This window comes from Lolium rigidum, chromosome 1, assembly GCF_022539505.1.
Source record: "Lolium rigidum isolate FL_2022 chromosome 1, APGP_CSIRO_Lrig_0.1, whole genome shotgun sequence".
Classification (NCBI taxonomy): domain Eukaryota; kingdom Viridiplantae; phylum Streptophyta; class Magnoliopsida; order Poales; family Poaceae; genus Lolium; species Lolium rigidum.
Window position 1 is genome coordinate 23,851,217 of NC_061508.1, and position 71,006 is coordinate 23,922,222.

The following is a 71,006-nucleotide window of genomic DNA, read 5'->3' on the forward strand; positions in this document are numbered from 1 at the left end:
AAAAAAATCCTAGTTGCAAGTGAGGTAGTAAATGAGTTCTCATTTGCAAGTGTGGTTGCAACTAAATTTTTTCTACTTGCAAATGAGGTTGCAACTGAGTTTTTATAATTGCAAGTTGACTTACTATTAAAATTTATTTTCACTTGCAAGTGGGATTGCAACGGTTGCAAGTGTGGTTGCAACTGAGTTTTTTTATCTGTAAGTTGGTTTGCATCTGAATTTTTTAGTTGCGAGTGGGTCTAAAACTTGGATTTTTTTTTTCTATTGCAAGTTAGGGTACAATTTTATTTTTTCTAGTTGTGAGTGGATCTGAAACTAGGGTTTTTTCTGTTGCGAATTCATTTGCAACTGTGAAAAATATGAATTGAATGTGGATTTTGTGTCGTGATTCGTTGTAGATGGAAGTTGCAAGTATGTTGCAGCTATTTTCGATGATTGCAGAATTTTAGCTTCTAGCTATAGAGATATTTCTTTTGAATATTGTAGTAGGGATATAAATGAAGTTTATCATGAGTTTGCTAGGAATAATTTTCTTGATCATGTTGATTAGTTTTGGGATGTTGATCTCCCTAATTTCTTAATACCAATGCTTATAAACAATATAACCGTTTTTGAGAATACATAGAGCTTTCCAAAAAGCTTTCCCTCAAAAAAGGATCGACCAAGCCTAGCCCTCAAACATAAGACACAACAGGTGCACTACCTTGCAAGATCTATGTTTGACACAAAAAACCATAGCACAAAACGGACAAAACAACTAGCCAGCAACGCATCTGTTAGTAAGAAACGCCCTCTACTCGCTAATTCCGAGTGATTCGCGTCCGTCTTAATCTGATTGATGTCACGTTGGATGGTCTTTAGTTTGTTTCTGAAGATCTTGCCATTTCTTTCTCTCCAAATAGACCAGGCCGTGAGCATGACCAAAGTTTTCAGCTGCCTTTTTCCTAAACATTAATGACGAACAAATTATCTTACAAAAAAGTAAGAGCTAACCCAAAGTCATCTGTTTTTTGCTATATCCTCCAGCGGTATCTAGTTACCAAGGTTGATTGTGGGACACAACGTCTGGTGAACTCCGGTGGAAACATAAGATCTCTGGTGTCATGCTATGACGGCGCACGACAACACCGTACCATCGTTGGAAGTGGTGGCTCGAAGCTCGACTTTGAAGATGAAAATCCCAATATCGGCCTGTGATTCGACACATCATTCTGTGGGGATCCCTTTTTGAAGGCTTAGCTAAGAGTCATGTAATTCTTGTTTTTCTTTATTTTATCATAAGGCCAGTGTTTGTTTGGTGTAGTTATTGTCGTGAGTCATGCAGCCTTGTATGTTTATCCTTTTTTTGCTATTGATTCTGCTTTTCAATAATAAATAAATAAATAACATATGGTTGTGCGCATCAATCCAAACACGGGGGTTACCCTTCTTTAAAGGAAAAGTCACACAACATGAGACCTAGACATAATCCAATAGTCAAGACTCTTCAATGGCGATGTGGCGGAGCTCATTCGAGGTCCAACCTAGTAGGTTCGCCGGACTCGTTAGAATAAGGATAAGACGTCTCTATGTCCGTGGTTCCTAAAATAGAGGCTTGGGGACAAGCCACATCCGAAGGAGGAGGGGATGCCGACCACACCAACACCACTACATAATCCATCACTCGACATCTAAGCGTGCGCTACTTGAGACCCGAGTATCCGACTAGGTCAATGGTGTCCGACCCGACTCGAGCCAATAGGGTGACACACCAACAAAGGGTGATCGAGGCGGATCGAGCGATCACACCGGTTGGTGCACCTAACTCAGTGAACCATGAGCATCGAGAGTATCACGACATATGACAATGGCTTTGGTTAGCTCTTGAATCTTGTACTCCCTTCGTTCAGTTTTAACCGACGCGAGGAAGAAAAGAAAATAAACTACTCATACTTCCAACTAAAGTCAATTAAATATGAATGGAGGAAATAATTGAGACTTTGAGAGTAGAATCCTAACACTGCCTCGTTTCAAATGTACTTCCGCACATCGATCCCCTTTGGCTGAACCATGTTCACAGAACCACGGCATACACCCGCACGTACTCGACACGCCTGTCCGTGCACCGGGTCCATGCAGAACTCCCGTAGCCTCCTCCTCCCCAACTTCTTTCCCGCCACGAGTCCCTTATCCACCAACGGCGAGACCTCCTGGCGCCACGCCCGCCCCGATCGCGCGCGCGCGCTCTCTGCCTGCTACGATGGCCGCCGCCGATGATCTCGCCCGCAGAATCGCAGCCTTCTTCCCTCTCCCCCGGCCTCCTCAGAAGCAGCAGCTCTCCGAAGTAGCCGCCGCCGTCCTAAGCGCGGGTGGCCGCCTCGGCCGCGCCGTGGGCGACGTCTTCCGCCGCCTGCGCATCGACGACAGCCTCGACATCGCCTTCGGGCAGCGGACCCGGAGAATCTCCGGCGCCGGATCTGCCGATGACGCGCGGAGCAAGGGAGGGCTCACGGCCGGGGCGTCGCCCGATCATCCTGCGACCTCCGGGCGTTTCGCGCGGTCGCAGGGGAGCATGATCCTGTCGGCGGCGTTCGACAGCAGGACGAACGACGTGGAGAGCTCGGTGGCGGCACGCGGCGACCTCTGGCGCGCGGAGGCGTCGCACACCAGCAGCAGCAGACGCGGCGACGGCGGCGCAGCGCCGCTGTTCCTGGTGCAGCTCGGGCCGTTGCTCTTCCTCCGCGACACGACGCTCCTGTTCCCGGTACACCTTTCGAAGCGGCACCTCGTCTGGTACGGCTTCGAGCGCAAGGTAAACTGCTGACAAACAATACTTCCTGCGTCAAGAATTCCATTGAATTTGCAAAAAAAAAAATGTCGAGAAAAGAATTTCAGTTTGCAAATGTATATATCCAGTACCAGAAGGCCTCAATTCGAACCCAGTGAATATTATTCGCGGTTGCAAACTGTTTCACGTGAAATTTCTGCTGAAATCCGTGGAAGTCTATATATATTCACTACTCCCTAGCTTACATCACTCGTGCTTGTGCAGAACGGAGTGCATTCCGTGTGCCCGGCTTACTGGTCAGCTCAACGGAAATGGTTCTTCATGTCCATGATCTGTCTCAACCCAGTTGCTTGCGTAAGTTCGAACAGTGTTCTGAATTTTCTGTCCAGAATTCTAGATGAACGTTTAATCTACACTGTCTGTGCTTTAAATTCTCTCTTCAAAAACAATTGAGCAGTCGTTCATGGACATGCAATTACCAAACGGGCAACTGAGATATGTAGCCGGCGACGGGTTCACGGCGCGCGGCTTCATCCCAATCAGCGACGGCGGCATTCTCCAGGCCCACGGAAAATTCCCAGGAGAGAAGAGAGTTAGTTTCTCCTACAAGGTTAGCAACCTATCTGATTTGTCAAATGCATCTGCATTTTCAGCACACATCACAGCAGAAACTCCATCACTGATTCGCTGTGAATTTAATTATGGGATCTTGTACTTTCTTGGACTCAAGAGATGATCTCAGCCTATGCTCTGCAGAACCGGAGCGGAGGCAGCATCACTCCAACGGTCCAGTGGCCCGACAAGTCCCTCTCGTTGGGGCTAGTCCAGGTGCTCTCCTGGAAGAGGTGTGGCCTCATGCTGCAGCCAGCACTGCAGTTGAGGCAAGTTCACTTGCAAAAACTCTGTTTCTTGCCATATCCCTCGTCCACAATGGTTGCCAAATTTGTTAATCCATCGGGCTCAAATAATTGATGCAACTTGGAAATACAATTATATTAGATATAGTATATGGATGTGTCAGTTAATTTGTACTCACTAGACATAGTATCCGGAGGGAGTAGTTCTTTTTTCAACTCTGATGAATTGCTCCATTTGTACTCGCAATTAATGGGGCTTGTCCATGATGACTGTAATGTTGGTGAACTTGACTAGGGATCTAAACTAATTCTCATGGTTTTCTGATGAGCAGCATGTGCCCTACATTCGGTGGGAGCCGCCCCGGATTGTCCATGGAGTTGGACCACTCAGTGAGCGAAAATGCTAGCGTTGCTTGTGGCTACTCTCGAACTACTTCCCCTTCCGCCTATGCTTCCGTATCGGTTAGTCTCCGCTTGATCTGTGGTCCGTGCATTTCCAAGTTGTGGAAGTATTTTTCTCGATTGCCCAATGGGTAAACTGGTCGATAAGTGCACCGAATTTTGTGTCAATGGTTTAATTCTTATTTTGATATCAACATATCGTGACTAATGCATTTTTTATATCTCGATCATGTGTACAGATCGGAAGATCAAAGCTGAATAGCGGTGCGGTAAGCTCAGGGTTAGTGTTCAGAGTAGACGCCCCTCTCCATGGTTTTGGTCGGCCATGGTTCTCGATTCAGATGAACAGTGGGCTCGAGTTCTGAAACTCAGATTGATTGGTGGGTGGCTCAAATTTATCGCAAAAGAGAAATACATACGGCTTTGCGAGTTGAAACACATCTACATGCAATGTTAATTTTGTACATATGGATGACAAGGACTGTGTCATTGAGAATATACATGTTACAGATCATATGATCTGCCCGAATTGAGGGAAACAACATTTCAAACATGGTCAAATTTCTTCTTCTAATAGATACTCGTACCAAGAATATGGTTCACCAAAAAGAAATTTATTTAGGGCACTAAACATTTGTGCAACTAATAAAAAATGTAGGATGCGTCTAGCTAGCCGAACTTTGTCTCCCACGTCCAATTGAGCCATTGGCCAAAACGGAAAGTCCATTCCTACAAGAAGCCCCGGGACAAAAAGACCAAGGCTTAATCCGTCGGATGGTCACCTATCCGGTCTATGAAACCATGAACGGCTAATTAGCAGACTAATTATGATTAGTTAGGTTTGTTATCTTTTGAGTTTTGATAAATGACCCTTCCCCCTCTAGCGATCTCTCTGTTTAAGACTCATGTTTCTAAATACTACTCCGTTTGTTTTTAATTATAACAAGTTTTGGTAGCTTAGAGCCTAAGATGAACTGTCATAACTTTTTATATTTAGGAACAAATGTAGTAGTTGGGACTTGGGAACTTGTTCACAAAATTACAAGTTGAATCAGTTGGGCTAAGTTTTGTGAGGCTATATGCATCTTTTCGCTGTGGAGGCTAGAGGTTCAGTTTATAAGGAGCCATCTTCCTTATAAACATCTTCCTTATGTAACTCAGTATGCATCAATTGATGCAGGCTGGGGTCCTCCCCTTATCGAAAAAAGTTTATAAGGAGCCATCTTCCTTGACTGCATCAACATGCTACTTTGCATTTTGATTGTTATATTGTTGGGATTTCTATTTTCGTCCCCCCCGGTTCGTTAGTTGTACTCAGTTTTCCCCAGTCCCTTAGTTTTTCCTCAGTTTTCCCCTCCTCTAGTTTGAAACACGCACAAGTGTTGGAACGGCCGGTAGCCGTCAGGTCAGAGGCCTTGACCGTTAGTCTGACCGGGTGGGGCCGCACAGGGGCAGCTCCTCCCTGACCGTCTCGTGCTGACGGGTAGGGTCAGGAGACACGTCGGAGCAGCCATCCATCTATCGTTGACGTGTGGGCCGTTTTATTTCATGATTTTATACGCGGTGCTGCCAATGACAAATGGGGCCGCTCTATAGGGCTGCCGCAGCCAATGACCAGTGGGGTCGTCTATTTATTTAGAGAAACTCATATATTGCCGCTCTGTGGGGCCTCCGCAGCCAATGACCAGTGGGGTCGTCTATTTTTCAGGAAAAGACATATATTGCCGCTCTGTGGGGCTGCCGCAGCCAATGACCGGTGGGGTCGTCTATTTATTTTAGAGAAAATCATATATTGCCGCTCTGTGGGGCCTCCGCAGCCAATGACCGGTGGGGTCGTCTATTTTTCAGAAAAGACACATATTGCCGCTCCGTGGGGCTACCGCGGCCAATGACCGATGGGGTCGTCTATTTATTTAGAGAGAAAAAATCATATATTGCCGCTCCGTGGGGCCTGCGCAGCCAATGACCGGTGGGGTCGTCTATTTTTCAGGAAAACTCACATATTGCCGCTCCGATATATGTCTTTAGAGAATATCATAGAGAGAAGCAACAAGTTCGCTAATTAATTATTCTTAAGCTAGACCGGAGAACCGGCCGGCAGCTCGTTCCCCACCGTCGAACGGAGCAGCCATCGCCGGCGCCTCGTCGCGCCGCCGGCTCCGTCCCCGGCGGCGTCGGACGAACTGCGGCGCTGCACGTCAACCACGGCTCCAGCACTTGTTTCGTCCGCACGCATTGTACCCACCGCAGGAAAGTCCGCCGCAAGCGCATCCGCCGCCCACGACGACCGGGATTTGTTCCGCGCACCAATTGGTATAGCTTGGTAAGACCTCCGCTCTGCCTCCCCCGCCCCCTAATCGATTCGGTTCCCGTAATTTATTGGAGTTTGCAGGTACGAAATAGTCCTCAATGTCCGGTCGTAGCGGGTACACCGGCGAGGGTGGGGATTCGATCATGTCGTGGCCACGTTCTACTTCTCCTACCTCGTCGGAAGTGCGGGTATCTAGCTTCAGCTCTACGTACTACCGTTGAATTTGAAGTTCCGCCATGGCCTCGTTGGAGTGATTTCGGTTGTTCTTTTTTCCATTATTGTTACGATTAGCCAGGCAAGCCGATGATCCATGGTACATTGCATACCAAGATGAATCAACCCAGTGGTGTAGCCAGAGGATGAATTTGGAGGAGAAGGTGGCCAATTTAGGTGATGAATTGGCCCGTAAAAAACCTGATGATATTCGAGCTGAAGCGTATTGTGGAGGAAGAAAAGAAGAATTTAGAGCTTATTCGCAAGGAGAAGTTGAGAGTTGAGACAGATCTTGCCGTATTTGATCAAGTGGTAGAAAATCTAGAACATGAACTTAAAGTGATGGGAGAGGAGAAAAGTAGATTCATCCGTGCAGTTTTATTAGGTGTCATCCCTGTCCTAGCGGTTATGTGGTTCTGGTAGACGATTTAGTATAGAATTGTTATTCGAGTAGATGGCTCTAACCACTCGTATTTTGTTGTGGCTCTAAGCACTGTATTTTGGTGTACAATTTCCTACTTGTGCTAAGTAATGCGCACGATATTTTTAGCATGCATGAACATTTTATAAAAGTGAAGGGATCCCAAAAGTGAAAGCATGTACCAGCCTCCGGATCAAATACATATCAATATCTTTCCAATCAAGTTGGGATAGAATTCAAATCATACATACGGATGTACATGGACACATCAAGAATGTGGAGAAGCTTTTTTTGAGACGGAGGTAGTAGTTCGAACAATTTTATCCCAATTGGAAATTGAAAGATACAAATTTATCATAATTTATCCCAATTTGCGGCGTCGAACACGGCCGCGCAGCGATGGGCAAGAAAGGCCGGGACGACGGGAGGCTGAGGGGTGGTCATCTGCGCCATCCGCCGTTGAAGCGATGTTATCGGCGATGGCTTCAATGTTCGTGGCATCGATGACCAGTGTCGGAACCGCCGCTGTCTTGGTGTACTTCATCAGCGACGGATCTGCGGAGGGCTGGATCGGCGGCTTTGTACCGCGGTTGTAGACGATGGCTTCAATCGTCTTGGCATCGATTCGCACTCTCGGCACCGGAAGTGAGACATCAACAAGCTCCGACATTGAAGGCTAGGTCTGCGTCGTCGAAGCGATGTTGTAGGCGATGGCTTCAATGTTCGTGGCATCGATGACCACTGTCGGCACGGCCACCGTCTTGGTGTTCTTCATCATTCAACGGATCTGAGAATAGAATCGAAAGTGAGACGAGAGAGACATTTCAACTATTTCTGACGGTTAGATCCTCACCGGCACTCTTAGATCCACGGCGCACGCACGGTTAGATCCGCGCCGCCGCACGCACGGTTAGATCCGCGCCGCCGCACGCCACCGCACGCACGGTTAGATCCGCGCCGCCGCACGCACGGTTAGATCCACGCCGCCGCACGCCACCGCACGCACGGTTAGATCCGCGCCGCCGCGCGCCGCCGCACGCCGCCGCACGCACGCACGGTTAGATCCGCGCCGCCGTGACCGCCGGAGTAAGAGAGGAAATACGAGAGAGGAAGATGCGACTGGAATATGCGACTGCCAGGGTTGGTAGGTATGTGCTCTGCTCTTGTCTCCGTATGCGTCCATCGTGGTAGAGAGAGATATACAGGCCGTCCGATCATAAATGATCGAACGGTGCAAGCGTTCGTTGAGCTTTCAACCAACCAAGATCCGTGTGACATACATCTCGACCAATCAGAGATCAGCCAGTGAGTACAAATTAGGAAAACTGAGTAGAACTAAGAGGGGAAAAGTGAGGAAATGTTTATCGGAAGGGCAAAACTGAGTAGGACTGAGTAAAACAAGTGGGCCCAGAGGGAAAACCGAGTAACACTAAGTAAAATAGGGGCACCCAAATAATAAAGGGACTAAGGGAAATTGAAGCTTTTGGCATAAAAATTGTAAAATTGTGTTATTTGAACAATATATTACATTTTGGCCGACTAGATATTGTTTGCAATTCAAAGATACACAAGTGTGACGAATTTGGACTCATTTGGACAAAGTTTGTAAGCATAGTGGGTATTTGGGAGGTGTATTGAGCAGAAAGCCCTACATCTTCATATCTAGTAGCTCATGGACTAGGAAGTGGTTTTGAAGCTTTTGGCATAAAAACTTCATATCTCTATATTTCCTTTTCCATTATTATTTCTCTAGGTTGTAGGTAACATAAGAAGGCTCCATGGGAAGGTTCCACCATGTTTTGAATTATTTTGAATTGAACCCTTAAACCCTAAAACCCTAAAACCCTAAAACCCTAAAACCCTAAACCCTAGAGAAAATGATAAAGTGGCTTAAATGTGGCATACAAATTGTTCATACAAATTTAAATTGTTGAACACAAAGGGATCCCCGATACAAAGGGAACCCCAATACAAATTGTTCATACAAATTCAAATTGTTCAACACAAAGGCATCCCCAATACAAAGGGAACCCCAATACAAATTGTTCAACACAAAGGGATCCCCAATACAAAGGGAACCCCAATACAAATTGTTTATACAAATTCAAATTAGTTGTTCAGAATAAAATCTTTCTCTTGCTCCTGGTGTGACTCGACGGGGCCACCACCTTACTCCGGGTAACCCTACCAGGGATATTACCGGTGTCTACCTTCCTTTTGCCCTCTTTCTTGTTCTTCTTCTTCTGCGAAGCTTGTGCTTTTTCTTCTGCCATGTGCTCTTCGAAGTTAGCATCTATCATGGCCTTAACTATCGAGGCAATCTCGATTATACTGTTCCCTCTCCTCTGGACTCATCGGTTGAAGCCATTCTACATCCATCTGTTCCCTCTGCTCTCCATCCATCGGTTCAATCTCCTCATGTTCAATTGCTGCTTCAATCTCCTCTGCATTTGCTGCTTCAATCTCCTCATGTTGAACTCGTTGCTTCAATCTCCTCTCGCATTTGCTCGCTTCAATCTCCTCATGTTGAACTACTGCTTCAATCTCAAGTTGAATTGCTTGCTTCATTCTCCTCTGCATTTGCTGCTCCCGCCCGATCTCCCATTCCAAAAGCTGGGTCAACTCCATTTTTACAAAGCCTAGCAATGTGTCCAGGGATTCCACAACGTTTGCACTTACGTTTTCGAATCGGTGCACCACCCTCTGCACTAGCTCTGATCCTATTCTTCCTCGGCCTACCTGCCGGTCTAGTCAATACTGGAGAGTACAGTTTGAAGCCTGGATCGACTTTCATCCATTGGTCTTTTCCCAACAAGGTAGGAACATTCATAGCATATGCAGCCCTAAATTTGGCAACAGAGAAATACTCTGACACATACTGATCAACTTCACCATCTTCACCCCCTATAACACTCATGAAAAACAATGCGTGTATGCAGGGTATCCCACGGATCTGCCATCCCCTACAATGGCATGTCCTATCAACCAAACTCACTGGATACCTCCACTGCCTGTTTTGTTTGTCAGTGTAGGTCACCTCAGCCTCCATTCCTTTTCTGACGCATTGCATCCTCAATTGTTTTGCCCTCTCATGCAAAGACTTAATCAAATATGGGAGCATGAGATGGCCAACATAATTTATGGATGCAATTCTTTGACGCAGATCGATCTTTATCATGATCATCTGCCTAATCTTATCAAATATTTGCCACAGCATAAGCCCTTTCAATGACTTAACCTTTGAATTGAAACTCTCCGCAAGGTTACTTGTTACATAGTCTACCTTACAAATTTCATTGAATTGGCTTCTTGACCACACCCTACCATGATGTTCATCCAAGTACTCCTTCACCCCAGGTTTTTGTTTATATATACAACACATCCAAATGAAACAGATGCTTCCTAGAGCTGCATGTGTATGAAGCTGGCCATAGGTTGTCAGTAAAAACTTTACCCTTGAATTTCTTTGTAAAATTCTGTACCAAGTGTCGCATACATTCTCTATGCTCCACTCCAGGGGAATACCGCTTCTACCGCGAGTCTTCAAACCTTTGCAAGCGTCCGTGTGGATAACAAGTCCTGGTGGATGACCTATAAGGTCGCGCAAATTCTGCAGAAACCAAGTCCAACTTTCCTGTGACTCAACCTCCAAAACCCCATAAGCAACAGGGAACATCCAATTATGTCCATCAACTGCAGTAGCAGTAACTAGCTGTCCTTTAAACCCGCCATGAAGAGCTAATGCATCCACGGCCAAATAAGGTCTGCAACCGTCCAAAAAGCCTTTCCAGCAAGCTTTGAAGCAAACAAAAGCCCTTCTGAAACATTCCTTGTGCATTACCTTCCCGCTTTTCAATTTGTAGGGAACTGTATGCTTGTCTATCGCTACAACACTCGCTCGGACTAGCCATCTCCACTTCAGCTTTGAAAGTGTAAAGCAACTGAAAGCTTTCATTCCATGGACCATTGATCTTGTCAAGAGCCATTTCCTTTGCATAGAACATCCTCATGTAAGGTACTTTCATTTTATACTTCTCAACCACCTTTTTTACGAGTGCTGTTGGACCAAGTGAAGGATCTTCTCTCAGCCAATCTAGGATTATATCAGCCAACCACCTAGTCTTCGCTAGCTTTGTTTTCAGCTACGGCTCTCCCCTAGAGGTGGACACCTATGGATCTCCTTATTCTTCTTTATCTGAAACATAATGATAAGGGATGTCGAGTAATAGATAACAAATTTTACACCGTGATCTAAATACACAAGCCGGTTGGCGTAGTACCTGAACCAAGCTGCTTCTGCGCATTGTGGATGCATGCAGCCTAAACCTACACCTTAGGTATGGACATTTAATTGTGAACCTACCTGGCTCACTTTTAATAACCTCATAATTATTCTTAGGGAGAATGTGATATGTAGTAATTACATTACGGCAGTCCATCATCGTTTGAAACACGGTGTCTTCTACAAGCTGGGGATCCTCCTTGTTCCACTCAATTGTTGGCAAGTCTTCACCTTCGTAATCGGCTAAAACGAGGCTGTCATCATTCTCATTCTTCTCTTCATCATCAGTGTCATCAAATCTGGCACCAAAAGCAATATCTTCCATGTATTGATCCTCCATTGCACTGCTTACGCATCGATCTACCAATTCGAGGAAACATCAACTCATCCTCATCATCTTGAGGAGGCCGATCCTCAATGTCTGCATCGTCCTCCACATCGACCGTACGAACGATCTGGCTACCACTAGCACTGGGGACGGATGGTGCTGCTGTGGACCTACAAGGAGCGTCGCGGCGCACACCGTTAGAAGAGGCAGCAGCAGTAGAGAGACATGATGCCCGACCACCTGATGATGCCCCAGCACCAGAGAGAGATGATGCCCGGCCCCTGTCCACATGGATACGAATTTTACCGAACCGGCAGGAAGCATTCAAAGCAAAAAAGAATTCCCAGATCGTCGTCGGAAATTAGTGGAACAAATATTCCCTCCTTGTTGTGCAAATATTCGAAATGAACTGCGTCGTCAGAGCTCCAGCTGTACTGAGCGCAGATGTTAGCTTTCAAATTCCTCAACGAGATGGTGGTTGCAACCACCGCAGGGAAGTAAAACCCATTCTTATAGCGTTTAGAATCACGCGTAAAGCTAGAATCCAGCCTAACCACCAGCCGAAAAGCCAGCGCTGGATCAATCCTATTCAAAAAGCAACGCAGTTAGTTGAGCAACAACGATTGGCGCTCAAAAACTGCCTACTGTTAATTCACATAGGCAGACGATGCTTACCCAGATGAAATCCATGCGTTAGATCCCTCCGATTCCCAATCTTCTCCGCGGCTGACGCGAACAGTTGGCACACCAGATGGACGTACAAACTCCGCGAAAGGGGTAGATCTAGATCTGGTGGAGGCGGAGCCCTCTCCGCCTCCGGGGGGTGGTGGGGGGGGCGGGGGTGGCTCGGCGGCGGACGACGCCATAAGGTAGGAGGGCAGGACGGCGTGGCGGTGGAGGGGCGGTGTGTGAGCTCCTCCAGTCTCGGGCGGAGTGGAAAGCTTTGGGTGAGCTCAGTCAACAGTCAACACAGTTCGAAAGAGAAACGGTCAATACAACACCAACGCGGCTCCCTAGCCGTCACCGGTAACGGTGAAGGCCTCTGACCAGACGGCAACCCTCCCGTCTGAGCGTCTGCGATGGGTTTCAAACTAGAGGGAGGGGAAAACTGAGGAAAAACTAAGGGGCTGGGGAAAACTGAGTACAACTAAGGAACCAGGGGCACGAAAATAGAAATCCCTATATTGTTTTATGCCACGGTTATTCTTGTGAAGCATATGCAACCTCCCTCTTGGAATCGAGATCCAAGAAACCTTGAAGTTCCTCCACTATGGAGAGAAGTGTTCTTAATCCTTTGTCAGGTTAAAGTCGCAAAAAAAGAGAGATTAGATTCTTTAGTAGTCTAGTGCGGTGATAGTGTGATCTAGTGACCTTCCACAGAGGCGATCTCCCTCCCCACGTACTAGCACCCAAAGCGCCGCTCCGCGCTGCGCCAGAAAAAGCAGCACACGATCTCTCCCATTCATCGCCTTTCTCACTTGTTCCTGCCCCCCACTTGCTTACCTCCTCCACCTCAATCAAGAAGGGCACCACACCGGCACCCAGCTCAGCTCACTCCACGACCATGACGACCTCATCGGTTTCGGAGCTGCTTCAGCGTCTGGCGCAGGAGGTGGACCCGTGGGCGCCGGGGTTCTGGCGCGACTTCGGCATCGGCATGCTCAAGCCTCTCGCGGCCACGGTGGCGGTCGCCTTGGCCGTGGCGCTGAGCTCCACACAGCGCCTGGGCATCGAGGCCGAGATGCTCTACGCCGTTGCCCGCTCCTTCCTCCAGCTCTCCGTCATCGGCTTTGTGCTCCAATTCATCTTCACCCAGAAGAGCCCGCTCTGGATCCTCCTTGCATACCTCTTCATGGTCACCGTCGCCGGCTACACCGCTGGCCAGCGCGCTAGGCACGTCCCGCGCGGAGGGTACATCGCCGGCGTGTCCATACTGGTGGGCACCGGCGTCACCATGTTTCTGCTCGTCGTGCTCAGCGTGTTCGAGTTCACGCCCCGGTACATCATCCCCGTCGCCGGCATGTTGGTTGGCAACACAATGACCGTCACGGGGGTCACCATGAAGAAGCTCCACGAGGACGTCAAGTCCCAGAGGAACCTCGTAAGCAAAGCAACACAAGCAATCTCAATTTCAGCTCCGTCGAGTTCTGCTTGATTGTGGTTTTGGGTCCTCGTTCTTGTGTGATTTCATGCAGGTGGAGACGGCGCTTGCGCTGGGTGCGACGCCGAGGCAGGCGACGGCAGGGCAGGTCAGAAGGTCGCTGGTGATCGCGCTGTCTCCGGTAATCGACAGCGCCAAGACGGTGGGGCTGATCGCGCTGCCGGGGGCCATGACGGGGCTCATCATGGGGGGAGCGTCACCGCTGGAGGCAATTCAGCTGCAGATCGTTGTGATGAACATGCTCATGGGGGCCTCCACCGTCAGCAGCCTCCTCTCCACCTACCTCTGCTGGCCGGCATTCTTCACCAAGGCGTTCCAGCTCGAAGACACGGTATTTTCTGAGTAGAGTATGGAACGGAATTCCTGAGTCTGTCCTTGGACAAATCGCTAGCCTACTTTACAAGATGTTAACAAAAATCTCATAGGTCATACGAGATCACAAGCTTGTGTCATAGGCCATAGCTGTTAAATGGCGAACCATCCAGCAAAGAGAATGCCCCATTCAAAAATTCAGAGAGCATATGTTTCAATAAGAAAGAACACATGGACAACCAGTGTTTAGTTACTTACTAGCAAAGTGCCCGGCCGTGTGTTGAAACAGATCTAAAATAAATTAAAGCATCTTAGGTATGAAGTATACAGTGGTATTGGTTATATGATTGTATACCATCAGAAGTATGTTGGGTTTCACCCAAATTTTAGTCCTCTTACATGTCCCATTATACAACAATACTCACAAAAGTATAAGATAAACTCACCACTTGCTTTACAATTTTGTTTGTTTGTATCATGGATATCCACAAGTATGAAATCATCATGCAGAAAATCATTTCTTGTCAATATTTACATGGAAAAACACTAAATAAAATAGATCTTGGTAAGTCGCTAAAAATTTGATCACAGTGGACCTATTTTCTAATTCCATTTCAATAAAGAAAAGCCGGCAAAGAATGTATACATTGCTCAATTAATACATGTTGTAGCCTCCCACGTTAAAACAATTTCGCCCGATCTTGTTTAGGTCGGTTATGTTGTGCACGGTTTGAGACTGCCCTCTTCCCAAATGTGCGGGATGAACGGCTCGAATGTTTGTCATGGCCCAGGGAGACACCGCACCTGGGACGGTATGTACCTGAATGATGCTGCCACCAAACGGGTCACTGGCGGCTGTCTCAGTGGCCCGTGCGCACATGAAGAAACTTCTGGGGAATCGCATGCATGTGTTATGTGCACTTCCTTTGGCAGGAATGTCCTACGTGTACCAAAATATTTGGAAAAGTATTGAACTATGCTGTTTTCTCGTGCTGTTTAATATGGTTCAGTGCTTGATGCAAGCTACAAACACATGTGCAAGCAGACGCGGGGCGGCACATAACTAGGAGCATGAGTGCGTCCAACTCAACATATTTTGTCCATGGTATTCATTCGGCGGACTAACTGGGTCAGATTAAATATACTAGTGCAAATGACAACACATAGTCAAATGGCATGGTGCTATGTGCAAATACGGAATACCTCAGCGTAAATCAACCAGTTAACCAAGGTACATGCCTCTGTATTTAAAAGTAGAGTTGTATTTATTTATAGTATTTCAATTATTGTAATAACTGACAAAAAGTAGTTGGATAATATATGTATCCAATTATTCATCGTGTACCTGTAATACCTGAATAGGATTATCTTCACCACTATGATGTGGGGCCACCAAATAAGCATTGACGTGCGGGCCCAACCAGTCACATTTCCCGTCAGAGCCTTGTACCAGACATTTGGGTAATTAGTTATACTGTGCCCTAAACATGGTGGGTTTTGCACAAAAATAGTGGTGGGCTGGTGGTTATGTGTAACAAGGTCACCAGAAGTGATGGGTTTGTGTAATTTACCCATACAATAATTAAAATAAGACACCTGGATGCTCCTTGTAATATAGTATAAATAAATACAACTCTACTTTTAAATACCTGAAGGTTCTAACTGCTTGAACCTGAATACCTGAATATATACCTGAAGGTATTCAGGTGGTGGGCTGGTGTTGAAGCACATACATACCTGAATACCTGAAGGTTCTATCTGCAACCATACTTCATTTCCAGTTACTATTCCATTTTCTTATCTTTCTCATACCCATGAACAGCAGCACACCATGAACAAAGCTTTTCATTGGTGGAGATTACACAAACTGGTAACAGAACCCTTCAAGACCCTAATTTGACAGTGTTGTATGACTAATGATTGCCAGTTTTCATTATCCCTACAGTGTTGGATGACACATGATTGGCACAGTTCGTTTCTCTCTCAAGTGATTTAGTTGGTGCTGGTGGGATATGACTCCCTTGGGCACTTTATGTCCTACATTCTGCAGAAAAGCAAAGAACTTGGAAGTCACTGAGTGAAACTACAGTAATATGTATTAATATTAACTGAACAACGGAAACACACATCAATAACAAACAAATGATGACAGATTAGCTTTACTTAGTAAAAGACACAATAGTCGAAGCCTAGCGCTCCGTTGGTCGCCCATAATAAACTAAATGGTACTGGAGAATAACAGCATATACAAATCTAAAGTATTTTGGTTACACTAAAAAGACAATGTATTCAGAAGAGAAGGGCAGGTATAATCAAGATGCAGGAATGATATGATCCAGAACTCTCGGTTTTAGCAATTTTTCCTTGTTATAAACTCGGAATAATGTTAATATATTGCTGAAAGATACTAATGACTGGTAGGTCATCAGGATAACACTTGCTGTCAAGAGAAAGGCGGCCAAAAAATGGAATCATTCACTGCTACCAACATGATTTTAGTTTCATGCTCTATTTTCAAAATTATATCAAGAATATAAAGATATCCAGTGCGTTTTGATGAAACTAGGCCAAAATAAAATAGGAACTTTAAATATAAACAGGACAGCTTACAAATGATCCTCACCAGCGCTATGATTTGCTCAACACTAATGAGGACCAACACCATAAACTGAGTGAAGCCCTACTGTGTGTAACATTGAACTCCTGGAAGGACCACAACCACATAATATTCACACACAAAAGGCTCACTTTCCAGGAGGTGAGATGGTCTACCTTGCACTCATGATGTCATCACCCAATGAACCCTCGCGACAATATTGATGGCCATAGTCCTCAAATTTTTGGGAGTGATTTGAGCTATTTTATTGTTTTGGTTCCTGGTCATTTCCCATTAAAACAAGGGCCACCAACCAGTGTTACCACACGCTTTCCGGAAAAAAACAATGTTACAACACACTATTTGTTTCCTTAATTCTCAAAAAAAAATCTAATAGAGGTGCTAACTGGTATCAATGTGTGTTAAGTGTTGACTGAGACCACGGTACAAGAAAACTTTAATCAGTCCACAAACCATGTCATCGTGATATTCTAGTGTCCTAAACACGGATATAATCACAAACTCTTAACAAGAAAACAACAATAACCATTCATCTAACCTAGACAATAACAAATGCAACAAGGTGATACTACCTAGTCAAAGATTTATGAACAGCCGTCATTGACATGGTAGGAGCTGAAAAATTAGTAAGAGATCAATTAGTTGCTCAATTCACATTACCCTGCAGCATGAAGAAGGCTGCCTAGAAATTCACATTAAACAGGACAGCTTCCAAAATCAGCCTCTTTGCATAAAAAGCAAGGGAAAGGCTGCCTCGAAATTCCCTTCCCCAGACCCCACAATGTGTGGGATCTTTCAGCACTGGGTACGCCCATGAAGAAGAACTGAGCACCATTGTGATTCATTGCAAGGTAGGCATGATCCAAGAAGTGCTCTAAATAGATCTGTGGCCATTGTGTAAATTTAGTACCCCGCAAATAGAGCAAAGGTATCTACGTAACACAATTCACCCTCTGCTTGGAAGTAGCCCACCCCTTGCCATGCCACGGAGAACATCAACCACAGCGTCCATGTTACCTTCCTTCCGATTGAGATCAATAAGAGCCTTCGATGTTTCTGCATCTGCCAGCGAGCAGCAATTCAGCAACTCCTGGATCACAGTATCTGCTTCCCCAGTCAACCCTTCTTCAAATAAACCCCTAACCAGTGAAATAGTGCTAGTTGAATCAGGAGGAAAACCACACCGCAGCATTTCCTTATGGAAGCCGAGAGCCTTCATAACATTTTTTCCCCGGCAATGCCCATGAATAAGTACACTATACACCGACCCATCAAGCTTCCATTCTCTGTCCAGCATTGACTGGTAAACTTTGTCAGCTTCATTCATCAAACCTTTCATGGAAAATCCCTTAAGAAGAGCCACCACACTCTTAAACTCAGCTTTCCTGCAACAATGCATTAGGGTGTCATACTTAATATTGTCTGGAACAGGATCTTCGTAGTATAGTTTGAAGAGTAACCGCTGTGCTTCCTTTGTACGTGATGACTTGCTAAGCCCATCTATAAGTACACTGTATGTCACAACATCAGGGAGAACTCCTTTCTTTATCATCTCATCATGAAGAGACAGGGCCTTCTCAATATCCCCTTCCTTGCAATGACCACCAATCAGAGTTGTATAAGTAAATTCATCAGGACGAAGGCCCAGTTGAAGCATCTCCTCAAAGAGTTCACACGCATCACTGAGTCTTCTCTCCTCATAAAGACCCCTTATGAGGGATGAGTAGGTGATTGCATCAGGAATCACACCTTTCTTCAGCATCTTCCTATTCAGTTCGAATGCAGAATCTGTATCACCAATCTTACAGTATCCACTGAGAATCGTGCTATATGTCACAACATCAGGCTTCACTCCTTTAGCCTCCATTTCATTGGCTAACTCTCTCGCTTCATCCATTCTTCCTAACTTGCAGTAACCATTAATTAGGGCATTGTAACACACCACCGAAGTCTTGATCCCGCATTCCTTCATCTCCTTCAGTGCAAGCAATGCATCATCCAGGAACCCGTTCTTGCAGAACCCATCTATCAGTGCCGTGAAAGTGATCTCATTCATGCGGAGGCCCCTCTCCCTCATCTGCCCCACCAGGGCCACCGCCCGCTCCAAGTTCCCAGCCCTGCACATCGCATGGATCAGCGATGTAAACGTCACAACATCAGGCACAACCCCTTTCTGCGACATCTCCGCAAACACGGCCAGCGCCTCATGCAAGCAGCCGGCCTTGCAGTACCCACTCAGCAAGGTGTTATAGCTGACCCCATCGGGGGCCAGGCCCTCACTCACCATTCCATCGAACACCTTGCGCGCGTTCTCCATCCTCCCGGCCTTGCACAGCCCGTTCACCACCGTGTTGAAGGTCACCAGGCTGGGCCTCACGCCGCCCTCCCGCATCACGCCAACCAGCCTCTCCGCGCCGCCCACCTCCCCGGCCCTGCAGAAGGCCGCGACGAGCGTGTTGTAGGTGACGACGTTGGGCGCGCACCCGGCGGCGCGCATGTCGCCCTCCACGACGCCGAGCGCCTCCTCCCGGAGGCCGCGGGCGCAGAGCGCGCGGACGAGGATGTTGTAGGTGTACACGTTGGGCGCCACGCCGTCGCGGAGCATGGTGCCCGCGAGGAAGCGGCGCGCGGAGGGGAGCGAGGCGTCGGAGAGCGCGAGGAGGACCGCGTTGTAGGCGGGCAGCGAGGGCGCGTACCCGGCCGACCTGGCGAACGCGAGCGCCGCGGCGGCGAGGGTGGGGGAGGAGAGGGAGGCGTAGGACTTGATGAGCGCGTCGAAGGGCCGCGGCGGCGGCGGGGACGGGAGGAGGCGGAGCGCGGAGAGCAGGGCGAGGAGGAGCGGCAGCGGCGGGAAGGTGGCGGCGAGGCGCGTGGCCGCGGGAAGGGAGAGCGGGAGGTGGCGCCGGCGGAGCGGGGGCGGCAGGGGAGGCGAGCGCGGGGAGGGGTTGAGGAGGGCCGCGAGGTGCGCGTGGTGCACCGGGTGGCCGTGGCTGCCGGAGGCGACGGCCGCGGCCGCTTGCCGCGCGGTCGCCATGTTCAGGTGCGCGACGGCGGCGGCGGCGGCGGACGGACCGGCATAGTATTTCTCTGGCCCAGTCAGTCAGAATCAGCCCAGCAGGGGGTGTGGACTCGGTGGGACCCGGTGGTCAGCGAGCCACCAACCCGACCCCGCGTGACACGCTATAAATGAGGCGCTTTCCATTCGAGAGCTCTCTCCCCGCACCCCATTCCTTCCCAGCGCGTTCCCCAACCCTCGTCCGACGCGCGCCCAGAGGTGAGCAAGAATCCCCCGATTTCTCTTCGAATTCGCGTTCATTTTTCGATTCCTGCCCCCTGCGCCATGGATTATCTCGCGGTCTGTGCGCCCTCCCTGTCGATCCCCTCTCGGTTCTCCCCGTGCTCGTCTCGGGGGTGTGATTTTTCGTCCTTGGCGTGTTCCTTTTGGAAGGGGTAACGCGCCCGATCCGTCGCTGCGGGGCGTCGTGAAGGCGCTTTTGATCGAGAACAGGAGTCATATGTTCTTGGATTGCTGTTTCGTTCGGTATTTTGGGGCTGGATCGTTGTTGATAGAATACGCGCGGTACGGCTGTGGCTGGCTAGGGTTACTGCTAGCTTTGTCATTTTCCGCCAAATTATTTTGCCAGAGGGAACGATGGATTGGATTGGATTTAGTTCGTGCATCAAATTATTTTTAGCGTTATCTTGGTCGATTTGTTGTTAATTGAGTAGTGTCCATGGAAGGATCAGACATGATCTTAGTTTGTGGATTCTGTTTTGTGTTTCGCAAAAAAAAAAAGGATTCCGTTTTGTGGATGATATGTGCATGTTGGTTTGCTATCTTGTCTGATTACACATGTTGGTTGTTTATAAGAAATGTTGTGTGATAGCTTGGGGTATTGGCTAAAATCCCTCGAATTCTTTTATTGTAATTAGTACTGTGTGCATCCTGCAAATCGAACTGGATTACCATCTGTATAATTGCCGTCTCGATCAAAATATGTTATCCAATGCTTTCTTCTGGCATGTTCTTCGCGACTACCAACTCCATTAATGTGTTATACGCCATATCATCATTTGGTAGATTGTAACCACTGCACTTGACAGATTCTGAAGGAAGAAGAGAAGTTGAACCATGGGGAAGAGAAAGGCAGCTGCCAAGCCACCTCCCAAGAAGCGGATGGACAAGCTTGATACCGTCTTTTCCTGCCCATTCTGCAACCATGGGAGTAGTGTTGAGTGCCGAATGTTAGTACTATCTTCACATGCCTTCTTATTAATCGGTTCATACTACTGGTCTTGGCTGTCCATTCAACATTGTGACTGGGTTTTCTCCCATTTTCCTCTCCAGTGATATGAAGAATCTGATTGGTGAGGCCAATTGTAGAATCTGCCAGGAAAGCTTCAGCACCACTGCTAACGGTATGTCCAAATTATACATGGAACTGCAAATTGTATCTTCTAATGTAGATGCCGTGCTGATTGGAGCTCAGCTACAAAATTCCGCTCCAATCATCTCATTAGTTTTGTTACAACTCTGGGAACAGGGTATAGCTTATCTATAAATTTCCTACTGACATGCACATTTCATGTAATCTGGGAGTTTTGTCATTCTAGGCCATAATGGAACAGAGCCGAGGGAGTAGTTATATATGTAATTGCTTTTGACATTAAAACAACACCGTCATGTCTGTAAGACAGCCATGTGGCTCCCTGTATTATCATGTCCAAGTCTGAGTGAACTAAAATGCTTGTAACAAATCTGCATTCACCAGAACTCAACCTGTATAATAATTTCGTGTGAAGAAAATACAGAGTTAAGTAGAGGTTAAACTTGGTTGAGCCACATATTTTCAAGTTTGTACTATAAAATATCGTGTAAAGGAAATGCAGTGTTAAGTAGAGGTTAACCTTGGTTGGGCCACATTTCAAGATTGTACTAATTCTCTGTTCTCTTTGGTGCAGCGCTGACTGAAGCTATTGATATGTAAGTAAAGTCCAACTAATAACTCTTTACTGTATTGAGTGGGTGCAAATAAGTCAGGCTTAACTGAAGATGGAATTGTTTTTTTCTACAGATACAGTGAATGGATCGATGAGTGTGAGCGCGTCAACACTGTCGAAGATGATGATGGTGCATGAGCATGCCCGGATGTGAATGGACTGTTTACTATCGTGGTCGTAACGCGTTGGTGTTATTGACTGCCACTGTCAGCCATGTCTGTAGTAGCATTGTAAGATGTACTGGCTGATCAAACTTTAGTAGGCAGCTTATCCCTCGCTTAATAAACAACCGATGATATTGTGTACTTATATTTCAACCTTTAATAGTAGTCTGCGTATCTGATGTGTATGGATCCATAATATATGAGATTATGTAAGGTTGGTTCTCTATCAGTATGTTATCATGGTTGGCATTACGCCTTACTATTTCAGTACCATTACTAATGCTATGTTGTAAGTTCGCAAGCCTGAGGTTCTTTTGGCGGCAGAAGGTGTGCTGTAAAGTTTGAAGTGAAGTAGTTTCTGTATGTGCTGTAGGATTGTGTACATTGTAGCATAAGTAGAAGTGTTCGCCATTTCTGGGATGTGCAAGCCTGCTTCTGAGAATGAGAAATCTTCTGGTAATTTATTTAGGAGAAATGCTTCTGGCAGCGTATGTTAATGCATTGTAGCTACCCAGGGGACTGCTATTTGTGGTGTCATGTTGGCATTTCGTTTGGCTGATCTTGATTGTTTTGACCTGCCTTGCAGATTGAGTAATATCATTTGACTAATGTATTCTTCCCGATCACATAAAAGTGGCATCGGAAGCAATAAATACACTACCAAATTATCAGCTTAGCCAAGTGTAAAAAATATACAAATATAATTGTGTATACTACCTGTTGACATAAAGACGGCCGAAAACAATATTCCTTGCTTAACTTCCTGCTCTCCTTGATGTAGATTAGATGACATGAGCACTTATTTCTGCTCATGTCATCTAATCTACATCAAGGTATTACCCTGAACTCGATAAACTTGCCTGAAACATAATTTTATTACAATCTGTGGAAACTTAACCAGCCCTTCATGGTAGCTGTTCTCTCCCATCAACTTCTCAAAGAAAACAAGACTACTCCGTGTTTCCTGGGGATAACGCAAAAGGACAATCTCTTCTTGGTGCTACTTGATTGTGAGATCCCTGATAAAATATGGAGTTGCATAAGTTTTGCTTCCAAGAAATGTTCCAAAGGTGCACAGACGATCCTTTCTCCACCCATTATCTTGCTACTGTGAAATCGTTGACGGTGTTTCACTTTTTTTTGATGCCATAAGCAATGTAATTTATACTAATATCATCAGACAGAGACCACCCTTGAGTAAACGGATTATAGACAAACCCTGACATTTCTTCTACCTGGAGAGAAGATGTCAAGCTATAAGTTAAATAAACTGGCAGCAAAATCATCATGTGGCAGTGATTAGTAGTTTACAGAGATCGAGGCTCTTTGCAGCGCTAGGACTAGCTCCTCGGGGGTGACTAGTTTGGACCACTCATGCGTGCCTATAGGAAGCTGTAAAAGTACAAAGAAAATAATTTAGAGTACAGTGTCATATTTGATGCTCATTCAGCGGAGCATCACGTTAAGTTCGAATTAGCATATGTTGAAACAGCATGTTGGTAATAGTGCAGATGAGCATATAGCATCTGAGTGTTTCGTCAGAGGATCTGAGTTGTTACTGAATTCTAGTGTTATAAGCCAGTAAACACAGCTGACTACATGATCAATATATCCCTATGCATTTATTTATCTGTCACCTGTCTGGCATAGTGATGAACTCAACATAAGACCGCACTTCCGACCAGTATGTACCGAAAGACATGTTAGAGAGGATAGACATTTCAATTTTTACCATGAATTCAACGACCGATTTCCTTTCACAAAACTTATGTACCTGATAAATTCAATGACCTATTTTGTTTGGATCGAGATTACTCATGACATTAGCAATAGTGCTAAGAGCTTACAATCAACAGACGAGTCAAGATTTCACTAAGCTAACCACCATGGAATGCCATATTTCTCCAACATAATACACTGCCGAGAAAGTGAATCAATCTTCGATAGGAAATGAAATAAACAAAATATAAGATGGACAATTGGACTAACCAATCTGAGAATATATTCAGCACCAATGATGGCAGTCGCATATGCTCTCATTGACCGATTAATGGTAGAAAGAACAGTGGCGCCATTGGGAACTGTCAAGGCCGATAGAGATTTGCAGAACTCCAGAGGATTATCAACGTGCTCAATCACCTGCACGCATATTAAGATAATTCATATTTATGATCCACTACATTAGTTTTCATCAAGAAAGCTACACATGCAACAGGCTAAAATCTGCAGTGACTGGTGGGAACATGGCTATCACAACGAGCTTATATGGTGTGTTACGATATTCTGTTATAAATTATGTGAGTTCTCCAGATATTTCTCACTTGATGACTTGTTTTCGTTGGACACAGATGCACACAGAGGCAGAATAGATTAATGAACTTCTTCTGGCTTGATTGTTTGGATGGTGTGGGTAGCTCTCCTCTTTATTTAGATGCCACTAATCAACACAGTCCTAACTAGCCTAATGATGTCTTTATTTGAGTGGCTAGAGCCATCTTCCCCACCCAACGCGACTCTAACAGAAGCTATGTGCAAAACAAATACATATTAATCAAATCATTTTCCAATACCATTTGAGGGTAAAAAAAAGGATCCCACATCAATAATAACCCAAACACCTCACGATACACTATTCTATGAAAAATAAGCTATGGATGCACTCTATTCTTGATCAAACACCTTCTCTGGAGAACAACGGATGTAAGACGGGATGAAAAAAGTCCATACCTCAAGGGAAATTACAGCATCAAATTGCCTGTTCTCTTTTACCAAATCCTCTGCATATGAACAATAATACACATATGTTATGCTGTCTTCAGCCATAAGAAATAGCAGGGATAATCACTTGTATATGTAAATTTAACCTCGACTCTTTGCTCAAAAAAAAAATTAACCTCAACTAGTTTAAATTTGGAAGATGCTGATGTTCCTTTACAGTCCAGTTAATTGTTGAGAGTAAAATATATTTAATCAAGACAGCAAATGTTTTAACTACATAGTGAAGCAACATAACTGAAGTGTCACTCAAACATGCCCTGAAAGTGATTAGTGATTACCAGCTGTTGTGCAGCAATACTCAATGGAAGCAGTTGTTGGATCAGATGCCTGCGAAGGCAAGAACCAAAAACTGTTGGTTAAAAATACAATAAATTCATCATTTCTCTGGCAATTCCTGCATTACAAAATCATGACCAATCGATGCACTTGTAGGGGAATTTAATGTCTACATGAGTAAATGACTAAAGGTTGATGAAAAGAACAAGGAATCATCAGTCCCCAGATGTTAGAGTACGTCATGGGCCTGGGCCCGTTAGTCTTATGGTTTGCTTAGGGGTCAAGTAAGCCTTGCTTGGGAGTCAAGTAAACCTCTCTATATATGGAGAGGAGATGTATCAATCTAATCAAGCAAGAATTAAGAAGGAAATCCCTTCCCTCTTGCCACCGGCCGTGGGCAAGGCCCCCGGCCGGCCTTCTCGCGCCCTCGCAGCCCTCTCTCTCCCTCCCAAACCCTAGCAGCCACATAACACTTGGTATCAGAGCCCGTGTTCTTTGGATCTAGGGTTTACGAGATGTCGTCACTGAAGTTCGATCTACCGCAGCTGGACTACACCACGAGATTTGCTTTGTGGCAAGTGAAGATGAGGGCGATTCTCGCCCAATCTTCGGATCCGGATGAAGCGATCGATGCTTTCGGCGAGAAAGCGAAGGATACCCGGACCGATGCGGAGAAGCGGAAAGACCGTAAGGCTTTATCGTTGATTCAACTCCATCTCGTCCAATAATATTCTGCAGGAAGTGCTTGCAGGAGAAAACCACCGCCGAGTTATGGGTCAAACTAGAGGAGATCTGTTTGTCCAAGGATCTCACGGGCAGTTGCACGTGAAGATGAAGCTGTTCTCGCATAAGTTGCAAGAGGGAGGTTCGGTAATGAATCACCTATCTTCCCGGAAAGAGATTGTTTCGATTTGCGGTCTATAGAAGTTAAGTATGAGGATGAGGATTTAGGTCTTCTTCTTTTATGCTCGTCGCCTAATTCTTTCGGTAATTTTCGTGACACCATATTATTGAGCCGCGACAAACTAACTCTCGCGGAAGTTTATGATGCTCTCCAACAAAAGGAGAAAATGAAATTTATGGTGCAAAGCTGAAAGTTCGTCCTCCAAGGCGGAGGCGTTAGAGGTCCGTGGCGGAGCGAGCAGCGAGATAACTACTACCACAACAACAGAGATAAGAGCAAGGGCGATAGAGGTCGCTCAAAGTCCAAAGGACGTGACAAGTTCTGCAGGTATTGTAAGAAATCTAGCCACAATATTGATGATTGTTGGAAGGCTGCAGTAACAAGGAGAAAAGGAACGGAACTTACCAACCGAAAAATAATGATGGTAATGGTAAGGCCGCCGTTGTCACCGGTAAGGGTGAGGCTGCTCGTTGTTGCTCGGTAGTGATAGTTCGATGGAGATTGCTTAGCTGTTTTGGCTGCATGTGTTTCACGTGATGATGAATGGATTCTTGATACCGCATGTTCGTTTCATATTCTGCTGTAACAAAGATTGGTTCGGTTCTTATGAGTACTGTGCGAGTGGAGATTTTGTGCGTGTGGGGAATGACAACCGGTGCGGCATTGTTGGCATTGGTTCTGTTCGAGATCAAGACCCATGATGGGATGACACGCACGTTGACGGAGTGAAACACATACCCTCCATGGCGAGGAATTTGATCTCTTTGAGTACCCTTGATTGTGACGGGTACAAGTACAAAGTGGGAACAAACTTTTGAAGGTATCATCGAGTTCTCTCATTATTATGATTGGTGATATGAATTCTGCGAAATTATATGTCCTTAGAGGTAGCACTTTGCACTGGTATTGCTGTCTGCTCGTTAGTTACGATGAAACTAGTAAGACTAACCTTTGGCACAAGCGTCTTGGACATATGAGTGAGCTTGGCATGGCGAGAATTGGCAAAGAGAGAGCTAATTGATGGCTGCGATTTAGGTAATCTTGAGTTCTGTGAGCACTCGCATCTTTGGTAAGCATAAAAGAGTAAAATTTAATGCTTACGTTCATACCACCAAAGGCATTTTAGATTATGTACACGCTGATGTTTGGGGTCCGTCCAGTAGAACTTCTAATGGTGGTGCTAATTACATGCTTACAATTATTGATGATTACTCAAGAAAAGTGTGGCCATATTTCCTGAAACATAAATCCGATGTTTTTAATGCTTTTAAGAAGTGGAAAGTTATGGTAGAAACCCAAGCTGAAAAGAAGGTTAGGATACTCCGTATCGACAATGGTATGGAATTTTGTTCAAATGAATTTGATGAGTTTTGCAAAGCAATGATGGGATGGTAAGACATCATACCATTCCGTACACCCCTCAACGAGAATGGCGTGGCTGAACGCATGAACAGGACCATTATTTCGAGGGCTCGCTGCATGTTGTCTAATGCAAAGATGCATAGAGGTTTTTGGGCTGAAGCGACCTCCACCGCATGTTATCTCATCAACGAGTCACCTTCTGTTCCACTTGATAAGAAAACTCCAATTGAGGTATGGTCCGGTTCGCCTCGCTGATTATTCGGATTTGAGAGTTTTCGGTTGACCTGCTTACGCTCATGTTGATAATGGAAAGTTGGAGCCAAGGGCTGTTAAGTGCATCTTCCTTGGTTATGGTTCGAGGAGTTAAGGCATATAGATTATGGAATCCCGAAACTAAGAAAATTGTGTTGAGCGAGGAATGTCGTTTTTAATGAGGCGGTTATGTTTAATGATAGTCCGTCTACGATATTTCGATGCTATTGATTCTCCCGATGTTTCGATGATGAGCGGCACGAGAATTGGCGTGCGAGTGGAGCACGCAAAGGAGAATGAAAATGTGTTTCCTGAAACCAACAATGATGATAATGATGTTCCACCTTCACCACCTTTTGTTCGACGACAAGGACGGTCTATTGCTCGCGACCGCCCTAAGAGAAATATTACACCTCCTACCCGATTAATTCAAGAATGTGATATTGTTGTTTATGCTTTGAGTTGTCGTCGAACAAGGTGGAGCATGATATTGAACCAGCTACATATACGAAGCCATTGCTTCGGTTGATAAAGGGAAGTGGGTAGGTGCGATGCAAGAAGAGATGCAATCGCTTGAGAAAAATGGCACATGGGATGTTGTGCACTTGCCTAAAAAAAAGAAGGCTGTCCGTTGCAAGTGGATATTCAAAAGAAAGGAAGGTTTGTCTCCTAATGAGCCTCCACGGTTTAAGGCAAGGTTAGTAGCAAAAGGTTTCGATCAAATTCCAGGTGTTGATTATAATGATGTATTCTCCCAGGTTGTGAAGCATAGTTCTATTCGTGCTTTCTTTGGTATTGTTGCTATGCATGATCTTGAGCTTGAGCAGCTAGATGTAAAGACTGCTTCTGCATGGTGAGTTGGAGGAGGATATATATATGGACCAACTTTGAAGGTTATGTTGTGCCGGTAAGGAGGATCTTGTTTGCAAATTAAAGAGGTCCCTTTATGGTCTGAAACAGTCGCCACGACGAGTGGTATAAAAGGTTTGATTCATTTATGCTTACACATGGTTTTGAGAGATCTCGGTATGATAGTTGTGTGTATATCAAGTTTGTTAATGGATCACCTATTTATTTGTCGCTATATGTTGATGATATGTTGATTGCTTGCCAAGAGCATGAAAGAGATCACTACTTTAAAGAATCAATTAAGTAGTGAGTTTGAGATGAAGGATCTTGGTCCTGCTAAGAAAATACTAGGCATGGAAATCAAAAGGGACGGAAAGTCTAGTTTGTTGTTTCTTAGTCGGGAAAAGTACATTGAGAAAGTTCTTCATCGTTTTAATATGCATGATGCAAAGTCGATTACTACTCCTATTGCTTCTCATTTCAAGTTGTCGACTTTGCAATGTCCTAGCTCTAAAGATGATATTGAGTACATGTCTCGAGTTCCCTATTCTAGTGCTTGTTGGTTCCTTGATGTATGCCATGGTTTGTTCACGTCACGATCTATCATATGCTATGAGTTTGGTCGGTCGATACATGGCTAATCACGGTAAAGAACATTGGAAAGTCAGTTCGGTGGATTTTCGGTACCTTCGCGGCACATCAAAAGCTTGCTTGAGGTTTGGCGAGGATTGGTGAGGGGCTCGCCGGATATGTGGATTCAGATTATGTCGGCGATTTGGATCGGAGAAGGTCCCTCACGAGGTTATGTGTTTCTTGTTGGTGGATGTCTCGTTAGGTGGAAGGCTACTTTGCGGGATGCTTTGTTGCACAATCTACTGCGAGGTTGAGTACATGGCTATTGTTGAAGGCGAGGTAAAGAGGCTGTTTGGCTGAAAGGGTTATATGCTTGAGCTTTGTGGAGATAATTCTTGCATTAAGTTGTTCGATGACGGTCAAAGTGCTATTTATCTTACTAAAGATCGGATGTTCCATGATAGGACAAAGCACATTGATATTAAGTACCACGCAATCGAGAGATGTGGTTGCAAAAGGTAAAGTGAAGGTATGCAAGATTAGTACTCATGATAATCCTGCCGATATGATGACTAAGCTCTGTCCTCGTGTCCAAGTTTGAGCTTTGCTCAAGCTTGGTTGGTATAACTTGTTTAGCCCAAGTGGCTATTGGCGCCAGCAAGTGTTTTCTTTGTTGATTCGGGTGATTGTTGAAGTTCATGCTACAAGGAATTTGTCTCAAGGTGGAGTTTGTTATTTTGTGATCCAAATTCATATACTAAAGGGAGGCTAACTTCGACGAGCGGAGCGAGGCCCGTCGCCGGAGGCTTGGGCCGAGCGTAGCGTAGTCGAGTTAGCCCATATGTCGTGCCCTACGAGGGACGCCTGCGGGGGGTGCGGGGGGCGGCAGCCCCCCGCGGTACGGATCGTTGCCACCGCCTATTTATATTCCCTGTAAGCCGCCGCTAGGGTTATCATCGCATCATTGTACACCCACGGCGTTTGTAAACACCACCTATATATGGAGAGGAGATGTATCAATCTAATCAAGCAAGAATTAAGAAGGAAATCCCTTCCCTCTTGCCACCGGCCGTGGGCAAGGCCCCCGGCCGGCCTTCTCGCGCCCTCGCAGCCCTCTCTCTCCCTCCCAAACCCTAGCAGCCACATAACACCAGAAGCTTAATATGGATGCATACTGATCATGTTCTAATACCAATATACCATCAGGCAACGTATGAGTCAGACCGTATATTAGCATTATATGTTTCGTAGGCATCAGCAGTAAGCTAATAAAACTTAGCGAGTATACATTTCTTGTCTAAATCTAAGTAATAATTGGCATGAAGATGAGTAATACATACGGCATGAATATGTGCAATCTTTATATTCTCGTCACCAGCATCAATCCCAGTAACTGTAGCTCCCATTCGAGCAAGAGGCTGTCACCCAACACCAAGAATCCAAAAAAATCAACATATATTTATTCATCGGTTCAATCACACATAAAAAGAGAACAGATGTTAGTCCTGATTGCACTGTAACACCACAAGGAAATTGATCTAAGACAAAAACTGACAATTTCTATACCAGGGAACCTGAACTTAGTTCTCCCTTTCACACAGATGTAAGACCCTCAAGATATATTTATTATTTCGTATGTTAAACAACAGAAGGTTTTCTTAAAATGATTGGTTGTTAAAGCTTGATACCTCTGAGAGAATGCCACCTCCACATCCGACATCGATAAGTTTAAGACCTTCAAGTGGCTTAGCTGAATATGGATCCCTCCTGGAAGAGTAAACTTTAGGGGGAAAGAACTAGCGCAAATGTGGAACCCTGAGGGACCACTTAGGCCAAATATAGCAAAAGGTAACAATATTGATCACGAGAACTGAGGAATGGTAAATGATCAGAATACGGAATAAAGACGGCTGCAATTAGCTATCCAATAGCTGCTTGCTCTTGAGGAAAAGAAAAACTAAAAAACACCACAGCAATGCTCCATAGAAAAATAAAATGCAGGATACAGTAAACGTACCTGAAATGTCTACAGAGTGTGGAGCGGATAAAAGATAGCCGTGCTGGATTCATCAAGTGCAATGGTTTGAATGGACCTTGGGAATCCCACCTATTTATACCAGAAACAGTGCCACCAGTCATCACCAGTAACTCAGTAACCAATCATATGCAAAGCAAAAAAAACTTGTTGTGCCCTTTATTTTGCGCATCTTAAAACATACAGACTACTACGAAGTGTTGCACAGTAGCCCATACACTGCACAGAGCATCATATGCAGGCGAATACTTCTACAAAGAACAGGGAGGATATAAACCTTAAGTTTTGGGTTTTGGGATGGAGGTAGTATAATCGAGAAATCAGCAAAAGGGAGGCCTGGGAGGGAGGGGACGGATCTCACCAGGTCTCGGCGATGGAGGCGAATTTGGCCACCTCAGCGGGGTTCAGCGACGAGGTGGAGGATCCTCCGCCCCCGTGCCGCGGCGGGCCTTGAGGCGGGGACGGGGGAGGCGGCGGGAGCGACGAGGAGGATGCGGACGCGGCGGCGGAAGCACAGCGACGCCATTGGGCGTGCGGAGACGGGAGGGGCGCGCCGCGGAGGGGGGCCGTGGACGAGGCGAGGGCTCGGCGGAGCGACGGAGCGACGCGGCGGAGCATCTTTTGCTTTGCTCGCTCCGGTCAGGGACTGCCAGCGGAGCCGAGGGCGACACGGTGGTGGACTTTTTCCTTTTTTTGAATCCCAAGAGGCTGCAAACTGTGTTATATAAATTGTGAGTACAAGATTAACACTGAGCACCCTAAAGAAAAGAAACATTACAGTCAAATCCTCACACTGTTGAGATTTGATTTTAAAGCTGATACCCATTTTGCTTGGTTAACAAATGTATCAGCATATAACCATCAAGAATAGACAAATATGCCCTCCAACTTAAAAGACACAAATGAACAGAACTCGAACTAAACATACAGTACCCACTTAGGCAAAACGCAAACGCGGTAGCAGTAGCAGAAAGGGACCATGGAGAAAGAGACCACCAGTTCGGCGACGGAACTTCCGGCAGCGCTCGTCCCCGGCGAAGTCAGCTTTAGGGATTGATCTAAGGCCTAGTTTTTGGGGATTGGCCTAGGAGAGAAATCAAGCCAAATCCATGGAAAATGTAAAGGGGACCTTGCCTTACCTTGAGCAGCAATGGAGGGCGGCGGATGGAGAAGAGGGTGGGGTCACGCCGGAGCAGCCAGGGGCAAGGGGACGGCGGGGCACAGCTGCTCTGGCGGCTGGGTCGGGGAGGAGGCGCGCGAGCGGGCAGGCGCTCCTCTGTCTTGTCTGTACCTGAATCTCTACGAGGGGCAGATTAGTCAGTTAGAATAGAATATGAGCAGTTTTCTTTTATTAACAGCTAACCAAACAGATAACAAGGAAAGATGGGGAAATCAGCAACAATTAGACTGTCAAGGGGGGCTGAGAAGAATACGAGGGAACAAGAGGGTATATTATCCAAGGCGTGCGAGCTAGGGGGGTTAAAATCAATTCTCCCGGTGGTGGACTTTTTCCTTTTTTTTTTTGAATCCCAAGAGGCTGCAAACTGTGTTATTATATATATAAACGGTGAGTACAAGATTAACACTGAGCACCCTAAAGAAAAGAAACATTACAGTCAAATCTTCACACTTTGCAAAGAGAATCTTAATAAACTAGGAAAAAACATTCAAGTATGTCATCTTCACCGCAGCTCCTCGAAGACCTCAAAGCGCAGGCACCATCAACACCACCGGAGACTGTAGAGTGAAGATGGCGGACTCGAAATTGTCGAGTTGCCTTGAGGTGTTTGGTTGCACGGGGCTAGATAGTGAACGTAGGATTTATGATGGACGACATTGCGTCTAATAGGGCAGCAAAGTGTGTGATGACGTGACGGTGTAACACCCGACGTACTCCCTGTGCCGCACTTGGATGATGGACTGCTGACTCGGACTCGGCCCAACAAATCGCTTTGGAAATGGAAGGATAAAGAGGCAAGAGGTCAACACGAAAGGGTATCAAAGAAAATGAATCAAGGCAGATGCCTTCTCCTCATTGAGTTTGTCTCGTTCCCCACCTCGTGCTTTGCTTCTCCCATCCCATATTCTGATTTCTCTTGTATCCATCCACATACAATCATTATCCTGCAATATCTGGTTGTTCCCCCATCTCTGTTATTGGGCTGTGACAAACATAGTCAAGGCCAACGAACAAAACGCTATAGCTATATCGACGCCCACGTGTCACACACACCAAAAATAATCATCCCTAATACTCCCTCCGTCCCACCAAACTTATCTGAGATTTGCTAAAATTTAAATGTATCTATATATTTTTGGTGTCTATATACATTCGAATTTAAACAAGTTCTAGATAACTTTCGTGAGACGGAGGAAGTACATTCACGCCATGAGCAAAGCGTTGGGTTCATCCTAGTCGCATTGCCGGAGAGACTGCACTCCAATCCTCCACCCATGGCGTCACGAGGCAACCTAACCATGCATGCCCGAGTACATACAATCTTCAAGCATTTGCATCAAATTGTTTAAAGTCAATCGATTTAAAAAACAATTCAAGAAAACATTTGGAGTAGTTCATACAAAACCATATAAATAAACCATTTATTTGTCACTTGCCCATTCGTAGCTTTTTTATTGAACACATGAGTTGCGGCTATTACATCCTTCAGCTAAGAAACGTAACAATAATATATAGCATTACAGATTTAAGGAAGTGCAGGGATCAGTGCCTCCTTTCCGGATGAAGGTGGGGCTACACGGGCGGTGGTGCAGTCAGCATTGGTTCTACTAGATTTAGATGTGCGCCTTGGCGCACGATCCCGTAAAATTCGTGCCGAGATAACGATGATAAATACCAATATGATAATACATTTCTTAGATTTTACAAAAAAAAAATAGTTGCTAGAACTAAATTAGGACAAACGGAGCAGCAAATTGCTAAAAGTGATGTAATTATTAAATAGAAGTTGTGGAGAAAATTTGAAGAACTTCATTTAAAAAATTGCAGCTTCAAGCTAACTAAATTATGATAGAATATACTTAGAGTTGCGATAGATAACTATCGGCCATCTATTCAATATCATGGTCGCATAAGATAGTTTCAGAGTACTATATTGATACCAACAAAAAATTTATGTATCCCCTGCAGAAAAAAAAAGTATCAGTAATCTCCTAAGCAAAATACAGTATTTGTGAAGCATATGGCAATGTCAAAATAACTAAGGTAGATGGTCTTACTCATACAGGAAACCAAAACCTGGAAATATAGTTAACCTCTGTGTTGTTGCTTTATGTCTATATTAAGGCGAAAGTCTGAAATTATGGCATGAAAATCGAAAGATCCCACTATTCAATAAAATGTAATACATGCAGCCATACTGAATATATCCCCATAGTACTGCTGCATCCTTTTGTACCCATTTTCTAAATCTAAAACTTGCCACATTGCTTTCTTTCTTGTGTATAGGAGTAAGATAGAATATATCAAAGCATACACCTAAGGCTTTGTAATATCTATAATGGGCATTTTCTTATTCATAAACGAAAAAACCAAGGTAAGTAAGAAGCGTGCTTCCGAAACTTATTGGACACCTTTCCATATAGATGCTTCGGATGTCATCTGAAGCAAGAAACAAAACTGACAGTAACTTAGTAAATCTCAACCTATGTACAAAATAAGTAGACAACCAGTTACATAAAATACCAAGCAATAAGTACCTGATTATACGTCCACTTAAACATTTGTAGCATAAAGGAAAAAAATGAAAACCTTGATCCATTTTATATCTCCACTCCATCTGATATTCATGGGGTACCGACTCCAAGGAGTGTAAACAAAATAGGACTGAAACACAACACGAAAAATATTCAGGTTTGAACCAAAGGCAGCTCTGACTTTAAGCGGTTTGAAGTTTCAATATCTAGGAAATTAAATCAATCTCGTCATCGAGGGACATATATCCTACCTTCTAATTGGTCTCAGGAAGTAAGTGAATCCAAAAGGAAGTTCAAAAGACAAAAGTTCTTTCAGACTGATAAGCATTTTTGTAAAATGATGTGTTAAGCAAGCTCATAGAATAGGCTAGAGAAGAATTCGACAACAAAGTGAAGCAAGATAATATATATAAGGTGCAACTTGTGCACTGAGATTGTCTTAAACATAATTACTTGAACCAATATGAAATTCACATATAGCAGTCCAATCTATCAGACTGGGGGTGAGAACACCTGGCGGTAGTACATTATAATTCTGCAATATGAATATGAGTTATGTGTAAGTTGGCTTTGCAAACCAGTGAATATTATGGGGCATATATTATAAAACTTCGTCCAGCAAATATATACTCCAGATTGGCAATTACCTAATAACCCACTAATATCAGAGTACACATACGCACTTAAATATCATTAACACCGATTCATCTCTATAGATAGGACACGATTGTGGATGAGTCACCAGCCCTTGTATCCACAATGAATAGCGTCTCGTCACTGCCATCAAAATTCATGTCACAAAAAATAGTATTAGTTTGAAACCTATTAAATCTTCAACCATCCAGGTTAAGAATAACTTCGAAGAATAAGATAGTCCAACCTGGATAAGTACCACATGTGCTCCGTAGGATATAACTGGATAAGGCTCTTTTATTAGCATCATCATATATAACCTAAAAATTGCGAGCATATTTTCATCCGTATTGGTATTCAAAATTATACGAGAAGAAAAGTACACTTGGATATCACGAGACTTGGCCTACTTACCATCAATATGAATAAGCCCATCATTTAACCGTGGGTTGCTTGCACTTCTATTGATGCTTTCTATAGAAGAAGCAACCAACTTTGGTATTGTGCATCACCTCACTCAACTATAGAAGGCGGTATTCTTTAGATATCACATGACGAAGTTGCTTGTAAGCTTTACCACAAAACACAAAAAATGTGAAATTCAGAAATGAAATTCTAGCAATTACATACAAGAACTTCAAGTGAAGAAACAAGCTTGCTTTCTGGCTCAACTTGCTACTACACTATAGAAGGCAATATTTAACAAATGACTGAATGAAAAATATGCCAAAAGTAAGATATTCTTAAACGAAATACTAACAAAATATATGAGAATGTTAACCAAATTAGCGAGCTCTTTGTCCGTTGTATATAAAAGTATCCTACAATCTTTCCATAAACTACTAAACACCAAAGAATGGACTATGAACACCAATCGAAAATTGATAATTTTCCCCATAGTTCCTTTCCAATTCCCTCATGACCACGATGGAGGTATGCCATAGGACCAATAACATCACCATAAAAATAGATTGTGAAACATCCTGGGAAAGACACACAGGGGACACAATGTAAAGCAAGAATAAATCAGGATCAAAGATGAAGAATATCAGAAGTAAAACTACAAGCAGATATAGTAATGTACAAAGGCACCAAGAACATAATTGGGAAAACTGAAAATAGTGAATGCTCTCTACCGCAAGTTGGACAAAGAGAAACACGACAAAACCATGTGACACTATAGTATGAATGCACGAAAATCAACGAAGCACAATACTTGGTCTGACAACCGGTTTAAATTGTTAAAGAAACAACTCATTTGTGATTATTTAGCAACAATCAGCGAGAAAAACTAAAATAGTATAAAAGAAAGTTTACTTTGGGCTTGAAGTAAATCAAAAGAGAGTAACATGAGAAAGATCAGAGCATGATGTATAGAAGTATTAAGACAAGATTAATTGACCAAGAAATAAGAATAAGGAGGAACAACCAAAACAACTGAACCAGAAAAGTGAAGGGAGAAACCTATAGCACGACAATGATAGATAGTGGATCCACGAAGGACAAATTAAAAACAGTGATAGCAAGAATGAAAGAGAGGTGATGACACGAACAAAATGGAAACACAACGATGGCGTATGTGATCAAACGAATCCACACAGACACGCCAAACTCAAACAGCCAACACCCCGCAAGACAAAGAAAATACAAGCTTTCAAATCTCCTGGGCTACCTATAAAAATAGATATGATGTTTCAAAAATAAATTAGGAAACCAATTCCATAACATGCTGTAAGTTCAGAAAATCAAATATGATATTTCAACAATAACTTGGATTAGTTTCCCTATTTGTGGTTCGACACTGCGAGAAAGTGAATGCGAGAATCTCAAACAACACCGAAATCCACATTTGTGTGAGTTAGCTCTCTAAAACTCTGAATTAGCTTCAAATAATGTTTAGTTTATTTGAATATATGCTGTAAATGTTCTCGAAGAACTTTCAAAAAATAAGATAGAATTTAGTTAACCATCTGAAGCTTTCAAAGGATTTACTTGCATTATATTTGAAAGGGAAACTTTCAATATGAGACCTTTCTGAAGAAACTTGTTTCCCTGTGATATAACAAAACAAACTATTTTCTTGTACGATTCAAATGCCGGTGACATTGCAATCCTATATTTTCTACCTCTGTGTTTTGAGAGTCCTGAGACTTGAAACAACTGTAAAAAAAAGCAAACGGAGCATTCACTCTTATGATGTAAATTGCCTATTTCTCATCGACCAATTCTACAATTCTAATTCAGATCTTGGAAGTTGCTAATGCAAAGTCCAAACTCTAAGACTAAAAGGAAGAAGTACTTCGTCTAATGTAAATAATTGGTACACGATAGAAACAGTCACTCTTACATGCATTTCAAGGTCTAAAGGCACTATTTGGCACACACCGGGGAAATAAAGATCCGCTAATTGTGTAAAACCAAGGAAATTATAATGTCAGCAAGCCTGCTTGTGTAGTTGTACAATGCACACAAAAACAATTTAGAAACCCGATAAGCGAAAGAAGTAGGGGCATGAGAATTAACCCAAGAGACAATGCAATTGCATCTGACAACAGTTTAGACTCAGCACCATGATACACGACAACAATTAACATCCACTTGTAAATAATTTAAGCTGGATATTGTCCTATAAGGCCTAACAGAAGTACCAGTATGCAAAGCATAACATAATTAGTGCACAAAACAAAGGCCTTATGAGGATCAGTGACAATGCGAGGCTGGACAAACTTTAGAGGAATGGATTAATATTGTCGGAATGAGGCAAGCCAAATGAGCTACAAAAAAACATGTACTGATCAAGTCAGCATGATGGGTCTCCAAACCGAGAATAAACAAGCAAAATAATAAATGAAATGTAGAAAATAAGTCTAGAATCGCGAGTGTGCCCTCTCACTCCTTTGAACAAATACATAAGGAATAAACTGAAGTTACTCGAAGAACCGCTACCTGAAAAAATCAAGTTGGAAATAAGCGAGGACAAGAACAAGTGAGATAAATAGCTACCTAATTTAGAACACCTTCTTTGAACATATTTATTCATAATATCATGCTGCGCTTGTTGCAATGAACTAATATATACAATAGTTCTACACAATCATCCTCATCTGGGCATGGAACTACTATTATAACTAGATGATACCCCGCGCGTTGCGGCGGGATTGTATAAGGATTATTTTTAAATATAAGAGATAATAAATATTATTTTACTATGTATCTTGTGCTTTTCCAAGTGATTACAATAGATGAATTCGAGTGTTTTGTGCACAAATGCATTAAAATTGTATCAGATTACCAAAAAAATACGTTAGAGAACCATTTTATTATTTTACTCAACGGTACAAATGGACGCTTCTTAGTGGATATACAATGCAGAAACACACGTTCACCTTTGTCAGCTTCATCTTTACAAAGAAAAACATACTCCAGAAAATTCTATTGAATCATTGACGCAGTCACGCAGATGCTCCTGTTACTTGTGAAAAAAAATTGAATTCCTATAAGATTTATAATTGGTAGACAGTTAACATGTAATGGGTCTATATCTTGAACTCAGATATTTGTAAAGATGACATTAATCGATTGTGTATATTCAATTCACATTGTATAGAAGTTGCAATGTGCTCACATCTATATAGGGAGGTCGTGAGAACAGGTTGCCTTGAACAATGGAGAAATATATGGACATAAAAGATAAGTTGAATCATATAAATAAATGTGAGGAGAGGGGTAATTATCTCCAACCGAGGACAGAACCTGTCCATTTCTGGATATCTGTTGTCCTGATCTGTAGCATGAAACGAATAACAGAAAGAGCATGGATGGAAGTTCAGAAAACATATATGTACATGTAGGCACATCAACAATTCAATTATAGTTACCAGTTTACTATGTATTCAAAGGAAAGGAATTCCCCACACAAAAAATAAAGAAAAGGAAAACATATATTAGAATATCCAAGATATATATGTAAAATATGAGAATTGAAAGAAACCATAGCAGGGTAAGAGAAAGAACCATCCGTGCTTAGTGCTTACCACATCATATTCACAGTTCATCTACAGCAGCAAATCTGCATGAAGTCATAAACAGCTTGGCTTTTTATATACATGTAGTATTGGAAATATAGGCTGAAAACAACCGAGGCAAACAATGTAAAGAGTGATGAATTCCTACCAAATTTCAAATCCAACATCTGCATACAAAATAAAACACACGCACACACACAGAGTGAAATTCAGAGGAGAGGCTTCCCTAAGAAAGTGCAATCTTGGTCATAAGATATTCGTCTGACGCAATAAAATTAAATCAATAATATGCTCCAGTCCCATTTTATTTCTTTCATTTGGTCGTATCTGTAACCCATGCATACCTGAAAAACAAACACAAACACAGGTAAGAGTCTAGAAACCTGACCGCTTTCTCCTAGCACCAGCGAGCAGATTGACAATCCAATAAATCCAAAGAAACCGAGAGGCTTGAGCTTGCAGCAGACAGATTCCAATCAAATTGGGTGGATGGAAAAACATCGAGCAAAATTCGATCCGGATTGCAACCTGCTGGATGATGTGTTGAGGGATTGAAAAAGAGAAAGGGGGGTTAAAATGGGGATCGTACCAGCATGGATACCGCTGCCAGAGGTGGTGCGCGAGGAGGCTGGCATGGTCTCTATTCGCATGGCAGCAGGAGTTGGCTTTTTAACCTGGAGGCGGTGGGCGTCGGATCACTTCAATCGAACAGTTTCTACTCATTGAATGATGAGATTCATGAGGCAGTTTGGTGAGCATTTGTGAGGAGGGTGCCTTAGTTCGCGGTGGGGAACATTCATGGCGAGGCGAGGAAACTGACAGCGGCGGAGGAGTTGGTGTCGATGAATCACCACCAGGGTCCAGGAATACGAACAACAGCAGTTTTTTTTCGTGAGACCACAACTGGACTTCCAGCCCGCGTCGTTCGACCGGCCCACGTATGAACAATTGGTTTGTGCCGGAATGTGTAGAGCGATGGAGAAAGCCAGGAGCCACACCACGTTGGGAAACTGCATGGGTGGGTCAAATGAATGTGTAGAGCGATGGAGGAGCCACGCCACATTGGCCAACCGCATGCTAGGTGAAAACTTTAATCCGATGACGTGGCTCATTGTGAGACCGGTAAAATGGGGCCATCTATTAAGAAAGAGAAGATTAATCTGTTTCTCTCCATGATATAGTTTGTTATCAGCGATTGAACACCCATATCACATTGATAAAATAATTAAAGTCAACACATGATATGAACTGAAAGGACTATCTTTTAAGCTCTAGATAAAATTCGTAGTAACAAAAACTCGTAAAATCATAGTAACTTATTGTTGATGAGATGAGATAGAACATAAGCACATCTGAATCTGTCTTTATGCGTATGCAACTGAGAGATAGGGTAGTTCTAGTAGGTGCTCTTGCAGATTAGAAAAAGAAAGTTTTCATCTATAATACAATTAGCTAAGTAAAATTTCCATAGTATACACTCATACCTTTAAAGACCAGAAGAAATTGCGCCTTTCAAAAGAGAAATATGTAATAATAATCGATTGCGCCCTGCCAAAGCAAGCGACCGTTTCAATCACACAAACCAACAAAAACAAAAGAAATTAAAATCTATCACGAAGAGCGTGAGCACTTGAAAATGAAGCTAAAATGAACTATGGCATGAGGTGATGAAACCTAACTCTGCAGTTGATAGAACCTAAATCAGACAACAACATTGAAGAAATCCACATGTGAGCAGAGGCTGCATTCATTTTGTTTCAAATGGTACTAAAGCAGCAAAGAAGGTCGATTTTGCTGCAGGTGGGGTAGGGTGCAGCTGCTGGGAGCAGGGACCACGGCCGACGCCTAATGCATTTCACCAAGATCGAGCATCATTCGACAGGGAATTCTAACCATGCATCCTTGGGAGTTTCCTACAACAACCAAAAAAGGTAGCAACACTGAGTCCAGTCTTTTAAAGCTGAGTATGGTCAATACAAACTTGATCAATGTAAAAGATAGGCATAGATGTTCTGAAATCTTTAATCACGCTTTCTTTGGATCTATAAATTCTGTTTTGCATGTATCCCTAAATAGTACCTTATATTGAACAGGTGCGGGATTGCTTGATGAAGCAAGCACATAATTATTCTTATATGTACGAAGCGTAAGGTCAGCCGGTAGACATAATGCAGAGGCTAGTATAGTATACACAGGCTGCCTGAACATAGCAAAGCACAAAAAAAAGCTTTTTTAGTCTCACCTGAGCAATATTCCACGACTGATTGTTACTCGAGGATGCAGAACTTGGTGACCCATGGTCGTACATGTTGTGGGTGGCCATGACCTCTGCAGCAGGAACACCGGAGTCAGTGGAGATCCGTGCGGACAAGTGCAAGGGTGAAAGAAGGCTTGTTTGGGCTCATGTGCCAACTATGTTATCCCTCGGTGATTGTTTTATCTGAATAAGGTCATATTGTCATTCCGGTACTATATGATCTTTTATACTTGCGAGATGACAAATGTGCAATATAGTCCCAAAATCCCAATAGGCAACAATCATACGTCTCCTCCATTAATTCCCATATTTCTAACAATTGATAGATCAGAAATTCTACTAACTCTCACACATGTACAATCCTAATTAAGGAGGCATGGCCGAGTATCCGGGTAATGAACAAACAGAGTTCCGCATGTAGTAATTCACAAACAGAACCAGATCTAGCTGCAGTAACTTACTAATTCTATAATTGCTGATTGTAGTAAGCTAGCTACGTAGCAATAAAACGTAAGTACTACTACCCATATACCAGAAGCCAAGCTTGATAAGTAGTTAGGCAGGCTGCAGCTCCACATCAACCTCAATGTCGCCGTCGACCTCAGACTAAACATAAAACAGGTCCACATCATAGCTATGACAATGTGAGATACCTAATTCAAAACCATGTTCTTCACCAATTCCACAACCAACTAATGCCTAGTTCAACCTCCTTTCACGCTGCCTTATTTGTCTAGAAAGAGGACATAAGGAGGGCCATAGATCAGATCGAGAAAATAGCTAGGTAGCCAGATCGTACCGCAACATCCAACCTTGGGACATCTAGTCCACCTGCTTTAATCCTTTCCTCATGGTGATGCCGATCTAGCCAAGAAGCGTGATGTATCACGGATCTTACGGATGCGGACGAATTAAAAGAGGAGGACGAAGCCGAAGGATCGAGATGTCAAAAATATATGGAAGAATGAAAGCTGTACCATGGGCACTCGCGCTCCTAGGGTCGACCTCTAGTCTTCGGGGGACCGGGGTGCACGGTGATGTCGGCGAGAACAACACCGAGGAGCATCGCGGAGGCGAAATCACCGACCGCCGAGGAATCGTCCACCGCCGCCATGAAATCGCCCTCACTGCGCCGGCATCTCACGCGGAGGAACGGCGAAGAGGGAAGGCCAAGGTGCTGCCGGCGACGCGATGAGCGGTGACGGCGGCGCAAGGGGATTGGAGGAGGACGAAGTGGAGGAGGCGGGCATTGGGGGAGAGGGTCCGGAGACGGCGGAGCTCCGCCCGCAGATCCCCGCATCGGCCTGCTGCTTCCATGTGTGCTCCTCCACATGGCCGACTCGGCGGCGCTGGAGGCACGAGGAAAAGGGAGAGGCGGCGGCTGTGAGGAGGAAGAAGGCCATTGGGGAGGAGGGAAAGGAAGGGGATTGGGCGGACGAAGTTGCGTGCTCTCTCCCCGCGAGACGCCGGGCCGGGCGGGCTTCACATGACCCATGGATAAAAAGTGGGTCTGCGGGAGGGCCTCGCTGCCCTGGACGAAATCGATGGCGGAGATCGTGCCACGTCAGCTCGATCTGACGGCCGAAAATCCAAAGCGCTGTGAGACCCTCTATAGGGGGCATCATATACACCTTTAGATAGCAAGTCCAATTGCCTGTACAACAGTAGCATCTGTCTTTATTTGGGTTGCACGGTGGGAAAGTGCTGCTCCTGTAGCACCGATAGTGAGGATCTATATCCTCCAGGCCTATTCCTCTGCCTATGAAATTGTCAAGACAAATAAACCGTACAGTTGATGCACGTGAATATATTATTAACCAGTGTGGTACGAATAAGCAAGCCATATGTGTCGTGAAGCAAAACAGGCAGGAGAAGAAAATATGTAGCGAGTTGACCACTTACATTGTGCATCAACAGCAAAGCATACGAGAACAAGCAACACTAATGCCTGGAGGCGCTTCCTGCACTGCTCCATGTGGATGTTGCAACAATTTTTCTTGTGCTCTGGTTGTGTCTTGCTCGAATTTGCGTAGCAGATACTTGGTGTGGTCCATATATAGAGAGGCAGAGAAAGATATATTTGGAAGAAAATTAATCCAGAGTAATTACATACATTGATTGGGGAGCAGTAAATTATTACGTTGGGTTGGTAATGCATATAGTATTTTCCTTCCAACAAATATTGGCCAGATCAACCAGATCCCTTCTTTAGTGTCTTGGTTGAAATTTTGGGGCTATAAATGTTGATTGGCTGGAATTGATTACGGCCAGATTGTTCATCTCCCATATTTTGGCTCTAATCAATCCCCTTCTATTGTAAGCAGGTTATTTTGTACTACAGAACACTAAAGAACAGTTCACACAGCTACTCCTTCGGTTCATTGCCCTAGTGTAACCAAGGCAGTAGGTGTACAATTATGATACATGGTGTTATGGATGTTCATCTTCATTTTCCCTATACACAAATGTACCTAACAGTTCATAAGTCTGTTGTCTCACAGCTCACAACAACTCACTCACCATAATCTTTAGAAACAAAAAATCGTCAAAGCATTACAACATAATTTTTTTACTGACTAGCAAAGAATTCATCCATTTGAGTGATCAACAAGACCAGTTTTATGCGGTTTGGCTTAACAGGAAACCTCTTTCAAGACACCCTCCTTGACCTGGATGTCCTGTGCTTGCTCTTTGGGTTACTCAAAACTCTCTCCTTCGGCGTTTGGAGCCGGAAGATACAGTATAGTGGTCCTGGGAGCTCTGCAGGGAGGGAATTTCAGGGACGAACATGGCATTGTCGTACACAGGGTAACGCAAATTCCCTTGCCAGCAGAGACCCGAGGCTGTTGGTGGTGAGGGAACCTCGGGCACCACCCACGTATCTTCTGCATCAAATCCAGGTACTTGGCCTAACAGGTCTTCCGCAAACAGGCCTTCAGCTAGGCGGCACTGTGGAGATCCCTCAGCGCTCCCCAACTTTGCATTGTCACCCTGTAAGCACAAACGAGAATCGAATTAGGACCATATCTATGTGATAGGAGCATCCCAGTGTGGGTGGATTAAATGACACTGGAATCTAAAACCAAATTTCAGGAAACTGTGATTTTAGCTCAACTATTGAACAAGCATCCCAACAACTTCGCAATTGATTATTACAAGATTAGTCACAGCAGACAAGTGCACCATGAACCAACGGTCAAAATATAAAAGGTGATGGCCGTAATAACTAGCAAAGCTTACGACTTTCAGAAAAAAAACAGCAAGAATACATTACAATCTACAAAAAAGGACAGAAACACTTCCGCAGTTCAATTTGAAGGTCTTAGGCCTGAGCATAATGTTTGACAAATTTGGGTCAGTCAAAATTATCTTGGGAAGTTTGAGAATAAACTCTGGAAGTTCACTGTTCACCCATCAGCTTATTCGGAAGCAACTACTAACTTCCGTCTATATCATATTAGATGCTAATTACCCTAAGTGGAGGCTGGAAAGAATCAAGACTCTTATTGCTATGGGCTTTGTGGTGAACTCAGCTACAGAAAGTCTAATCATAACACAATATTAAGGTCCTCGATTTAATGAAGCAAACTAAACCACATGTGTTTTCAAGAAAATTCATGTCAAATGAGAGAGAGAGGTTTCAGTAATCTAAGGAAATGAGAAGCATAAGATGTTACTGACAACAAGAAAAGACAGGAAACACATCAATTCACATGTAGATAACATTTTGGATTACCTTTGAAGAACCATGCTCAGTAAAGCCAAAGTTTGGGCCATATTCGAAGTTACTAAAGAATTCATCGACAGGCCAATCAGGTAAGCCATTTGACCCATTACCACCTGAAAATGGTAAGTTGTATGCTGGATCACTATCTCTGTTCATTTGATTGGATAAGGCTGCTGTGGTCTGACTAGGTAGCAAATGTTTTGAACTTGCATCTGACAGGTACTTAGGTGGATGCTCTGCCGACCTAATTGCACTATTGTCCATAGTCCAGTTGACCATTGCTGTCTTGGTATTTGGAACATCAATCTGCCTAGAATAATCTCCACTGATTGCATTTTGGCTTGGTATAGATACACTGCTTTCACCTGAAAGTAAGACTGTAGGATTTTCCTCGCCAAGTGTTTCTGTTGTGAATTCACTGATCCACTAGAAGCGTTAACATGCTTGTCAGCAATAGGTGGAACTGGATCAGCAGGTTCAAGGCCAACTTGAACTCCTGTCAGCAGGAACCTTTGATGCACTGAAACAAAGGAATTTACTGTGTGTATAGCAACATCACAATCTCTACAAAGTAGAGCACGGTCCTCCAGGCAGAAGAAGTATCCAGAAGCCTCCTGCAATGAAAGTAGAGATTTAGATCTGCACATAAGGAATTAACAACATGTATCAGAAATTCCTTGCTGCCGGAATCATAGTACAAACTACAAAGAAATTCATGTGGGTACAGTGTTTTTCCAATAGATGGGCGATTAGCTGTGCTCTGCGCATGGGCCTTCTACTAAGAGTCTAAGACCAATCAACCATAGTAAAAGTACATAATCTGTTCATTTGAGAGGATCCGCGTCCAAACTATCCAGCCAAGTACGAGTGTACGACAGCCCAAATAACTATACACTCCCTCCGTCCCAAATTGTAAGGAGCCCTTTAAATTTCACTGGTCAACAACTTATAACTTTGACTAATATGTCCACAAACTTTGTTTAAATATATAGTATGAAATAAAAGAGATTTGCAAGACGAATGCAACGATACCGTTTATACATTCTGAATCCATATAATTTGGTACTCTCTCCGTTCTGATTTAGTCTACATTCTAGATAAATGAGACAAATTAGTGTTACATTTATTAGTACTACTTAGATATGTGAACAACCAATCTAAGCTACATTGAAAATAACAACGTCCAATAAAGAGAGCAAAACCACTTCGTTTTCAGTGTTGTTGTTGACTAAACGCTAGAATGTAGAGTATTTTGGAACAAAATTTGGGGCTAGAATGTAGACCATTTCAGAATGGAGGGAGTATATACTAGTGGTCAAAGTTGTGCATCAAAGACCGTGCAAAAAGTCTGCCTTACATTTTGGGATGGAGGGGGTAGTATAATACAATTGGCCCAGTATCTATATAGCCATGTAAGCTCGAATACACATCAAACCATATACAAATAGTGGATTTCATGATTTAAAAAAAAGTAAGTTAGTCCAAGTAAAATACAATACAATACTGATTGAGGTTCGATCATTTCATTCAATTAAACTAACTGGCTACCTAGTACCTACCCTTTTACACATTGATTGATATCTTCATTATTAAATTAATTGGCTATAAATAAACAAGTTGGTTTAAGTTCATCTTATGTGAAAGACCAAAAAAAAAAGCTATAAGTTCATCTTATGTTGCTAGTTTCATGTGGTCTTTCACTCTTTTGTATGTAACCAGCTGATACTTCAATTGTATATGTTAGTCCAGTTGTAATAACACTCCAGACATTCTAGCTTCAAAAAGCAATCATCGGTCTCCTTTCTTTCATAAGGGAACATCAGTTTAAATGCTTAGATGACACAGTTTAGGCAAAAATGTAACAGAAACTGGCACTGCATGTGCACGCACATGCTCAGTAACCCAGCCAACAAGATGAAGCAAGCGAACACGACTGCCATGCCCAAGCGAACAGCATGATCAGATATAAGCAACCAAGCGAACAGCATGATCAGATATAAGCAATATGTTTTGCCGTATTCCCGATATTGGTTTGGGACAGCTGAGAAGATGTATGCACTTTGTAACGAACAAATACTGCTACAGTTTTATTTTCTTCCCTTACTGATCTGAAACTGGTGAGGTATGAACTGGTGGAAAATATGCATGGCTATGTATTCATTTCCCACACTGGTTCGGGATGTCAGCTATGCACTTTTGGACAAAATCGACAGTACCAAAACTTAAATCATGAGTTCATTACTCTGCATTTTCAAAAGCAAGATGGTTCACCTTAGGAGCCATTCGAAAAAACAGGGGCTAATCTCATGCATCACTCAGTTGATACATTTGATTTAGCAAATCCGTTACCTCCCGAATAGAATTAGTTACCCGAGAATGAGTTGTGCAGATATATCAACACTAAGAACAACATTTTGAGCCTTCAAGCTCCGATGTAATACTATAGTTTCAAGCTTGGTGCTTATGCTATCCGCCTCGAAGTGTTAAAATGTAGCAATTAACTAACTCGAGGTGCGCAACATGAGGCAAGCAATCCTACGCTGCAGTGGGTTTTTTGCTTAAGCATGCTCCTGGCTTCTTATATAGCTTCATCTCGGGATATGCTTGATTGGCCATATTCAAGCGAGCTGTCTAAGAAACTCTGACTCGCGTACTAAAGAATCTGCTCTAGAGATAACTATGTACACGCAGCAAGCCCTCGCTTGGAGAAAGAAGTGATGGGTGTGGACCAATAGCAAAAATTCACATGATGAGCGCTTTGCTTGAAGTTGGGGCTAGACGAGATTCGAGAGGGAGAGGCAGGCAGAGGAGGCGGGCGGGCGGGCTGGCTGGCTGACCTGGCAGATGTCGCACTTGGGCGGCGCGCTGGGCGCAGAGGGCGGCGCGGCGTCGGGGAGCAGCGGCACGCGCTGGTGCTTCCCCGCGAGCTTGTTGGCGGCGTGGACCTCCTTGTCGCAGGCGTGGCAGAGCGCGGCCTCGTCGGCGCAGCAGAGCACCCGCGCCTCCGCCGCCCCGCACGCGTTGCACTGGATCTTCATCGCTCGCTAGGGTTTCGCTCCCCGCTTGTCTGCTCTGTTTTCTCTCTCTCTCTCTGCCAACCTCGGGAAAGGGAAGGAGGTGGAAGGAAGACGACGGGATACGGTGATGCAATTGGATCAGGCTCGATTTAGTTTTTTTTAACTGGGGCGCGCGGTGAGCTGATTTGTGGTGGGTCTTGCTTAGTTAACTTTTAGTGGCGTGGTTCGCTCTCGGTGGCGGGTGTGGTTAATTTACCTGACAGACCGTTTCTGGTACACTACCCCACTTTCTTTTCTACTCCCTTTCTTGTGCTCTCGTGGACATCTATAGATTTAAAAGTTAACAATGCACTTTAAAGTAGGAAAAAATGTTTCTCCTTCATTGCACAGGAATCAAGACAAATAACATTTTCTCGCAAAAAAAGGACCAATAACATTTAGGACATGGTGTCCTTGTTTTCTACATGCACTTAGCTTATAGATATGGAGAAATTAAAGAGGTGGCAAATGGTGGTTGACACTTTCCAATGCAAAATCTTTAATATTCCTTGAAAATCTCATAAGTACTCTCTTTTGAGAACGGATGGAGTACTACATATACGAGATTATCAATGCACGGTTGCCCCACCCGTTCATTTTAAAAAATAAATAGAATACATAAAATACTTTTTGAAAAAAACTTAACAGTACACCTCTCCATCCCAAAGCTTATGAGTTTTCAAAAGTTTGATCAAACTTTTATAAGAATCTATCGATAAATATGATATTTTGTAGATACCATATAAAAATATATTTTATTGTCTATCTAATGATATTGAATTTGTATTTTACATATTAATGATTTTTGGTAAAAACTTAATCAAGCTTAACATAATTTAATTTTCTATGAAATAACATAAGCCTTAAACTTTGGCATAGAGGTAGTATAACTTGGGATATCTAGACAAACTCGTGAAATTCCTACATTACATAGACGTGTTATGCAGATCTAGCAAAAACACCTATATTTTGTTCTAAGTGTTAAATATTTTTTATTGTAGAACTACCACGTTAAATAGACTAAACTGATCATTGATCGTGTACACAACACCACTTATCAAAACTGAGGACTCCATGAATATTCCATAAAATCGACGCACCTTTGACACATTACTTATTTCACAGTCTTAGCTTTGTACATGCCCACTTGCGACTTCAGGTCATCTCAAAGGGATTTTGTTGTCCAGTGAAAAAGCACTACCTTTCAAGGTAAATTTGATATTTGTCAGAGTGCATAGTATCATATAGAAGTATTATGCATATGATACTACTGAAAGTGCATGAAGCTTCCATGTATGGTTTTTGGTAGTTGATGACAATCTCTATGGACTAATGTTTGCATTGAGTTATATTTGTAGGAGTTGTCCATAGTCAATGCTTGAACCATATGTTGACTTGCAATAAGAAGAAATTGATGAAGAATGTCAAGTATGTCTTGAAGATGAACATGAAGATGAAGATGAAGTGAGCCCTCAAGTTTAACTTCAAGACATCAACATGATGAAGATGAATAAATGAACTGCAAGTTCAAGATAAGCCATCTTAAAGAGATCATTTGCTTGAAGCTTGTCATCCATATGGTGATCATGGATATGTAAAGATGCGCCCAAGAATAAGCTCTCCCATGGTGAATTATGGGGGAACAATCCACAAGACTTCGTCAAACAAGCACAATCAAGAAAGATGTTCCATATTGTTACGGTCAAGATCGTCATCATCGAGCTCAAGAGGAACTCGTAAGGTTAAGGTTTGCTCTTGATAGAGTTTCTTTCTTATCGGTCTCATGGTGTAGTTGGAGACCGGTTTATAGTTTAGTTACCGTACTATCAAGAGGGCTCTCGGGTGAGTAATTCAAACCTTTGCATCTTTGCATCATATTTCTTGGTTGTTATTTGGATCTTATCCATGTGATGTTTTAGAGCTTGTGTGTATTTGATGGGTTCGTTGCATGGAAAACAAAAAAAATTCCTACCGCAAAGACGAATAAATCCAAGATCTAATCTATGGAAAAGCCAAGATCTAATCTACAAGATCGGAGCAACGAGATGGAGATGAGACTAACCCTCGAAGATTCCAAAGCCTACGAGATTAATCTCGTTGTTGGTGTAGACGATCGTCCCCGGTGCCGCAATCCGGCAGACGACTTCCCTACTCGGTCGCGCGTACGGTGTCGATGATGCCCTTCCTCTCCCCGTTCCAGCGGGCAGCGGAGGTGTGGTAGATCTCCTCCAAGTTCCGGCGAAGCACGACGGCGTGGTGGTGGTGATGGAGGAAGAAAAACTGCAGGGCTTCGCCTAAGCCGGAGCAGCGTATGGTGGAGGAGAGAGGCGGCCAGAGGAGGGGACAATGGATGGGGGGTGGCCGGCTGATGGCGTGCAAGACACACGTCCGTTGGGAACCCCAAGAGGAAGGTGTGATGCGTACAGCAGTAAGTTTTCCCTCAGTAAGAAACGAAGGTTATCGAACCAGTAGGAGTCAAGGAACACGTGAAGGTTGTTGGTGACGGAGTGTAGTGCGGTGCAACACCAGGGATTCCGGCGCCAACGTGGAACATGCACAACACAATCAAAGTACTTTGCCCCAACGTAACAGTGAGGTTGTCAATCTCACCGGCTTGTCTGTAAACAAAGGATTAAATGCATAGTGTGGAAGATGATGTTTGTTTGCGAAGAACGAGTAAAGAACGAGGGTTTGCGATAGATTGTATTTCAGATGTAAAAGAATGGACCGGGGTCCACAGTTCACTAGTGGTGTCTCTCCCATAAGATAAATGGCATGTTGGGTGAACAAATTACAGCTGGGCAATTGACAAATAGAAAGGGCATAACAATGCACATACATATCATGATGACTACTATGAGATTTAATCAGGGCATTACGACAAAGTACATAGACCGCTATCCAGCATGCATCTATACCTAAAAAGTCCACCTTCAGGTTATCATCCGAACCCCTTCCAGTATTAAGTTGCAAACAACAGACAATTGCATTAAGTATGGTGCGTAATGTAATCAACACAAATATCCTTAGACAAAGCATTGATGTTTTATCCCTAGTGGCAACGAGCACATCCACAACCTTAGAACTTTCACGTCACTCTGTCCCGCATTCAATGGAGGCATGAACCCACTATCGAGCATAAATACTCCCTCTTGGAGTTACAAGTATCAACTTGGCCGAGCCTCTACTAGCAACGGAGAGCATGCAAGAACATAAACAACATATATGATAGATTGATAATCAACTTGACATAGTATTTCATATTCATCGGATCCCACCAAACACAACATGTAGCATTACAAATAGATGATCTTGATCATGATAGGCAGCTCACAAGATCTAACATGATAGCACAATGAGGAGAAGACAACCATCTAGCTACTGCTATGGACCCATAGTCCAAGGGTGAACTACTCACACATCAATCCGGAGGCGATCATGGTGATGAAGAGTCCTCCGGGAGATGATTCCCCTCTCCGGCAAGGTGCCGGAGGCGATCTCCTGAATCCCCCAAGATGGGATTGGTGGCGGCGGCGTCTGCGGAAGGTTTTCCGTATCGTGGCTCTCGGTGCGGGGTTTTCGCGACGAAGGCTATAAGTAGGCGGAAGGGCGAGTCGGAGGGTCGACGAGGGGCCCACCCCATAGGGCGGCGTGGGCCCCCCTCTGGCCGCGCGGCCCTATGGTGGCGGCGCCTCGTCGCCCCACTTCGTATCCCTTTCGGTCTTCTGGAAGCTTCGTGGAAAAATAAGACCCTGGGCGTTGATTTCGTCCAATTCCGAGAATATTTCTTTTGTAGGATTTACGAAACCAAAAACAGCGAGAAAACAACAAGCGGCTCTTCGGCATCTCGTCAATAGGTTAGTGCCGGAAAATGCATAATAATGACATAAAGTGTGTATAAAACATGTGAGTATTATCATAAAAGTAGCATGGAACATAAGAAATTATAGATACGTTTGAGACGTATCAAGCATCCCCAAGCTTAGTTCCTACTCGCCCTCGAGTAGGTAAACGATAACAAGGATAATTTACTGAAGTGACATGCTATCATAATCTTGATCAATACTATTGTAAAGCATATGAGATGAATGCAGCGATTCGAAGCAATGGTAAAGACAATGAATAAACAACAGAATCATATAGCAAAGACTTTTCATGAATAGTACTTTCAAGACAAGCATCAATAAGACTTGCATAAGAGTTAACTCATAAAGCAATAAATTCTTAGTAGAAAGCTTTGAAGCAACACAAAGGAAGATATGAGTTTCAGCAGTTGCTTTCAACTTCAACATGTATATCTCATGGATAATTGTCAACACAAAGTAATATAACAAGTGCAATAGGTAAACATGTAAGAACCAATGCACACAGTTCACACAAGTGTTTGCTTCTAAGATAGAAAGAAGTAGGTAAACTGACTTAACAATAAAGTAGAAGAAAGGCCCTTCACAGAGGGAAGCATGGATTACTATTTTTGTGCTAGAGCTTTTCATTTTGAAAACATAGAAACAATTTTGTCAACGGTAGTAATAAATCATATGTGTTATGTATAAGACATCTGATACGTCCCAAACGTATCTATAATTTTTTATGTTCCATGCTACTTTTATGATGATACTCACATGTTTTATACACATTATATGTCATTATTATGCATTTTCCGGCACTAACCTATTGACGAGATGCCGAAGAGCCGATTCTTTGTCTTCTGCTGTTTTTGGTTTCAGAAATCCTAGTAAGGAAATATTCTCGGAATTGGACGAAATCAACGCCCAGGGTCCTATTTTTCCACGAAGCTTCCAGAAGACCGAGGGAGATACGAAGTGGGGCCACGAGGCGACGCCACACTAGGGCGGCGCGGCCCAGGCCCTGGCCGCGCGGCCCTAGCGTGTGGGTCCCCCGTGACTCCTCCGACTCCGCCCTTCCGCCTACTTAAAGCCTTCGTCGCGAAACCCCCAGTACCGAGAGCCACGATACGAAAAAGCCACGGTACGAGAAACCTTCCAGAGCCGCCGCCATCGCGAAGCCAAGATCTGGGGGACAGGAGTCTCTGTTCCGGCACGCCGCCGGGACGGGGAAGTGCCCGGAAGGCATCTCCATCGACACCACCGCCATCTCCATCGACGCTGCTGTCTCCCATGAGGAGGGAGTAGTTCTCCATCGAGGCTAAGGGCTGTACCGGTAGCTATGTGGTTAATCTCTCTTCCATGTACTTCAATACAATGATCTCATGAGCTGCCTTACATGATTGAGATTCATATGAGCTTTGTATCACTATTCATCTATGTGCTACTCTAGTGATGTTATTAAAGTACTCTATTCCTCCTCCATGATGTAATGGTGACAGTGTGTGCATCATGTAGTACTTGGCGTAGTTTATGATTGTGATCTCTTGTAGATTATGAAGTTAACTATTACTATGATAGTATTGATGTGATCTATTCCCCCTTTCATAGCTTGATGGTGACGAGTGTGCATGCTATGTTAGTACTCGGTATAATTGCGTTGGTCTATCATGCACTCTAAGGTTATTTAAATATGAACATCGAATGTTGTGGAGCTTGTTAACTCCGGCATTGAGGTGCTCTTGTAGCCCTACACAATTAATGGTGTTCATCATCCAACAAGAGAGTGTAGAGTGGTTTTATTATGTGATCAATGTTGAGAGTGTCCACTAGTGAAAGTTATGATCCCTAGGCCTTGTTTCCAAATACTGCAATCATCGCTTATTTATTGTTTTATTGCATCTTTACTTCCTGCAATATTACTACCATCAAGCGCACGCCTGACAAGCTATTTTACAGGCGCACATTACTCTTGCTCATATTCATTCATACCACTTGTATTTCACTATCTCTTCGCGCCAATAATTCTTCAGCATCGTCTGGAGTTCTTTTCCTGAAAACACAACCAGCACAACTATCCAGGTATGCCCTAGACTCAATGGTTAGTCCACTATAAAATATATCAAGTAAATCATGTTTTTCCAAATCATGTCCAGGCCGAGCTACAATAAGAGAGCAAAATCTCGCCCAAGCCTCAGGCAATTTCTCTCCATCTTCCTGATCAAAATTAAAAATTCTCTGCAAAGCAACATGTTGAGCACTAGCAAGAAAGTATTTCCGAAAGAAAACATCAAGCAAATCACTTGGACTATCAATAGAATCAGGAGGCAAACTATTATACCAAGTTTTAGCATCATCCTTTAATGAGAAAGGAAAGATTTTAGCAACAAAATAAGTACGCTTCTTAATATCATCAGAAAACAAGCTACTCAAAGTTGAAAGCTCATTCATGTGTTCTATGATGTCTACGGGAGCTTCTATTCTTGTAGATAGTGTTGGGCCTCCAAGAGCAGAGGTTTGTAGAACAGCAGCAAGTTTCCCTTAAGTGGATCACCCAAGGTTTATCGATCTCAGGGAGGAAGAGGTCAAAGATATCCCTCTCATGCAACCCTGCAACCACAAAGCAAGAAGTCTCTTGTGTCCCCAACACACCTAATAGGTGCACTAGTTCGGCGAAGAGATAGTGAAATACGAGTGGTATGAATAAGTAGTAGCAACGGCACCGGAAAAGTGCTTTGCCCGGGACGGTAAACAAGCGGTAGTAACGCAGCGGTAGTAACGCAGGTGTAATATCCCAGGTATTGGGGTTACAAAAATAGAGGAAACGAGATGTGTGCATTGCATTCATGCATAGAAAATCCGGGTAATTTTCGCGCTTTAAAGTAAAACGATCACGATAGTCGAAGTTTCACTTGACCTTGGTGGAATTGAAGTAGCTCATCAAGTCAAGCGTTATAAACCTCAATGTGACTTTGCTAAAACCTTGTTTTGGGTAGAGATAATTTGATCTAAGGGATTAGATCAAATGGAATTAAAACCAACATAAGAACATATGAAACAAGGATCAACTACTTGATCTTATTAAAGATCATAATATAGTATTCCTTGCCATAACATATGAACATCTGTTCAATTGGAAATCAAGTAACAATAAAATGGAGAAACTATTCTTAACTTATCTTTTCCATGTCTTAAACAAATAAATAGTCCTACCATGAACCTCATGGTATATCTTGAACTAAACTCTTGAACTTAACACCAACAAAAGCTTATCATTAAACCCTAGAGATGGGAGAGGTATATAACCATTAAAGAGATAAGAAACACACTCTAAATTGTTAACACTTAAAAGTTAAGCAACTACCCTGAGGTATAATTGAATTCACTTTAAAACTAATTACCAAATATGGTAAAACACAAGGACCTAAGTGGATAAAAGCCCCACATTCTTATTTTAAGCATAACTATTTAAATATGTGGAATATCACAAAACTAAATTCATTTACATTACGAATTATAGTTCAAACTATTTGAATAAAATAAACTATGAGTATTTAGAAACTCATATGATCATGCCTTGGTGAAATCAAACATCACCATTCAAAATTGGGGTATAATCCTTATCTTTAACATTTTGATCCCAATAACAATATAAATACAATCACATATGATATAGTGACTCGGTCACAAGCATAAAATCATTCACAAGATATTTAGTAACAAAAGCCACTTGGCTATCCAAAAATAAGTCACATGAGAGGATAATCTCAATGCCACATAGGATGAAAATATCTACATAGCTTGAGTCCTAAGCTATGCCACCTCATGCTTAAAGGATTGCTATGGATGAGAGCATGACAACCAAGCACCTTACTCAACAAATTAAAGCAAGAGTCATCCACCCATGTGTCATGTTACTAGAGCATGCCCAAGCCTATAAAAGGAGCCTCACACTCCATCCATTTTATCATCTTGCACCTTGATGCAAGAAGACCAACACATTTAGCCACTCCATAAAATAGTTAGGATCAAGATGAAGCAGCTAGGAGGTGGAGGCATGCCACAAGATGCAGGTTTATCAGAATTCCGAAGAACAAGCTACAGAAGATAGCAAGGTAGAATTCTTAGGAATACCACATAATTAGATAATCACATCATCATTCATTGAGTAGCACCCTAGATTATAATCCAAGTCCTTGTGAAGTGAGAGGGGTAATTAGTATAACCATATTCAAATACTTCTAGAATACTTTAGGAAGCTTATACCATGCATGATTATCACAATTGGGTAATAATCATATACCCTAAGAATTGGGAGTAGAAGTCATTGAGAATAAATTGCTCATAATAATGCCATGACCATATTTTGGAGAAATAGAAGAATAAGCTATAAGTTAAACCCTATATGATAAGTAGATGTTATTCACAACATGAAATCATAGGGTGATCCCTAGTAAGCAAACCTAGACTTATATTTCCAACTAAATTGGGAATTATTTGATGATCACAAGTAAAGTCCTAAGCTACATCTCAATCTTAGTTTGTGTATCACTTAGGTGATCACAATTAAAACCTAGGCAACAATTCAGATTCAACTCATGTGTCAATAAGTAAATATTAGTAGAACCCTAATATTGCACCCTAATTAAATCCTATGCTTAAATATGAAGCATAAGATGAACCTAGTGCTAAATCCTATAATTAAACCCATAAGTGGTGATTAACCACTTAGATCAACCACTTATCCTTATAAATAAACCAAACCATGATGAGAGTAGTATCTATATTTCAAGGTGCTATTAAAATATAATAATAGTACTAACCTTGAAATAGGATTAAAAATAAACCTTACAAAATCTTAACAAATAGGTTCTCACATAAAATCATATGCAAGTAATCAATTCCTCAAATAGAAACAAGCCCTAATAACAATCTCGGAAATACTTTAAGTTGAAAGTATCAACTCCAATAGTTCCAAACAGATTTGATTCACAAGAAAAATGGAAATTTAAAATGAGAGCATAAAATCATGCTTAATTAAAATTGCAATAAAGGTTCATATATATTAAATGCTCACTCAAAAACAATTCAGTATTTAAATGATCTTCTTATTAGTCCTAATGAAATTCCAGTTGTCAAATACCTGCAAAACAGAAAAGAGTTAAAATATGAATTCAAATCTGAATTCAAAATAGATATACAAAACAGAAAATAAATAAAAGAGAAAAAGAAGAAAGAACTCACCTGGACTCACCTGGCCGCCACAGCCCACCAGCAGCCCAGCTGCCGAGCCCAGAACTGGCCCAGACCACAGCCCAGGAGCGACCCAACATAACAAGTCACAGGAGGGGGCCTCGTCTTCTTCCTCCTGCGCATGAACGCCACGGCGAAGACGTGACCGAGTTCGCCGGCCACCTCCTCGTCGAGGATATGGACGCCCGGACGCCGGAGACCAAGCCAAAGCCGACCGTAATCTCCGTCGCGTCCACCTTATCCGGCGTTGCTAAGATTCGTGCCCAAAATGAGCAGCAACCCAGCCGAGCATCCCGGCCAGTCGCCGCCGTCGTATCACCATCTCAACGAACGCCGAGAGCTATAAATAGGCCAGGATGATCCTCGTGAACTCGCTGTTCTGCGAAGCCACTCCATCCTTCCCCAAACTCTCTCAATCTCTCACAATTCCCGATTACTGGCCGCCGGAGTCGAGCAAGAAACCGACGACTGGAGCCATCCCGGAGCCCAAACCTTGGTCGAGGAGGTGCGCCTCGACATCCTCTCTACTCTGGCCAAGCTACGCATCTGGGGAACCTCCGAATCGAGCCAATTTTGAAGTTTCCCCTTCACAGTAGCTCGTCGGAATCGGCGATTGTGTGGTCTCCTCCGTCAACAATCCTCCCCGTCGAGCCTACTGCCAGCCTCAAGGTGAGATTGCGATCGTTTAGAGCTTAATCCTGCTTCTTTTAGACCCCTGTAGCCCATAGTCGATCGATGGCCGGAGCCCGCCGCCGCAGGTGGTGATCTCCGGCGATGTTCCGGTGCACGTTTTGGAAAACCACCACCACCATCGTACTCACCACGTCGAGGGGAGTCGATTAGTGCTAGCCGCGCGTCCAGGGGAGCCAAAAATCGACGGCGCCGCCGCACGCAGACACGCCGGCGTTTAACCGCCGGTGGGTCAAACGCCTGGTCAATTTTGACCGGTCGCTGCTTGCGTGGCAGTCCACGTAGCATAGGTCCCACTAGTCGGTGGGTGCGGTTAAATCGGCCCGGTACGGTTAGCATTTCCCATTTATTTAAAATACCGAGAAAATATACGAAACTTTACAATTATCTAGAAAATTCATATTTACTCAGAAAAATACAAATGAGGTATTAAAATGTTCATAAAAATAAACTCTATCCAATAAAAATATAAAATGAAATTTCTATTTTTAATAAAAATTCAATTATTTAATACTTGTTATTTAAGTCTTTAATTTTAATTCTAAATACAATTAAAATTCAGAAATTAAGAAGACATTTATAAAATAAATAAAACCAGTAAGTAAATAAAGAAAACATGAAAACTAATTTTCTTTATTTATTATTTTGTTAAATCCTTATTAGAAGGATTTAAACCCTAATTAATAATTCCCTAATTATTAATTGTTTAAAAATAATAAAATGCCAAATTCAATATCAATTAATTTACAAGTTATTAATAACTTCAACTTTAAATTGAAGTTATTAAACATAGAACTATATGGTTAATAGCAAACCCTAGTTCCATATTGATTGATATTACAACCCCATAATTTCATAGGGGATCCTAAAACCCTAACACCATTTAGAACCTAGCTCCACTATTTTATGTGTGAACCCTAAATTGTTTCCAAACCTAAAACCCAAGTAACATGTGACCATGTTACTTCATTAGTTAGCATAGATTCATAGCCAGCAACTAAATACTAGTTAAAATCCACCTAAAATATGGGAACCCTATCACTACTAATTAGCATCCCATATGTTCATCCTCATCAGACCTAGATAATTTAGTAGGGATAACCAAGTGTAAACCCTAGATCCTTTTACCAAAGCCATCAGCCTTATCCATTCCTATTTAGCATCACACCATCGTGATGAACCCTAACAACAACCATACCTACTATTTTGTATTACATTCCCTACTCCACTAAACCCTACTAGTGTTGGATACCAATTATCAACCATCCTATTTAGAAGCCAATTATTCTTTACTTAACAGAACCAACAGTAAATCCTAGACAACCTCAACCTTAATTGAAATACTTCTTATTACTTAAGAAGTATGTTCTTCAAAAGTTATTCTTTTGAAGAAGATAAGAAATCATCATCAACCACCGCTTATAAGGACCTATAAACCCTAGCCAACTATCCCTAGCAAGATAAACCCACCTTGACAACCACCAAGTAAAAATAAATTGATTAGGATGCCTAGGCTTATCTTAACCCTTCAAGCCCTAGGTGTTGATGAATCCAACTTTGTTGGGATCTATCTAATACTTACTTCGAAACCAATTAGAACCATAGAACCCCACAAACTTAATTATCATACTTGTTCTTCATTTAAGAACATGTTCTTCAAAAGTTATTCTTTTGAATTATATAATAAGTAATCATCAATCATGTATTATAGAACTTCAAATTGACAACTGCTCTTTACTTATTATACATCTACTATCCCTGGTTGAGTATAATTATTACTATGCATTTTACCACCTGCTTATGATTCTAAAACAACACAACCCTGAATAAGAACCTTGTTTGTGAATCACTCTAAAAGTGCAACACACCCTAAACCAATTATCACAACTCACTGATCCTAAATCATCGGGGTTAGGTCACGCTTAGAGCGATTGCATCTCATTATTATGCATTATTGCATCCTTGCCAATCTTTTAAACATCGTCCTTAACGGACGATGATGCTATTTCAGAATTTGGAGTTATTGCGTATCGAAGACCTTGTCCGCATAATCTTGCGAGTCAAGAAAGGCAAGTTCATCACTTGCTCATGTCATTTGAGTATTTTTATCAAATTACTTGCAAAGTATTATGGTTATCACTATTGCACAAAAATCAAAACCACTACTTTCATAACTATGAATATGACTATGTGGTGGGCAATGGAACCATGGATTGTGTGGAAATGGTGGAGGTTCCATTGCACGGGTTTATATCCATCTAGGATTAAACAACAAATGTCACCAGTGATTCTTGTGCCGTAATAACCGTGTTAACCATAAGATCCGGAGTGGGACGGAATAGTCAAAAGTGTTTCCACCTCTCGTTCATCAACGGATGCGCTTTACCGTAGACACTTGTATCTGTCGGCGGCAAGCGGTAGGCTGGGGAAGCCTTAAGTCCCCACGGCATAGTCCGTAGACACTTGTCGTTCGAAGAACAAGCGGTAGGTTGGGGAAGCCTTAAGTCCTCACGGTATTGCGGTCTATGATGGGTTGCAGCCACCGGCGTAGGAGTGTATGGTAGAGCCCGAGCATCGTTGTCGTGGTCGGGGTCCACCCTGAAATACGGGAACAATGGGACCGACGTGGACCCAGGGTCGGCGCATGCAACAAAGGGTGGGTGTTCGAGGTAGCGGAGGAACATGATTGGCTAGACCTTATACCGGGCCTCACACCAAAGGAAGTGTGGACGGGGAGTACGCCCGGTTGGCACCAAGGATAAGATCTCTTATGGGTAAAGCAACACACCTCTCGCGAGTGTAAAGAACCGTGACCTGTCACTCCCTGTTCCGGGATATGGAATCGCGAACGCTGCCGGAAGGAACTCCATGAAGTTCTAGTAAACCGGTGAAGGGCGACGGACATAGTTCTTCCGAATAAAAGCAACCTTTGAAGAAATGGTTATGAAAACCTGCATTGGTATTAGACTTTACGGTCTAATGTCGTAGCTAGTGCATTAAACACCTCTTTCCTATAATGAACTTGTTGAGTACGCTCGTACTCATCCCACTCTTAAATCCCCTGCTTAGATATGGAGGCCACGATGGAGGATCTACAGTACAACTTGAAGACCGAGGAGTCAACAACTACTTCAAGGGACAGGAACCTGTCAGAAGAGTCAAACACCACATCCAACAAGTATAAAACTTAGCTTAGCAATAGAAAGGAACTAGTTTCCTAAACCTAGCTCCTATTTAGCTAGAATCTATTCATAGCCTCTATAGCTAGTAAATACTCTACAAATAGAGTTCGTGTTAGGACTAGACTACGAGTCGTTCTTCTGGAGTTTATTTGCAGTTTTACCTCATTGTAAAGTAGGAGGCTGTGACGATCTTATGTAACAGAGTCAATGTTGTAATTCTATAGACATGCCTTGGACCCGCATATGTTTCGTTGTACCACTCGAGCGATATAATACTAGTGGAACGGTGTTTCATTGGTGTTATATCAGACTTGCATACTACACCATGCGGTGGTATGCCGGGTCACCACAACTGGTATCGAGCAAATGCTTTGACCTAGGATTAAAACCCTTTAAAGGAGACCTATAGGATTGGTAGTGTCTATAGGAAGTGTCCTAGGTAAACCAAATACTTTTTATGACTTGAGATGGATATTCACTTGAGAATAATCCTGACACACTTGAGTCAACATTTCCTACCTATCCTTCCTAAGGGAAATTAGTTAGTTAATCCCAAACTTGTAGCATATCAATAAGTCTTTAAAACAATAGATGAGTAGATCACAGTTGGTATACAATACATGGTAGTCCAAAGAGAGGATACAACCATAAGGGAGATATCCTATTGGAAGATGTGTACCAACACATGTTATAGTTAAATAAGAATTACTCATACCTGTACTAGAAGTAATATCAAGTAATGAAGATAATTAAGATATCCTAATAGAAAATGTAGACCAAGATAAGTAATGAGTAAATAAATTATCTAAACTTATAAAACAACTGATAGTAAGTGATAAATATAAGTCTTATAAGGTAGTATAGACCATGATGAGTCAATCATGGGAGGTAAGGAAGAGAGATAGGAATAAAATATACCTACTTACATGGTAGAGTTATTAATCATATAAGATTCACCTGAGAATCATTATGTCATGGAATAGAACATCATAAACATTTAGGAGGAGAACAATAAGAAGCCAGTTGTTCAACAATAGTGTAAGAATTATGTTCCAAAAATATGGGAAGTGTGCCGAGCACATCATGTCCATAGTCTCGTGATAGTATAAACACTTGGAAGTATAAGAGCTATATTTTCATAGTTATGTGTTTAGAGTAGCAATGTTAGAACCTAGTCATATCATAGGAAATAGTCCTCAATAACACTTATATATGGTATAATACTTTGTTAGTACTTCCAAAGAAAATTAGGTTAACCACAACTATCCTAGACCACTTTGTTTCAAGTTTATCTCATTGCAAATGTGCAATTAAGGTAAAGGTTGAGACAAATAGTAGAATTCCCTATATTCGTGCTAAGTATCACGATATAAACCTATATTATGTGGTGTTCTATACTACACATCAGAGCCTGATGTTTAGAGATGTCCTATTCAACAATCATATTCAGGCTTATGATGGTGTGTATTATTAGCACAAAGCTGAATCTTCTTGGATTTTATTGGATTTTCATTGTTTGACTAGATCCATACATGAAGTTTGACTTTGATATGCAAATGCATGTTGCTATATCAAGTTCTGACTTGATGCTATAGATCTAGAGGGTAATAGTATTCATGTGAGGAAGCGACGAATTCTGGAAGATTCCGAAGACAAGATGAAGGTTCATCGGAGAAATGAAGTAAAGTTGTGGGAAGTAACCACAATACTCTGAAAGAAGTACAATCAGAAAGTCATGCTTACCTCAACAGAGGTGTACTTTAGTACATGAGAAGCATGAAGGTGAGAAATATAATGATTATGGTGAAGCTGAAGCAGATCCATAGTCAGCATAGAAGAGGGAATGCATGGGAAATCACTTAGGATACTATATTCATATTGTCAGCTAGTGGTTTTCTTGCAAAATAAACCCTGAATGAAGGAAGGTGATATATGAAATCATAGCAGACATAAGAAGACCATAGTCGATATCAGAAGACCACAATTGTTATAGTATCAATACTGCGAGATAAAGAAGAAGATGTCTCGTCCAGTTAATCAGAACCTATAATAGAAACCATTTTTAGATATCAAATAGCCACAGTTGGTATAATAACCACAGCTGGTATCAGTTGGTATTACAAATAGTCCACGATTTAATTATTTGTAACAACAGTTTGTGAACAAATAAAAATCTTGTTAGCCAAATAGCTAGATCTTCAATCATTTAGTCATAGGATTCACATTGGATATCCACGATTGAGTGGATACACCACAAAGATTCTTCGCAAAACTTTAGAGGAATATAAATCATCAACCAGACCTAGACCAATATTCTAATCATAAAACCAATGGTTGGAAGAAAAGGAATTGAAGACCATAAGAAAACTCTAAGGGGTAGAGTAAAGATTGAGTTGGATGTACAATTACTCAATGCTTTAAGCTAGATAAAAGTAGATGGTCTGAACTGAGAGGAAGTTCGATCTTATTTTCATAAGATTGTAGAACACTACTTTCAGAAGGATTACAGACCAGAAGCCGAGGTTCATACCTCGAGGAAGTAAGAAGTGGACTATAGCTTGAAAAAGTGAGTAATACTTAATCAGAAGTACGAAAGCTCAAGTAGAATCAGGATAATGAAGTTGGATGAAGGAAATACCATAGACCAAATACAGATCAAAAAGGCCAAAGACCGAAGAAGATTGAACATACAAATACCAAAGTCCAATAGAATGATTCCTTTCATGGAACCTAAATAACCAACGTAATTTTAGGTATCACCTATAATCCATGATTGGATAGACTAAATGAGTCTAATCCATTCTTAGGGAAATAAACCATCACAACCATTTCCATGGTAAGTAACTTATCAAGTACCATTACTGCAATTTTGGTAGTAAGGGAAAAACAAAGACCTATTTTATCAAATAGGAAATTGTTATCCAATTAGTCCTCAATTAAGACTGTCAGGACAAGAAGAAGTTCCAATCATTGAATATTCAATGAAAAAGGAAACTAGCTTATAATATTGGAGGAAATCATGGAAGTAAAGGAAGTAATAGTTGTTTGATGTCAAACACTAATGGATTCCAGGAAGAATCTGGACAAGGGATGTATTCAATTATACCCAGTAAGATCACCATGGAGTCGAGAAAAGATTTAGTCTGCACAAGTCAGATCCACACTCCGAAACGTGAGAGAGATCAAACTTCGAGGACGAAGTTTAGTTTAAGGGGTAGAGACCGTAATATCCCAGGTATTGGGGTTACAAAAATAGAGGAAACGAGATGTGTGCATTGCATTCATGCATAGAAAATCCGGGTAATTTTCGCGCTTTAAAGTAAAACAGTCACAGTAACTGAAGTTTCACTTGACCTTGGTGGAATTGAAGTAGCTCATCAAGTCAAGCGTTATAAACCTCAATGTGACTTTGCTAAAACCTTGTTTTGGGTAGAGATAATTTGATCTAAGGGATTAGATCAAATGGAATTAAAACCAACATAAGAACATATGAAACAAGGATCAACTACTTGATCTTATTAAAGATCATAATATAGTATTCCTTGCCATAACATATGAACATCTGTTCAATTGGAAATCAAGTAACAATAAAATGGAGAAACTATTCTTAACTTATCTTTTCCATGTCTTAAACAAATAAATAGTCCTACCATGAACCTCATGGTATATCTTGAACTAAACTCTTGAACTTAACACCAACAAAAGCTTATCATTAAACCCTAGAGATGGGAGAGGTATATAACCATTAAAGAGATAAGAAACACACTCTAAATTGTTAACACTTAAAAGTTAAGCAACTACCCTGAGGTATAATTGAATTCACTTTAAAACTAATTACCAAATATGGTAAAACACAAGGACCTAAGTGGATAAAAGCCCCACATTCTTATTTTAAGCATAACTATTTAAATATGTGGAATATCACAAAACTAAATTCATTTACATTACGAATTATAGTTCAAACTATTTGAATAAAATAAACTATGAGTATTTAGAAACTCATATGATCATGCCTTGGTGAAATCAAACATCACCATTCAAAATTGGGGTATAATCCTTATCTTTAACATTTTGATCCCAATAACAATATAAATACAATCACATATGATATAGTGACTCAGTCACAAGCATAAAATCATTCACAAGATATTTAGTAACAAAAGCCACTTGGCTATCCAAAAATAAGTCACATGAGAGGATAATCTCAATGCCACATAGGATGAAAATATCTACATAGCTTGAGTCCTAAGCTATGCCACCTCATGCTTAAAGGATTGCTATGGATGAGAGCATGACAACCAAGCACCTTACTCAACAAATTAAAGCAAGAGTCATCCACCCATGTGTCATGTTACTAGAGCATGCCCAAGCCTATAAAAGGAGCCTCACACTCCATCCATTTTATCATCTTGCACCTTGATGCAAGAAGACCAACACATTTAGCCACTCCATAAAATAGTTAGGATCAAGATGAAGCAGCTAGGAGGTGGAGGCATGCCACAAGATGCAGGTTTATCAGAATTCCTGAAGAACAAGCTACAGAAGATAGCAAGGTAGAATTCTTAGGAATACCACATAATTAGATAATCACATCATCATTCATTGAGTAGCACCCTAGATTATAATCCAAGTCCTTGTGAAGTGAGAGGGGTAATTAGTATAACCATATTCAAATACTTCTAGAATACTTTAGGAAGCTTATACCATGCATGATTATCACAATTGGGTAATAATCATATACCCTAAGAATTGGGAGTAGAAGTCATTGAGAATAAATTGCTCATAATAATGCCATGACCATATTTTGGAGAAATAGAAGAATAAGCTATAAGTTAAACCCTATATGATAAGTAGATGTTATTCACAACATGAAATCATAGGGTGATCCCTAGTAAGCAAACCTAGACTTATATTTCCAACTAAATTGGGAATTATTTGATGATCACAAGTAAAGTCCTAAGCTACATCTCAATCTTAGTTTGTGTATCACTTAGGTGATCACAATTAAAACCTAGGCAACAATTCAGATTCAACTCATGTGTCAATAAGTAAATATTAGTAGAACCCTAATATTGCACCCTAATTAAATCCTATGCTTAAATATGAAGCATAAGATGAACCTAGTGCTAAATCCTATAATTAAACCCATAAGTGGTGATTAACCACTTAGATCAACCACTTATCCTTATAAATAAACCAAACCATGATGAGAGTAGTATCTATATTTCAAGGTGCTATTAAAATATAATAATAGTACTAACCTTGAAATAGGATTAAAAATAAACCTTACAAAATCTTAACAAATAGGTTCTCACATAAAATCATATGCAAGTAATCAATTCCTCAAATAGAAACAAGCCCTAATAACAATCTCAGAAATACTTTAAGTTGAAAGTATCAACTCCAATAGTTCCAAACAGATTTGATTCACAAGAAAAATGGAAATTTAAAATGAGAGCATAAAATCATGCTTAATTAAAATTGCAATAAAGGTTCATATATATTAAATGCTCACTCAAAAACAATTCGGTATTTAAATGATCTTCTTATTAGTCCTAATGAAATTCCAGGTTGTCAAATACCTGCAAAACGAGAAAAGAGTTAAAATATGAATTCAAATCTGAATTCAAAATAGATATACAAAACGAGAAAATAAATAAAAGAGAAAAAGAAGAAAGAACTCACCTGGACTCACCGGCCGCCACGACCCACCGAGCGGCCCAGTGCCGAGCCCGAGACCGGCCCGGACCACGGCCCGGGAGCGACCCAACATAACAAGTCACGGGAGGGGGCCTCGTCTTCTTCCTCCTCGCGCATGAACGCCACGGCGAAGACGTGACCGAGTTCGCCGGCCACCTCCTCGTCGAGGATATGGACGCCCGGACGCCAGAGACCAAGCCAAAGCTGACCGTAATCTCCGTCGCGTCCACCTTATCCGGCGTTGCTAAGATTCGTGCCCAAAATGAGCAGCAACCCAGCCGAGCATCCCGGCCAGTCGCCGCCGTCGTATCACCATCTCAACGAACGCCGAGAGCTATAAATAGGCCAGGATGATCCTCGTGAACTCGGCTGCCTGCGAAGCCACTCCATCCTTCCCCAAACTCTCTCAATCTCTCACAATTCCCGATTGCGCCGCCGGAGTCGAGCAAGAAACCGACGAGCGGAGCCATCCCGGAGCCCAAACCTTGGTCGAGGAGGTGCGCCTCGACATCCTCTCTACTTCGGCCAAGCTACGCATCCGGGGAACCTCCGAATCGAGCCAATTTTGAAGTTTCCCCTTCACGGTAGCTCGTCGGAATCGGCGATTGTGTGGTCTCCTCCGTCAACAATCCTCCCCGTCGAGCCTACGCCGGCCTCAAGGTGAGATTGCGATCGTTTAGAGCTTAATCCCGCTTCTTTTAGACCCACGTAGCCCATAGTCGATCGATGGCCGGAGCCCGCCGCCGCGGTGGTGATCTCCGGCGATGTTCCGGTGCACGTTTTGGAAAACCACCACCACCATCGTACTCACCACGTCGAGGGGAGTCGATTAGTGCTAGCCGCGCGTCCAGGGGAGCCAAAATCGACGGCGCCGCCGCACGTCGGACACGCCGGCGTTTAACCGCCGGTGGGTCAAACGCCTGGTCAATTTTGACCGGTCGGCTGCTTGCGTGGCAGTCCACGTAGCATAGGTCCCACTAGTCAGTGGGTGCAGTTAAATCTGGCCGGTACAGTTAGCATTTCCCATTTATTTAAAATACCAGAAAATATCTGAAACTTTACAATTATCTAGAAAATTCATATTTACTCAGAAAAATACAAATGAGGTATTAAAATGTTCATAAAAATAAACTCTATCCAATAAAAATATAAAATGAAATTTCTATTTTTAATAAAAATTCAATTATTTAATACTTGTTATTTAAGTCTTTAATTTTAATTCTAAATACAATTAAAATTCAGAAATTAAGAAGACATTTATAAAATAAATAAAACCAGTAAGTAAATAAAGAAAACATGAAAACTAATTTTCTTTATTTATTATTTTGTTAAATCCTTATTAGAAGGATTTAAACCCTAATTAATAATTCCCTAATTATTAATTGTTTAAAAATAATAAAATGCCAAATTCAATATCAATTAATTTACAAGTTATTAATAACTTCAACTTTAAATTGAAGTTATTAAACATAGAACTATATGGTTAATAGCAAACCCTAGTTCCATATTGATTGATATTACAACCCCATAATTTCATAGGGGATCCTAAAACCCTAACACCATTTAGAACCTAGCTCCACTATTTTATGTGTGAACCCTAAATTGTTTCCAAACCTAAAACCCAAGTAACATGTGACCATGTTACTTCATTAGTTAGCATAGATTCATAGCCGACAACTAAATACTAGTTAAAATCCACCTAAAATATGGGAACCCTATCACTACTAATTAGCATCCCATATGTTCATCCTCATCAGACCTAGATAATTTAGTAGGGATAACCAAGTGTAAACCCTAGATCCTTTTACCAAAGCCATCAGCCTTATCCATTCCTATTTAGCATCACACCATCGTGATGAACCCTAACAACAACCATACCTACTATTTTGTATTACATTCCCTACTCCACTAAACCCTACTAGTGTTGGATACCAATTATCAACCATCCTATTTAGAAGCCAATTATTCTTTACTTAACGAGAACCAACGAGTAAATCCTAGACAACCTCAACCTTAATTGAAATACTTCTTATTACTTAAGAAGTATGTTCTTCAAAAGTTATTCTTTTGAAGAAGATAAGAAATCATCATCAACCCTGCTTATAAGGACCTATAAACCCTAGCCAACTATCCCTAGCAAGATAAACCCACCTTGACAACCACCAAGTAAAAATAAATTGATTAGGATGCCTAGGCTTATCTTAACCCTTCAAGCCCTAGGTGTTGATGAATCCAACTTTGTTGGGATCTATCTAATACTTACTTCAGAAACCAATTAGAACCATAGAACCCCACAAACTTAATTATCATACTTGTTCTTCATTTAAGAACATGTTCTTCAAAAGTTATTCTTTTGAATTATATAATAAGTAATCATCAATCATGTATTATAGAACTTCAAATTGACAACTGCTCTTTACTTATTATACATCTACTATCCCTGGTTGAGTATAATTATTACTATGCATTTTACCACCTGCTTATGATTCTAAAACAACACAACCCTGAATAAGAACCTTGTTTGTGAATCACTCTAAAAGTGCAACACACCCTAAACCAATTATCACAACTCACTGATCCTAAATCATCGGGGTTAGGTCACGCTTAGAGCGATTGCATCTCATTATTATGCATTATTGCATCCTTGCCAATCTTTTAAACATCGTCCTTAACGGACGATGATGCTATTTCAGAATTTGGAGTTATTGCGTATCGAAGACCTTGTCTGCATAATCTTGCAGTCAAGAAAGGCAAGTTCATCACTTGCTCATGTCATTTGAGTATTTTTATCAAATTACTTGCAAAGTATTATGGTTATCACTATTGCACAAAAATCAAAACCACTACTTTCATAACTATGAATATGACTATGTGGTGGGCAATGGAACCATGGATTGTGTGGAAATGGTGGAGGTTCCATTGCACGGGTTTATATCCATCTAGGATTAAACAACAAATGTCACCGATGATTCTTGTGCCGTAATAACCGTGTTAACCATAAGATCCGGAGTGGGACGGAATAGTCAAAAGTGTTTCCACCTCTCGTTCATCAACGGATGCGCTTTACCGTAGACACTTGTATCTGTCGGCGGCAAGCGGTAGGCTGGGGAAGCCTTAAGTCCCCACGGCATAGTCCGTAGACACTTGTCGTTCGAAGAACAAGCGGTAGGTTGGGGAAGCCTTAAGTCCTCACGGTATTGCGGTCTATGATGGGTTGCAGCCACCGGCGTAGGAGTGTATGGTAGAGCCCAGCACTGTTGTCGTGGTCGGGGTCCACCCTGAAATACGGGAACAATGGGACCGACGTGGACCCGTGGTCGGCGCATGCAACAAAGGGTGGGTGTTCGAGGTAGCGGAGGAACATGATTGGCTAGACCTTATACCGGGCCTCACACCAAAGGAAGTGTGGACGGGGAGTACGCCGGTTGGCACCAAGGATAAGATCTCTTATGGGTAAAGCAACACACCTCTGCAGAGTGTAAAGAACCGTGACCTGTCACTCCCCGTTCCGGGATATGGAATCGCGAACGCTGCCGGAAGGAACTCCATGAAGTTCTAGTAAACCGGTGAAGGCCGACGGACATAGTTCTTCCGAATAAAAGCAACCTTTGAAGAAATGGTTATGAAAACCTGCATTGGTATTAGACTTTACGGTCTAATGTCTGTAGCTAGTGCATTAAACACCTCTTTCCTATAATGAACTTGTTGAGTACGCTCGTACTCATCCCACTCTTAAATCCCACGCTAGATATGGAGGCCACGATGGAGGATCTACGAGTACAACTTGAAGACCGAGGAGTCAACAACTACTTCAAGGGACAGGAACTCGTCGGAAGAGTCAAACACCACATCCAACAAGTATAAAACTTAGCTTAGCAATAGAAAGGAACTAGTTTCCTAAACCTAGCTCCTATTTAGCTAGAATCTATTCATAGCCTCTATAGCTAGTAAATACTCTACAAATAGAGTTCGTGTTAGGACTAGACTACGAGTCGTTCTTCGGAGTTTATTTGCGGTTTTACCTCATTGTAAAGTAGGAGGTCGTGACGATCTTATGTA

General features: G+C 42.5%; 6 protein-coding genes across 6 annotated transcripts; 3 read left to right on the forward strand and 3 right to left on the reverse strand.

The window, feature by feature from the left end:
• The first annotated feature begins 2,207 nt into the window (after positions 1–2,207).
• Positions 2,208–4,600, forward strand: LOC124685077. The gene is made up of 6 exons (XM_047219380.1): positions 2,208–2,791; positions 3,032–3,121; positions 3,225–3,377; positions 3,524–3,648; positions 3,957–4,086; positions 4,266–4,600. The coding sequence occupies exons 1-6, from the start codon at positions 2,240–2,242 to the stop codon at positions 4,389–4,391; spliced, it is 1,176 nt and encodes a 391-aa protein (XP_047075336.1). The 5' UTR covers positions 2,208–2,239; the 3' UTR covers positions 4,392–4,600.
• Positions 4,601–13,145: 8,545 nt separating this feature from the next.
• On the forward strand, positions 13,146–14,088 carry LOC124705498 (UPF0014 membrane protein STAR2-like). The gene is made up of 2 exons (XM_047237208.1): positions 13,146–13,682; positions 13,777–14,088. Exons 1-2 carry the CDS (start codon positions 13,146–13,148, stop codon positions 14,086–14,088), a joined length of 849 nt encoding a protein of 282 aa, XP_047093164.1.
• A 3,213-nt stretch (positions 14,089–17,301) lies between these two features.
• LOC124705509 (pentatricopeptide repeat-containing protein At5g39710-like) lies at positions 17,302–19,705 on the reverse strand. Its single transcript, XM_047237219.1, has one exon. The coding sequence runs from the start codon at positions 19,703–19,705 to the stop codon at positions 17,618–17,620; it is 2,088 nt and encodes a 695-aa protein (XP_047093175.1). The 3' UTR covers positions 17,302–17,617.
• Positions 19,706–20,747: 1,042 nt separating this feature from the next.
• LOC124685078 (transcription elongation factor 1 homolog) lies at positions 20,748–22,065 on the forward strand. The gene is made up of 4 exons (XM_047219381.1): positions 20,748–20,916; positions 21,020–21,090; positions 21,634–21,655; positions 21,747–22,065. The coding sequence occupies exons 1-4, from the start codon at positions 20,804–20,806 to the stop codon at positions 21,808–21,810; spliced, it is 270 nt and encodes an 89-aa protein (XP_047075337.1). The 5' UTR covers positions 20,748–20,803; the 3' UTR covers positions 21,811–22,065.
• A 742-nt stretch (positions 22,066–22,807) lies between these two features.
• Positions 22,808–31,483, reverse strand: LOC124705517 (ubiquinone biosynthesis O-methyltransferase, mitochondrial-like). Its single transcript, XM_047237224.1, has 9 exons — positions 31,227–31,483; positions 30,848–30,937; positions 30,519–30,597; positions 30,171–30,248; positions 24,893–24,941; positions 24,564–24,613; positions 23,826–23,975; positions 23,148–23,228; positions 22,808–23,071 (listed from the first exon to the last, which is right to left on the reverse strand). Exons 1-9 carry the CDS (start codon positions 31,481–31,483, stop codon positions 22,967–22,969), a joined length of 939 nt encoding a protein of 312 aa, XP_047093180.1. The 3' UTR covers positions 22,808–22,966.
• A 12,362-nt stretch (positions 31,484–43,845) lies between these two features.
• Positions 43,846–48,274, reverse strand: LOC124685079 (B-box zinc finger protein 22-like). Its single transcript, XM_047219382.1, is given in 4 exon segments — positions 43,846–44,485; positions 45,231–45,607; positions 45,610–45,835; positions 48,059–48,274. Coding segments are annotated over 4 exon segments (1,095 nt in total). The 5' UTR covers positions 48,260–48,274; the 3' UTR covers positions 43,846–44,194.
• Between the last annotated feature and the right edge of the window lie 22,732 nt (positions 48,275–71,006).

Excerpts from the sequence above, each read along its gene's own strand:
- LOC124705517 (XM_047237224.1), bottom strand. The coding sequence starts at position 31,483 with ATGCTCCGCCGCGTCGCTCCGTCGCTCCGCCGAGCCCTCGCCTCGTCC. Across the intron at positions 30,938-31,226 it reads GCCTCCATCGCCGAGACCTG|GTGGGATTCCCAAGGTCCAT; the intron begins GTGAGATCCGTC and ends TGGTATAAATAG. Across the intron at positions 24,614-24,892 it reads GTATTGCTGCACAACAGCTG|AGGATTTGGTAAAAGAGAAC; the intron begins GTAATCACTAAT and ends GTTCATATGCAG.
- LOC124685077 (XM_047219380.1), top strand. The coding sequence starts at position 2,240 with ATGGCCGCCGCCGATGATCTCGCCCGCAGAATCGCAGCCTTCTTCCCT. Across the intron at positions 2,792-3,031 it reads GGTACGGCTTCGAGCGCAAG|AACGGAGTGCATTCCGTGTG; the intron begins GTAAACTGCTGA and ends GTGCTTGTGCAG. Across the intron at positions 3,649-3,956 it reads CAGCCAGCACTGCAGTTGAG|CATGTGCCCTACATTCGGTG; the intron begins GCAAGTTCACTT and ends TCTGATGAGCAG.
- LOC124705498 (XM_047237208.1), top strand. The coding sequence starts at position 13,146 with ATGACGACCTCATCGGTTTCGGAGCTGCTTCAGCGTCTGGCGCAGGAG. Across the intron at positions 13,683-13,776 it reads TCAAGTCCCAGAGGAACCTC|GTGGAGACGGCGCTTGCGCT; the intron begins GTAAGCAAAGCA and ends GATTTCATGCAG.
- LOC124685078 (XM_047219381.1), top strand. The coding sequence starts at position 20,804 with ATGGGGAAGAGAAAGGCAGCTGCCAAGCCACCTCCCAAGAAGCGGATG. Across the intron at positions 20,917-21,019 it reads AGTAGTGTTGAGTGCCGAAT|TGATATGAAGAATCTGATTG; the intron begins GTTAGTACTATC and ends TTTCCTCTCCAG. Across the intron at positions 21,091-21,633 it reads CTTCAGCACCACTGCTAACG|CGCTGACTGAAGCTATTGAT; the intron begins GTATGTCCAAAT and ends TCTTTGGTGCAG.
- LOC124705509 (XM_047237219.1), bottom strand. The coding sequence starts at position 19,705 with ATGGCGACCGCGCGGCAAGCGGCCGCGGCCGTCGCCTCCGGCAGCCAC.